The sequence below is a fragment of the Quercus suber genome, unplaced genomic scaffold (genome assembly GCF_002906115.3).
Source record: "Quercus suber isolate HL8 unplaced genomic scaffold, Cork oak 2.0 scaffold_548, whole genome shotgun sequence".
NCBI classification, from domain to species: Eukaryota; Viridiplantae; Streptophyta; class Magnoliopsida; order Fagales; family Fagaceae; genus Quercus; species Quercus suber.
Genome location: NW_027069996.1, coordinates 401,803 through 473,891, shown reverse-complemented (window position 1 = coordinate 473,891; position 72,089 = coordinate 401,803). Strand labels below are relative to the sequence as shown.

Below are 72,089 nucleotides of genomic sequence, written 5' to 3'. Positions count from 1 at the left end.
CATCACCCATATTTAGTAATAGTATCAATTTTCCCATTTTTAAAATGTCTGACAAACTTAAGCTTTCTCCAAGAATTTTTTAAATGCTCCAAAAATATGTGAGGTCCATATGATAAGATGTAAGGTTATACAGTTAACTGCTTCTTGAAAGGGTTTGGGATAATTCTTATTTGAGGAAATTTTAGGAACTTACCTCCTTGTACTAGAATGGCACTATGACCTTTAAGGAGATTAGATTTTACAAGTCAAGATGATATGGATATAACCTTCTTACGGCAATGATCCTACCATTTCTGAAGGAATTAAAGTTGTCATCTAATCAATGTAGGACAAACTGGGGGATGTTTACTTGGGCTTGTGGTGGGTTACGGTTTAAGTGGATTTGTGGATTTGTGGATCTAGGGTTTATAACTTTGAATAGGGTTTTGTAGGGAAGAGAAAAGATTTGATTGGGTTAAAAAGAGGTAAGAAGAACGGAAATTAAATCTGTAAAGAAATGGCCACGAACAGTGGATATAAACAGTATGGGTGAACAGTATCATAAACAGTACTGCAAGAAAGTGTAGAAGTAAAAAGAGAAGAGAAAAGGAAGAAAAGAACAACTAGGTCTACATGCCTCAATACTCAAAACACAGCATTTTTTTATCAACTTCCTGTTTTGACTTTTGAGTACAATACAACATGTATTAATAAATAAAACCTAAGATACTTAGGATCTCCTTGAAAATTTTAGACTCAAAATACCTTAATTTGCAGGGATTGCAGAAAATAATATTTGTAAAAATAATATCTTGTCTAAGTTCTTTAGGGCGCATGAGTTGTCATAGGTTGGTGTAATTGACCCAAGGATTTGACAGACATAAAAGAACTGTGATTTGAAATTGAAGGTGCTCCTTTTTTTTTACCCCAAAGAATATGTTATTAGAATGAATACTAGAGAAACTTACAGTAATGATATTGAATAAATGTAATAGGTTGTCAGAACCCATATTCGTTCTCAAATGTTCGCTGGATTTGTTAATAGATCAGCATGGGGGTGTTTCAATTAATTTTACGACTAAGAATGACACACTATTAAAATTATGCATCAGAATACCCAAGCCATGTCAATGTCCTTGTTTCTTGGATATCAAATTGCTATAATGTTTATGGACTGACTGATACAAGTGTTTTCAGTCTTATAGTAATATCAGCTTCATTTCAACAATATTTATCAAACAGTGAATGGGTTATGGATCATTTGAAATACAGCCTAAAAATTGGTAGGAAATAACGAAACAATAACATTAGTTGGAATGTGATGAATGAAAAAGTTCTTAAACTTGGTGCATCCACATTTGGCAAGGGCATATCACATTTGTTGACTTAATGATATGCATGCTTCACCTCTCTTTGCTTAAAAAGCTGTATTAAACACCTGCAGTCATCCATGACAGCACATAGCAGCCTATTGTTAGATTTGTAAGTTGCCCACTAATGTCACTGTATCCTCACCTTCTGTGGCTGTGGTACCCATAATGCATATCTCTGCCATTAAACTAGTGCCAACAACAGCTCTATAGTAACTTATAACTCTCCCCTGAGTATCTCTGGCTAAACCCCTTCCTTCTGTTAGCATAGGATTAACTAAGGAGGATTCATCAGAGTTGTGTTTAAATCATTCCTCAGGTGACTTGGTCCATTTAATTTGGAGACCACATACTGCGTTTGAAATTTTTATTTGTCACAATAGACGAGGTTTACAGATGGAAGTTTTGGGTTGTTTTGAACATATGGAAATTTTGGCTAGTACTTACAAAGTTTAGGCCCTTTTTTAAGTAATAGTGTTGTAAGTCTTATCTTCCCACTCCCTCCTTCCCCATCCCCTATGTCTTCTGTCTATATTATCCCCAAAAAAAAAAAAAAAAAACCAATTATTAGTCCAAAATAAAGGCCTCATTTCCATTATGGTCTTCACTTTATGTAGGGATGTATCGGTTCAATTTCGGTCGGTTTTCTAAGTGTTGGCCAACCGAAACTGAAATTTTCGGTTTGTGAAATTCTCAACCGAAACCGACCGAAGTAATTGGAAATCAATCGGTTTCGGTTGGATTTCGGTTTCAGTCGATTTCGGTGGATTTTTTCGGTTTCCTTATATATTTTCTAAGATAGCAAACAAAGAAAAAAAATTAACAAACCCAGAAAATATTAACAAACCCAGAAACCCAGAAAATATTAACAAACCTAGAAAATCCCTTTGCTTTCCCACGTTTTCTCACCACCCAAACACCAAGCACCAAGCAAAGTAGCAAACACAAAACCAAAAAAAAAGAGAGAGGACGGCGAAGAAGCGTACTGAAGCAATGTGATAGAGAGAGAGAAATGGCAGTGTGATGGAGAGAGAGAGAAACAGAGTCAATAAAATATATTCACAATCCATGAAAAGATTACAATTTTTCACATTAAATTCAAGAACCTAAAATAAGAAAAAGTATAGACCTTGGAACTGGAGTTGGAGTTGGGAGTGTCTTCCTTAGTCAAATCCACACTTACATCCCCAGAACTCGAGGACCTTGAATAGGTCTTCGCTGGAGACAGAGATGGGTCAGAAATTGACCGACGCAGAGTCGGCGGAAGAGGCAGCAACCCAGGATTCGAAGATGGAGTAACGGGAATGACATTGACAGTACCCGTCGACCTTGGATGCTGCTTTACACAGCCATTGACAGAAAGAGAGAGATGGGGAGGAAGAGAATGACTGGAGAGGGAAAGGGGAGAAGAGAACGGCTTCTGTTGAAAGTGATGTTAATGCTGAAAATAGGATTAATAGGGTTATAAAGCAAACCCCAAAACAACATAGTTTTGGTAATAAGGAGAGGAAAAATAAAATAAAAAGGCTATTAGTAAGGATTGAACCTGGGCTGACCGGAGACAAGCGTGTGTCCTTGCTGCTAGGATACCAGGAACATTGTAGAAATAATTTGTACAAATTTTTATTTAATATATTTCAGTTTGGTTCGGTTGGTTCGGTCTATTAGAATTTGCCACCGAAAACCGAAATGAAATTTTCGGTTTTTATATAATAAAACCGAAACCGAACCGAACTAAAACCGAACCAAAATTTTTGCATCGGTTCGGTCGGTTTGAAGTGGTTTTTTTGGTTCGTTGGTTTTTTGCACACTCCTAACTTTATGCGTTGTTCTCAGTCACTGAGACTATGTTTAGATTAAAGTTTTTTGTCAGAATATTTGGGTTGTTTTGAACAAATGGAAATTTTCTTTTCTGCAGTCATGTTGCTCTGGTATTATTTATTATGTTTGTAATTTTTGGGCTCTTTCCGGATGAATGCAATTGTAAATTTAGTTTGTTGTTGTGTTTAGCTCTTTTTCATTCTGGTAACATTTGTGAACTATTTTGTTGGAAACAGCATAAATGCTACATTGTTGCTACATGTGATCGAGATTTGAAGCGAAGGATCCGAAAGGTATGATCTATTAATAATGGCTTGATACCGTATCACAAAACTGGAGTCCAATATTACATGAAACTGGGTTCTGATATATAAGGTTGCTTATTTACTGGCAGGTTCCCGGTGTACCAATTATGTATATTACTCGGCACAAGTACTCAATTGAACGGTTGCCTGAAGCAACAGTCGGTGGAGGTAGGCTAATGACTAATTATTAACTTACTGCTGTAAATAGTATGAGAGTTTGAAATTACCTTTTGCTATTTTGAGTCTTTGACTGACACAGTTTTACTAGATCCCTTTTTCCAAAGTTAAATGTGCACTATATGTAGTTTGGATCACTATGAATTATATGTAAAAATTATAGACATTTTTTCCGTTTACATATATATGTGGCTGGCTTTCCCATTTTTGGGGGTAATAGTTTCTGAGACTTTATGGTTTTTCTGGTGCAGCTCCAAGGTATTGATGATGGAAGTAAGATGTTCAACAATGGGAAAGCTTAGATTCTGTTATGATTAATCAGGTTGAGTACTGATCTTTGTTTGAACTTCCTTCTGTCCTGAGTGAAAGAAAAGGAGAAAGAAGTTTTGTGTAGGTCATATAATTTTGGATTCTCACTTGTTAAATTGAATTAGAGTTTTGCCTTGTATTATCTTGACTTCTATAATTTAAGAACCTATATATGTATCTCCTACTTGTTAACTTCTGGAGTTTGTCCCAACAATTACTGTCATGCTGTGGTCTAAAATCTATTCAAGTCATAAGCACTGAATGTGCCAATGCGTGTGTGAATGTGCAAAATGATGCGTAGCTGAGCCTCCCTGCAACTACAATGCATAAAATATGATAAAGCTTACTTGTAGTTTATGTAACACGTGGAACTTTTTTTGCACAACTAATTAGAATTCACATACGATGGGGCATTTGGAGATGCATGAAATGGAAATAGACTAATTTGGTTCCCATTGATGACATAAAGCCCACTCTCTTTTACACACCTGTCCAGGTTGTACCAAGACCGCTTTTAGGGAAGTTACCAGTTAATACTTCTCTTAAAGTGTTATTTCTAGTAAACTATCCTCCCAGAAGTATAAAATCCTTATTTACAGAATTGTATCTAGAATCAATTTGGTTCTTCAGAACACTTATCCTTTGCTGCACAGAATTGGTTCAATCATCTCTTTATGGTATTCAATTCTTCCAGATTAGCACCTTCATTTTACCTTCAGAAATTAAAAGGTAGTTAAATTGCTATTTGTGGAAGGGTACTACTTATTCCACAAACAAAGCAAACGGGAGAAAAAAGGGTGTGTTTGTTTGCCTAGAAGGAGGGTGGATGGCCCGGGTTGAAATGTGTTACAGATTGGAACAGAGCTGCTATTCTCAAGCATGTGTAATCTTCTTAGAGCATTCACAGCAGTGAATCTAAAATTTTAGCTATTTAGCTACACAAAAAGTCACTTTATCTATTTTACCTACACATGTGCTGCAGTAGTGGATCTATTTTAACTTTCAACATAATAAAATAATATAAACATCACAATAAAATAATATATCCCTTACAATAAAATAATATATCTCCTACCCAAAAAAAACATCACAACAACCACAACCACCTCTGCCACAGCCACAACCACCACCACAACCACCACCACCACCGGCCACAACCACCACTTTACTTTGGCAACCATAACACAACATAGAAAAAAAAAACAAAAGCAAAAACAAAAACAAAACCACAACCACAATCACAGCAACTGAAACTTAAACCCAAAATCAACAACAATCACAGCAACTGAAACTTAAACCCACAATCACAACCCTCAAATCCAACCCAGCAACTGAAACTTAAAAGGCACCACCAAAATCAACTATCAAACCCAACCTCAGCAACGTCCGAAACCAACTCTCAAATCCAACCCCAGTAACCGAAACTCAAAGGCACCATTGAAACCAAGTCTAGCACCACCAATTCAAACCCAATCCCCAGCAATTAATACTACAAGCTACCATTGAACAGCCTGAACCTCATTACCACCAAAACGATTCAACCCACAACCACCGATTCAAAGCCACAACCACCATCGATTCAACACCAATTCAAAGCCACAAGAACACTGATTTAGGCGTGGATCGGCGGCTTGGGGCTTGGGTCGGCTTGGGTTGGTGACATTAAGGCCGGCAGAGGTGTGGGTCGGAGACGTTGAGAGAGAGAGAGAGAGGTGAGAGTGACTGAGAGAGAAAGGCACGGATTAGGCGATGGGGCTTGGGGAGATCGACAATGGGGCTTGGGGTGGGTCGGCGAGCTGGCTCGGCGGAACAAATTGGCGATGAGGGAGCTGGCCGGCGAGCTGAGGGATGAGGGAGGCGAGGGAGCTGGCCAGCGAGCTAGAGAGAAAAAAAAATTGAGGAAGAGAGAAGAAAGAAGAGAAGCCGGAGAGAGAGAGACAGCAAAAAATGTTTTATTTAATGAGAGAAGAGAGAGAAACATAATAAAAAAATTTTTTTTTTTTTAGATGTGAGCTACAGTGCACATCTATCTTTAGATGTGCACTGTAGCAAATCATCTAAAATTTTAAGTTTTGCCTCCACTGCTGCAGCGCTTTTTTTGTGTTTGTAGAGCTAAATTTTAGCAATATAGCATTATAGCTACACTGCTGTGAATGCTCTTATAAAGGTAGGCTCACTATGGGTAGATAATCGAAATTGCTCTCGGGGATGGACAAGCTATTGAAGTTAAAGAGAATTGGCTTGGACCTTTTTCAAGCGTCTGAGTGGAAAAGGTGATACAACGTTTGCTTAATTTGATGATTGATATCTAGTATTGTTTTGGTTAAAACTTAAAAGTCCCGAGTGTGCTCTGATTATTCAAGTTGGTTTGCCCTTAGTTCAATTGTTTTGAGGAGTATATATACTGTGGTGTTGAAGCCTTCAAATTCGGAATCTTTTCTTGTCGTTCAGCTTGGTGTGGTCTAACTAAGGCAGTGGTTCCTAAGCGTTCTTTTGTTGGCTACAATGAGTAGGCTATCTACTTGAGGAAAGGGTATATACTCTACCCGCTGGATGCAGCAGGTCCCTCAAATGTGTGCTTCATTAGTGTGTGTTGTGCTTGTGCTTGTGCTTGTGCAAGGACTCGTTGTATACAGTAGGTATACATTTCACCTACTTATGATGGGCTTGTCAAATGGGGGATATAAGGCTCTCTTTGGTTGATTGGGAGAATAGAAAAGAAAAAGGTAGACAACTAAATATAATTTTTTTTTATTTAGTGTACGTTTGAATACAAATGCATTTGCGTTGGTGCTGGCGTGCGCGTTTTTCTGACCAGTTCCCATGCACTGAACGCGCAAGTACGGAAGCATATAAATCTAACTTTAAAATTGGGTCTCATGATATTATTTACATATTTAAAAATTATTTTACTACAATATTTTTAGTTTTCAGTTTTCAATTTTCAGCAATAAACAATATCCAAACAAACTCTTAGTTGAGAAGAAAAATGAGATAATGAAAATGATAGTTTGCATGAATTTACTATTATGTCCATATTACTTAATATACAAAAATTGTTTTATTTATTTATTCTAATATAAGAAAAATATTACTTATTAATAAATTAGTAAAGATTCGTAAATAGACATCTTATAAAAGTTAAGACATTATTAAAAATTAAATATGACATCTCTTAATAAACTCTTTAATTAAATATGGTCTAGCAATACATAATAAGAGAAATTATTAGATCCACAAGAAGGACTGTTGACGTGGTTCTCCCTGACCTCTCAATTAATAAAATGCTATTATTTATGCAAATGTAACATCATCTAGTAATTTTTATTTTTTTATTCCTTATGCTAATTAAGAAACTCGCACATACATTTGTATAGATGGCATCATTTCATTGGTCAGAGAAGACCACGTCAACAGTCCTCCTGGTGGACCTAATAATTTCTCACATAATAAAAGCCAGCCCACAAGCCGTATTCAATAATTTTCCGTGATCTCCAGCATCTGTGAGACGTTGATTGCATTGTCTTAATTTCTTATAAATCAGTTTTGTTTCAAATGAACAGATGGATCAACTTGATTATAAATACGAAAAAATTTGTTGCGTTAAAAGATAATATATTATTTTACTTCCCCATTTCAGATAAAGACTAAAAAGTATTGCCAGTGCATAACCCAAATAAGTCTATTAACAGTTTGATTAGTACTACTATTTTTCTTCTTCTTTTTTTAGGTTTTGATTATTACTAGTTTACTACTATTACTTTAGTATTATATACATACACACATATATATAAAGGATTTTTTTAAAAAAAAAAATAATTTCAACTTATGACATCCACTCCTAATAATAGTTTTTTATTATTAGACCAAGACACTAATTGGTTTTTCGTGTAAGTAGGGATTGAACCCCAAACCATTGGAGACTTTAGCAATTGAGCTAACTGGAGCCAGTTGTATATAAAGGTTTCCTTATTGATGATGACTTAATGATTCCTTTTTTTAAAAATGTTGACAAGGGGTGTTTGTTACTGTTGTTTAAATAACAGTTTTCAGTGTTTAAACAATATTATACGTATTTTTACATACTTTTTCACCTACACATATTTCCATAAAACAACAATAACATTACTAGAAATCTCTTACCAAACAGGCCAAGATCTAAAATTTATGTTTTGTTGCCCGGAATGGATTACTTGACCAAAAAAATAAATCGCATTAACTTTTTGATAATTAATAACTATGAGAGTGAATATTATTCACGATAGAGATTGTCCTTAACTTTTAAATATGATACATCTTGTTGCAAAAGTACTAGTTACGTGAAGATCCATTTTTTATTTACTCCTAAATTCATTTTTTAATACTTCTTTATTTGTATACACAAAGGGAGATAATTTAAGAGAGTAATAAAAAATTAATAAATAAATAGTATTTTAATGAAATATAGTGTAAAATAGATAATTTGATGTCGATGTTTTGGAAAAATAATTGTATAAAATAGAAAAAGTAGATTATCATGCTAAAATAGGCAAGAATTTTTGCATAAGTTAATGTGAATACTCTAACCATGTATATTTATATGGTTACTTAAAAAATATAGTATATAAATAAATTGCTTTAAGATGACTAATGTGAGTGATTATTAGACCTTTTTTTTTTTAGAGGAAATGATAGTAGACTTTATTCATTCAATATCATGGCATACAATGGGGAAAGAGAAAAGACGGTTAAAACAATGACCTTCTCATTCTCTTTTGCAACTTGCAACACTAGTAAAAGCTAGAGCAACACAATTACATCTTAAAGAAACTAAAAATAAAAATAAAAAATATATACTAACAAATTCTTCGCAAATCAGCTTAATATCCTCCAAGATCTAACCAACCACTTCCAAAGAATACAATCTAATCTTGATTGCATTGACCTCCATGAACTCCATAGTGTAAGTGGCAGTATGAGATCATAGACTTCGAAGATCAATTCATTAAATTCTAGAAAAACCTAAACATGCATGACCGGCTTGAAAGAATTCCAATAAGGAGCATGAAGCCAAACGACTTGTGCAAAGGAACAATCTCGCAATAGATGTATACATGATTCAGTTGGATTAGAGGTTGAAGCCATGTTATCTTTGGAAGCATCATCAATGGTTGTCAATTATTTATTTTTTCAATTTTTTTCAATTAATTTTTTTTTTTTTTTAAATGAACAAATCTAGTTTTCTCATAAAAACAAAACTTGGGACTTTCTTCAGTTGATAAACAACGGAAGTTGTAAAACTACCTTTGGGATCCCAAGCCCATGGTAGTTAAGGCTAAGAATTTTCATGGATTGGATTGGGGTTGAGTACCAACCCCATTGACGGGAACAACCGAATGGATGCTGCCTTTCTTAATCATCTGTTTTTTCTATCTATGATTCAAATCAAGATCCTTGATAGAAATAGAGGCTCCAGTAGACCGTTTAGAAGGTAATGGCATGGATACGAGGGAGTCATTAGAATTCAATTTGGCCTTATTCCTGCTAACCCGCTTCCATTTACGTAAGGATGATGTCTTCAGTTCTAGACTCTCAATAGGTACCTCAGAAGAGAATTCCATCTCAATATCCTCATAAATCTTGGGAAGTTTCTCAATTGAATTTTCGAAATTACTTGCCTCTATCTCAGAAACAGGACAGCTATGGTAAGTAGACTTATGGCATGTTTGGATGTTTAAAAAAGGAGGGGGAGTAGAGTAGAGGGAGGGATAGTAATGCAATTACCTTGTTTGGAAGTTTTTTAAAGAATGAGGGGGAGGGGTTTGGAGGAATTTGGAGGGGTTTGGACTCCCTCTAGCTCCCCAATTTTAATTCTCCCAAATTGGAAAGATTTGGAGGGGAAGTAGAGTACATAAACTATTGACCAAGTAAATTACCTAATTTACCCTTATTATATTAACAAAATTACACAAGGGGAATGGCTAATTACTCCCTTCCTCCTTACTAATTTTAAAAACATCCAAATAAGGTGGAGATGAATCATTCTCCTCTACTCTCCTCCCCACTACTCCCCTCCCCTCTACTCCCCTCTACTCTCCTCCCTCTCTAAACTTCCAAACAAGCCATTAATGTTGATGAGGACTCAAAGAAGTCTATATTATGAATTTCGACATTATCACAATGTTCCAATTCACGAGGGATAATAGTCTTTATCATCACAATTCAAATTTGTATCCAAATGGGAAGCCACTATATCAGATGGAAGAAAATAGTTAGGCTTATCATGGTTTTGAACAAGGATAACATCCTCAGAATTTGAATTGGATGCAATCTCCGTAATCTTGACTACCTTATCCATTTGAAAATTCGAAACTTCCTTGGAAATAGGAACCAACTTCTTTTCTGGCGCCAGAATAGTTGTGTCTCTTCCTTGCAAAGTGCCAAACGACACAGATTGCCTTGGATTAATCATCACGGCCGTCGTGGGAAGCTCAACCTAAATTTGGCGATGATGTAACGAATCATCAAAATCTTCTGCTATTGACTGAATATCATCCTCATTTTCATCTCATGCGTCTGTTTGAGAGTTCCCTGAATCTTTTTTTCTGCTACCCTTCAGAGCCAAAGAACGGAGTCATAGACCAAATTGAAAAACATCATCATCAGAGGAAAAACAACCCGTCTTCAATTGAGGACACTCTGTGTCTTGATGGCCAAGAATTCCACATCTATAGCAAAAAATAGGAAGCCTTTCATATTTAAAGACAACCCAACTAGGCTCAAGATCTTCAATTTGAATCATTTTACCACACATAAGAGGCTTGGTAATATCAACATTTACTGTAATTCGAAGAAAAGGTCCCCTGGCAAGACCACTCTTTGGTGCATCTACCATGAAAAGGTCACCCATCTCATTTCCAATTCTGGTTCCTACAGCCTTATTCATACTTTCAGTAGGAATATTAAAAATACGAATCCAAAAGGGGGAATGATGGAAGGTGACATTGGCTGGACTGGAATCACCATGAAATCGCCTCATCATGATCAATCTTTTCTCAAAGGACCTAGGACTTCTATCTAATACAATTGTCAAATGCTCCTCTGAACCAAAAATAGCAAGAAAGAGATTCTATCCGACCTCTTTAATAGTTACACCCTGAGAAGAATGCCAAAGATTCACACATGCGGCTTTAAAAGCTTCCTTGTTGAAATCTTTAGTAGTATGCAACTTGAACAAGATGCTAAATTGTGCCTGCTGTTTAGAAATAGCTACCTCAAAGAACATAGCCGTAATGCCTTTTTCCTCTTCTGACAATTTGAAATGTTTCTAGAGTTCTTTCATAGATGCATCCATAGTAACGAGAATAAAACAGTAGTAATAAAGAGGTGTGTAAGATATAGGAAAAGGAAAAGGAGAAAGAAAAAACAAACCTTCTATCACAATCTAATAACAGAGATTGGAGAAGTTAAGGCTGTTTGGCATCTTTTTTTTGGTCACTCAATTTTTGTCACTCAATTTTTGTCACTCATCACTCATCACTCATCACTCATTTTTCATCACTCATCACTCATCACTCTAAATCAATACCCGTTTGGCTTATCAGTACAATACCATAACTCAAAATTTTTCATCACTATTCATGGGCCCCAGCTCTGTCACATATCCAAATGGTTCTGTTTTGTTACCCACGCCTTGGTACTCATCCCCATCTCAGCTTCTCTTTTGTCATTTCCCATTTCCCCTTCCCCATTCAGCCCGGTCACTCTTCCAAAGCAGAAAAACCGAACCCATAAAAATTTTTCAAGTTCCCTCGCCTCGTGAGGACCGTCGCCAGTGAAGAACACCCATCTCTCCGACGTGTACGATGGCGCCATCTCCTCCATCGTGACCCAGCGGCGCCGACGAGCATAAGAAACAGTACCCATTTCCTGATTTTGTCACGGCCGGTCTCCTCCGACCCAAGACGGTGCTACCTCGACAATCCTGTACTCTCTCACTTTGTTTATTTAGCAGATTTGTGTGTTTTGCATTTGGATTTTGAGAAAAATGTTCTGGGTTTTGCAGGTGGGTTCTTCAAAGTTCATCTCGCCAAGGTCTTAGAAGAATCCCTAGGCAGATTTCAACTCAGGCATGTAAATAAATCAACATTTTTTTTTTGTTCCTTTGCTGCTTCAATATCACTGAATACATGAATTGTGTTTACGAATGCACTTGTGACCTGAATTTCAATGTATCGTTACTGTAATCTCTAAATTAACCGTGTTTTCTTATTGTGATTATGTGAATAAGTTATATGTGTTTGTTATAATGTTGATTTGGTAAATCCTTTTGAGAATGCCGACGACTAGATTTAGTAATACGTGTTTTGTTTTGTTATTCTCCGACTTGTGATTTTTGATTTAGTAAAGCAAATGTTCAAGTTTCTCCAAAAGTTTGATTTTCTTTTTAGACTAGACCAATACCATTATGTGATTTTTCTTGGCTTCTTCAAATTTACGAGCCTCCTCCACCTTCCACTATAAAGCTCTTTAGCCTGACAGCCATTGACAAAATTATCTTAATTGCTTCAAGGCTAGGATTTTTGTGTACTATGCCTATTTCTTTTTCTCCTTTCTAATAAATGGTAATGATTACTGCCTGAGCTATAATCATTTATCAGTGAACCTCGGAAACCTATGGTGTCTAGTATGCTACAATGGACTAACAAATTGGATTTTTATTTTTGGTTGGCTGGCTTGTAATTGGAATGTGTCAATGTAAGATTGAGGTACAGTGGCAAGTGAAGAAAACTAATTTTTAAGGATTATATTGCTAAAAATTTAAATGCAGTGTTTTCTTTTGAAACAAATTTAATTCGAAGGACAGCTCATTGAAGAGTGCTAGCAACTAAGGCAGGTCATTTGAATTTTGTGTGTGACAATATAAGGTCACATTCTCCAAGAGCCTTGTGCGTCAGTAGCATTGCCCAGTCTCCAACATGGGAAGAACTTGGTTCAAATCCCCTCCCCCAATTGTTGTAAGAAAAATTAAAGTCACCTTTTTTTTGGCTGACATTGCTTCTCTGCAAGCTGAGCTGTACATGTCCATGGTTTGCTTTAGTTGAAGCTTAAATTTTTTCATCTCAGCTTCTAGGTCTCTCTGTAATAAACTAGCAGCTCATAGTTAGATTACTTGACGATAATGAGACCACTTCTTTATGTTAGGAGTAAAATTCTTCACACCGAATTGCAGGTAAAATGATTTTTGGGTACATCTCCATGTCCCATGGATGCCAATTAGGTGTTGTTAAAAACGCACTTAAGTGCTCTAAAAGTGAAAACCGAAAAGCACCAGCTGAAGTTATTTTAAGCATTTTTCACCTAGAGAAGTGAATTTCAAAAAAGTGCGCCTAAAACGTGCTCTTTAAACAAGCTAAAAATTTGGGTGTGTGTGTGTGTGTGTGTAAAGATAAATGGATAAACCATTAGTTCTTAACTCTATTTATATGGGCCCTTGACTTGTTATACAAATACCAATCTTACAATGTGATATGCTACACAAAATTCAACCCCTCATAATAAATTCTAGAAGAGGAAAATGTCTTACCCATAGCACAAGGCTCCTGCTTTTGTGGAGTATGGGAGTTGTGGTTAATAGGCAATCTTACCTCCAATCTTTGGAGGGGCTGATTTTTGCACTCAAGTCTGCGACACATCGTTTGGGTAGCAGGCACTTGCAAGGTCTGATCTCTACTATTTATATTGAAAGGGACTACACAATCCACATAGCACCAGCACCAGGATTTTATATTCAGTAATAGTTGAACACATGATTTCCTTTAGTTATGCTAGTCTTAAACTCATTATCAAATAGCAGTTATACGACATTATATAATGCTATGCTTAAATTTTATATGACTAGTAGATCACTTGCACGCCACTCATTAGTAGTTGAACATATGATTAACTTTAGTTATGCTAGCCTTACTCTCATTATTCAATATTTTTATAGCAAATTGTATAAAATGCTATGTTTAAAATTTTAAATGATTAGTTAATCACTTGACTGACATATTGTCCATTGTTATTTTCTTTTTTCAAATTCACCACATTATTTTGAAAAAATGCGTGCTTTACTTCAATTAGGCATGCACTTGCAATCCCCACTTAGCATTTCTAATACTATACCAAATGGCTAGCTCTTTTTCTTTTTATTTTGGACATTGGTGGAATCCATTAATCCAAAATGATCTCATCTAAGAAAATGGATGTTATTTCTATGCAAGTATCACTATAAAAAATTGGTCTAAGCTTTAGCTCAAAAGCCACTTCCTCTGCTTGTAAGAGCAAGGTGGAGGGGTGAGGTCGTGGGTTCAAGACCCACTGTATGTGTGTGTAACTTATCGATAAAGAAAAAATTACTATCAAAAACCTTGACCATTAGTAACTTTATGGCCCCTTTTAACATGATAGATTTGTACAGATAATCATGTTTAAAACACAGTGATACATTTCTCTTGCATGTTATTCTGACATGTCCATGGTGGTGCTTATACTTTCAGTTTACTTCTGATTTGACATGTACAATCTATGGAACTGACACTTTCACTTGTAAAGGCAACTCTCTCATCATAAAAGTTAAATTGATGAGCCACTTTAGTTGACCAAAAAAGATAAGAAGCAATTTTTCTTGTCTCTCTAGTTAGCATTGTTTGTTAACATTTTAAATCTTCTCCATAATCAAATTTGAAAAAAGGAAAAAAAAAATGATCTATCCAGTATCTACGTACTATATATAAAAGATCCTTGACCTTTGGATCTTTTTTTTTTTTTTGATAGGGACCTTTGGATCTTAATCCGACAGCTCCAATTAATAAATAAATCAGCTCGATGCTAATCATGGACAACTGTCTTGGGTCCGTGTCCTAAATACTAAGCTTTATATATATATATATATAATAGAATTTGATAAAGTTGTGAATAGTAGCTAGACAAGTTTGGTAAAGAGGCATGATCTTTGTCACCTCGACAATGTAAGAAATTTTGGCTTCTTTACTAGCTATTGATGTTGAAATTTCTACATTAATATAGGTGTGACATATATATGGATTATTGTTTCAAAGAACATTAATCCAAACTTTGACCAAATAGTCAAATTTTACCGTCCAGGAAAAGGTCCCTGGTTTGTCTTTTCTTTTGTTCCATATTTTTAATATATAGCATGCATGCTCATAGTTCATAGAACCTCAAAGCAATTTTTCTTGTCTCTCTAGAACAATTTAAATCACCATTGATTTAGTAATATGTGATTTAGTTTTGTTATTGTGACACATAGCTTTTTATCTAGATTGGATTCTTGTCTCTCTAGTTAGCATTGTTTGTTAAACATACATATTCGACTAAGTGTGTGGACATTTTTTAATAATGGAATGTGATACAATAAATGTAATGATTCTGAGCCCTTGGCCACTAAGACATACTTGATATTGGGGGAGTTGGGGTTCAATCAATCAATTTGCCTATTGCTAGGTGGTAGAACAATAATGAAGGCTATGAAGTTAACAACAAATAGATGAATTTCCATTGACAGTGCATTGATTATGTAGAACTATGTACTGACATTATATATATAATTATATGCGTGTAGATATATTGGAAAAAGAAAAGTCATAACCATGTCTTCTGCCACTACTTATGAGCCCACCTCTACCGGCCATATGTGCGATATGGATCGGTGTGTGGAAAGGACCTCTTTGTCTATCCGTAATTTCGGTAGGAGGTTCTATGGATGTTAGCAGTGGGCGCCGGTTAGTTTCTATCTTCAATTTTATTGTCATTACATATTCGACTTGTCATTTTTTTACTATCTTTGCTGACTATCTTATATATGCCTTCAATGTTGTATGCAGGACTCTGATCAGTCATGTAAGTTCTTCAGATGGTTGGACAAGAATACATGCCCACGTGGCCGTGCAACGGCACCACTTGTCCACAAAAGGTTTGCGAGATATAAGGCCGACGCCATAGCTGCAAGAAATGAAAGAGATGAGGCTTATGCAATGGAAGCAGAAGCATGGGAGCTCCTAAGGAAAGCAAAGCGCAAGGGTGAAAAAAGTAATCTCAAACTCCGGACTGCTGAAGACAAGGTCTATAAGTATAGGGTAGCTTTATTTTTGGCTTGTACTGTACTCGGGGTTTATTTTGTGTTCTTTAATGTTTCTGGGAGTCATTGCCATACGCAACTGCGTTTGCCATGAACCATTGACGGTCACGTGTATAATGTACATTACACTTCGCATGCCCTGTTTTGAGTTCTTAAATATTTTGCAGAATGAGAATTGTGTTTGTTAGCTGTTTGCTGTATAGGGAGGTTTTGTGTATAGCAATGAACGTTTCTTGAACAAAACAGGTCAATCTATTATCATTCGTTTTATGCATTCTTTTATATTCAATAATGAATACTGCTCCATCAGTTTATATTTTTTGCACGTATTCTATCCGACAAAAAAAAAAAAAAAAATTATTTGGCCCCTTCAGTGTATAAGACAATAAGGTGTCTTTATCAATAAATAAATAAAAAGAAAAAGATGTCTTCATAAATTTTCATTTTGAATAAATTTTGTTTCGTTATTTTTTAATTATATGTTTTTATCATTTTTTTACTTACTTGGAAGTTTTTAAACTTTTTTTTCCAGCGCATGACCAATTTTTTTTATCTCCCCATAGAATTATTTTCACCTTTCCACGTTTTGACAATTTTTAATTTTGTTATATGTTTTTTGAACCGCACATTTTGACATTTGGCCCAATTTAATAATACTTAAATAATCTAAATTGAAAACTCTAGTGCATCGCATATTCGCATTTTATTTTGAATAACTTATTTTAGAATGGAGGGACCGTTGTGGCCGTTTAACAAAAGTGGTCAGTTTTGTATTCATTGCCATTGATGAGAGTCGACACATAAATAGTTGAAACTTGAAACCCTTACGTTACGTATATCTTTTAATAATTGATACAATCGATTTACGTTACATAATTATGCCGAGAGCATATCTACACATTGTCATGTCATTCCAAAATAGTGCAGTATCATTACAAGTTGAACTAACTTATACATCCACCTATCTAATTAATAAGTTGTCCGTCACTTACTATAGTGCCAAAACGATTACGCTGCAAAGTAAATGGTCAATTGCCATTTTCAACATATAATCATCTGACATTGCCACGGGCAACATAATCATCCCACATTGTGTCAGTCATATTGTCCCTAAATTGCCCCATCGCTCTCTTCGATGCACTTGACATTTCTAGTACATGCCTTTGGGTCGCTGAGCTTGTTGCTGCTTCAGCATCGCCACTACCTTCGTTATTGGTCGCACTACCTTCGCCAACACTCTCCCCTATTGTTCTAAACAATTCATCACTCCGATTGTTTATGCGTATGAAATTATGTAGAGCACAACACACAATGACCATGTAACGCTGCCTAATTGGCTTGAAGTTTAGCATTAAATTCAGAATGGGAAAACGGGCCTTCAGCACTCCAAAAGACCTCTCAATCACCATTCGCAAGGATGAGTGTCTGTAGTTATTCAACTCTTTTTTTGATGTTATCTGTCTACGGCTTGACTGGAATTCTTGCGCATGATACCTAGTTGACTTGTGAGGGGGGAGAAAACTAGTGCCAATTGGTAGACCCGAATCCACCAAGTAGTACGACCCTACACACACACACAGCCAGGCAGCACGTAATTAAGTTGTACAATAAACACACTACTTAGACGTGGAGGATAAAATAACTTTAGTTAAACTCATAGTAATGTATAGTACCTGTTGGTGGCCATGGGAATCCATGCTTTCGGTCACTAATCGCTTCCTCGAAAACCCTTGAGTCATTTGCACTGCCCTCCCACCCACCATGGACAAATGTGAACTGCATGTCCATGTCACACACACACAGCACATTAGTTGTTATAAGGCTCTTACGGTCCCTATGTGCTTGAGTCGCATTTGCAGGAGGTCGGGCACTCACGTGCGTTCCATCAATTGCTCCTATACATCTCTACACATTGGACCTTTTCATTAATCTTAGCAAGGACATCTACAAAATCATATTATTTTACTGTTGTACGAAGTATGTCAAGTAAGGGAATGATTTGTACCTCAAACCATGGCCAGTACTTGTTCACTTGAAGATGCTCAGGGAGGCTTGTGACATTCTGATCAGGTTTAATTAAATGCTTCGCGTAGTGGTGGACAGCCCGCAACGCCTGACGAAAATGCCGGCACACGGTTTCTGTTGAATGCTGAAACCGGTCTGCAACACATCTAAAGCGGGTGTTGTGTCCAAGTATGTACAATAACATGGCCACGGCCTGAGTGGCATTCACGTCACCATGTCCATCCTTCAAGTAACCATGTGCAGCCAACTCGTCCACCAAATGCAACAGTAATTCAGGTGTCATGCGGAACATCTCATAACACTTAGCTTGATTACCTTCAGTGACCTCGTCCATATACGCCTTGCCGGTCAACGCACTTGTTCGCATTGGTTGTTTATCATAATGCCGTTGCATGTATGCATACATCTCCCCGACTAAAGATTCACTAAATTAAACTCTGCTTCTTCTTCACGTTCAAACTCTGAATCGGGCCAGTCATCTTCATTTTCTTCATAGTCATTGCTGGAACCAACGTTGTTGAAGTATGCATCATCAAAGTCATACTCTTGGACCGCCTGCCACCAGTCATTTCCGGACGCCATAAGTGACCTACACATTAGCACAAACACACTATTCAGGTAGGTTATGTAAAGAGAGATATAAAAGTAAATATGTTATTAAAACAAGTACATCGCATAATAATCATGTAGAATATAAAGACCTAATTCAACAATCACGATACTAAACATAAAAAAAAAAAAAAAAAAAAAAAAAAAAAAAAAAAAACCTTATCCAAGTACGTGACAAAGATTCGAAGTTCAAATCCAAATCCTTCGCATACTATAACACAAATATAACACAAACCATACAAACATTCCAAGTTCAAATCCAAATCCGTCACATAATATAACATAAACCATACAAACATCCCAACTTCAAATCCAAATCCGTCACATAATATAACATAAACCATACAAACATCTCACCTTCAAATCCAAATCCTTCACATAATATAACACAAACCATACAAAGATTCCAAGTTCAAATCCAAATCTGTCACATAATATAACATAAACCATACAAACATCCCAACTTCAAATCCAAATCCTTCACATAATATAACGCAAACTAGTTTGGCATCTGAAGTTCCTAAATAACATAAACATAATATAACACAAACCATGCTTGGGGTCCCAAGTTTGTTAAATAACATAAACCGTAGAATTATCCATACAAAACATAAACAAGTAAATAGAACAACCGGAATCCATATTACATAAAAACCAAATATTGTTCTAGTTTAAAGCGAAACTGCTATCCCTCAATCCTCCTCCGAGTTTAGAATGGCATCAATCCAAGACTTCCTCCTATACTCCGGCATACACATAAACACTACCCTATCATCCTTTTGCTGCAAAACCTTTGACATCTTGATATAGGCCTTGTTACTGAGATCCGCATACGAATTCAACACCTTTATTGCCTTGGGAAGTGAGCAAGGATCACCGCCTACAGCAGATTGAGCGAATTGCTCGGATGAACCACAACCCTTGCCGAGTTTACCACTGAACTTATCTCTCGACATTGCAGTGTACTCCCTTAGGGCCACAGTCATTTCACTTACCCTATCCGACTTCTTTGAGACCTTCTTACCCTTGCCACTTGCATCTGGCACAAGACGTTTTTCTGCTCATTGGGTTACCTCCTCAACCTCAGCATCCTCCACAGTGTGCGGGAAAGTGTCAAAGTTAGGGGTGTAACAGTCATCATCCAGATGGGTGGGTGCACTTGCATTATCATTAGCATTGGCAAGCTCTTCCTCTAGGGCACGCTCCTTATCACTATTCAAGGGAGGAGTGTTTGAGGAGATCTACAGGTTCCCAGTCGCGGTACTAGGGGCAAACAACTGCTGCAGTGATGGGTAGTTTGGGCATCCCTTATTCCTTAAGCTATTTGCACCACGATAGCTCTGGAATGTCCTTGAAAACATTAGCACACTAAACGCAGCAGTTCACAAGAGGCAAATTGCATAAATAAATAATTGCAATAAGTCAAAATTAATAAACAAGAGTAAACATACCGCAACCACATTCTGCCACACCTCTTCAGAGCAAGTCACTGTTTGGGTCTGCTCGTCCCACCCCAATCCTGTGTGTCTTAGCAACTGGCTCCACTTGCGTTGTTTGGTACGGAGCCTATTGTGCTTCTGTTGAACTTGGATAGGGATAAAATCTTTCCCGGTCCTTTGGTTAAGTTCAGTTGTGATTGATGTCCACATGGAACCCTTGAACACACCTTTTGCCATGTTACCCTTAAGTTGTTCCTCTAACATTATCTCAATAAAAACATGTTCTACATGGGAAGGCCACAATTTCTCCTTTTGATCTTGTGATTCATGTGCCATCTATTTGAAACATGTCACGTGGTAAGTTTATGACAGCTGATAATTTTAACAATTGAACAATAGGACTATAGGATTCATTTAAGGGGTCCAAAAACTGGAAAATCTTCCATAATTAAATCAACAAGGATACGAAAAAGCATGCATTGAATGTAAGAAACAATGGTAATATATAGTAAACAGTGGTAATATATAAATCCTTCATCGAGGTTTACAACATATACAATGTGACCAGATATACAAAAGATGGAAGATCGAAGCAATGAGTTAGTAAACTTAATAAGTGGTCACAAATACCACTAGGTTAGTGCATGGTTAAGTACATGGTAATCCATAAGAAAGTACGCTACTGAACAAAATATGTTAGCAGTATATCAAAAGGGACATGCACTAAATTGCCTCGACTAGGCATTCGCCTCTTACTGCGGCGGGTCATCTGACAATCGGTTTGGAGAGGCCACGGGGGAAACGTTGGGCCGAAGAGATCTGGTACGGCCCACCATTGCTCTGCGATAATTCTGTTGAGTACGCTTCCACCTCCTAATTACCCGCCTCACGGTAAAGGCCTTCCCCATGCAGGCATTGAGATTGTCTGTGATCTCCTCCCACACGTGCGCATTGGCATGACAACGACGCAAATTCCCACAAACATAGTGTCCAAGTACAGAGTCACACAACACATCCTCACAATTGGCATCCCATGTTGTCAACTCCGCAGCCATCTTAAAGAACAACACACATATCTCATACACAACCATATCACAAGTACAATAAAGATATCCCAGTATATTTAGAGGAACAAATATTGAGCACATGGTAGCGTGTATGTACAGTATATTTTGTAAGAATATAATGGGGACAAGTTTAGTATGTTAGTCAGAGACAAGGAACAGTTATGAAGCTATTTAATTGTCGTCCTCTTTGCAAGTATCTTGCTAGCCATGAGGAGACAAGCTCAATATGGGGAACCATAATCGGGGAACAGTAGAAGCATATTCTAAAATCAAGATACGTTTACAAATTTTTTTAAACTAAAAATGCATTGCCATTGAACTAAGGAGAATTCTACTAAACTTACTACATTAAGATTCATAATTCATAGCAAACAAAGTAATAAAAAAATTTGGTTGATTGTATTCATATGATATTTTGGTAATTGAAGTATGGAACCTAGGTTAAAGCTTGTCTCCGTGATGTTCATTTTGTAAGTACAACTTAAGGTTCTCTACAAAGGCTAATTGTGCTGCCTTGTGTGTGTGTGTGTGTTGTGCTTCCCTGTGTGTGTGTGTGTGTGTGTGTGTTCTGCTGCCTTGTGTGTGTGTGTGTGTGTGTGTGTGTGTGTCATTGATCAGTGGACATAGGTTCTAGTTTCTGTCATTGATCAGTGGACACAGGTTTGAGTTTGCAAATTAAATGTGCCAAATTGTCTTATGTGAAATTATGCCGATTGCAAGAATGTCCTAAAAATTTGTACTTAAAGATTTGAAAAATTGTCTTATGTGAAATCAATTTATATTTGAAAATTTTGGACTGTACTTAAAGATGATCCTATTCAAATACGTTGTAGTGTAGTACCATATGAACAAATGACTAATTGCACTAACGAAAATTTTTCAAAATTTTCAAATGTATTACTATCGTTGTTGTTTCATCTCTAAAAAATAGTGTTTCAATATAACTCCAAGCCAAAGTCCAGATACAATTGAATTCAGTATATATTATATTATCATATTAAGGAAAGGGCTTGACCTTGCTACATCCCAACTTTACCGAAACCTCCAAATTTTCATTCATGTGCAAGCAACTAATTATTGTTTACCAATTGTTTTGATTTTCAAGCACCTTATTTGTACAGTTCTGAAATTAAACCCCAATATGGCATGAACCCAGCAACATACAATGATAAAACATAAAACAAATATCAAATTCAACAGGAAATAATAGACAGTAAGCAACTACTTTTGAAAGGTTATAAGGCACAATATGCACCATGGTTAATTGATACAACTGATTTACATCTGCAAGCCCTGTATTAGAAAATCATTATAAAGATAACATACCAATCCAATTACAATCAGTTTCTACAGTTTTATTAGTCTTTTTTTAACAAAAAAAATTACAGAGCGAATAAACTTACATATAAATCATTAACATAATCAACATATCAAAGTAGTATCTACCCGAAAATTAATTTACAATGAATAAGCAACAGAAATGCGACTTATAAACTGGTCCAGGCCTCAATGTACAATATTTCTAAACACAAATAAACTGGTCTAGGCCTCAAGTTTTGTATCTCTACTCTCTACTACCAGAAACTTAAATGGAGGGAACTTTGATAATAAATTCCAGAAAAATCGCACCATTTATCACACATTTCTTAGTTCCATAAATTATTCAAAACAAAAAAAAAAAACAGCCCATAACCACGGGTTTCAATTTTCCCAAATCAGATGCTTACCTAAACATCAAACAAAGAACAAAAAGAAAAAACAAAAACAGACAAGCACAAGACAGGTTCACCACGGGTTGAAAACCCATACCCACAGGTTTCAATAGATCACATCAGATGCCCAAACATCAAACAAAGAACAAAAATCAGAGAACCAAACATCATCACGGGTTGAAAACCCAGGATTCCACAGGTTGATACAAGTTAAATCAGATGCAAAAACCCAAACGTCAAACAAAGAAAAAAAAGGAAAAAAAATCAACAGAGAAGCAAACTCCTTGAATCAATGTAAGAGATGCGAAATCCCTTGCTATTACCTACAAATCAGATATATAAACAGCTTAACTGTAAAGAATACCTTCGGATTTCACTGGAAAAAGCTAAGAAAGAGCTCGGTGGTTGGCGCGTGAAGCACTGCGTTACCGTGACACGGTGGCGCAGGTTGGCTAAGCTCAGATCCGTGAAATGGTGTGTGAGGAGGTGAGGGCAGTGAGAGCTTCTCAATGGTGGTACTGGAATGGAGAGGAGAGAAATTTTAGATGAGAGACCAAAGTTGTTTTCTGAAGAGTGAAGAGAGAAGTGTGAGATGAAAGGGCTGAAGAGAGAGCCGTTGAGGACAGTATCAAAAGGCACGCCCCACGTGAATGTCTCAGATGGTGGGACCAGATATGTAATGTAAATTACAACTTTGCCATTGAAAAACAGAAAATCGAAAACTGAAAACTGAAAACAGCCTAAAGTTGTTTTCAGTTTTCACAACTCATAACTCAAAAAGTAGAGAATTGAGTATTGAAAACAGAGTTATGAAAACAAAAAAATTGTGCAGGCAAACGAGTATTTTGTTATGGGTCCCACCATTTTTGAGAATTGAGTTATGAAAACAGAGAATTGAGTCATGAAAACTAGTGAACCAAACAGCCTCTTAAGTCTCACAAAGGTTTGTGAGAGTGAGTTTGTAGCATCTATAGTCAAAGACTACTGAGAGCCTAAGAGAGAAGAAGTTTAACCATGATTATTGGACTTAAATGTGTGAAAGTTATAAGTTCCATGTCCACATCAAATTACATATTTGTCTATCAATAACAACCAGTAACTACCTGCTACTTAAGATTTATTGTACAAATATTGTGAAAATGTTTTAAATATATCATTTTTAAAATTTTAATTAACATCTTATAATATTTTACACAAACTGATACGAGTGATCTAGTATAAGTAGTAAAATCAAGGCAATTAAAATTAAGTCAACGGCTTACAGCACAGTAGCACATTATCCCTATCCTTTGCTTTGAGTTCTGTTGACATGTCAATAATTAAGGTGATTGGAGAGTCTGTTTGGGATCCGCTTATTTTGCTGAAACTGAAAACTTTTTGCATAAAATACTATAGATAAAGATAAAAGTTAGTTGAAATAGTATAATGAGACCCATGAATAGTATCAAAAAGTGTAATGAGACTCATGAGTAATAGCAAAAATAAACTGAATAGTAAAATAAGTTGGCAAAATTAATCATGTCAAACGGACATAAAGTCAACAATTATATAACGTGACGAGAAAAGAGAGGAAAAAAAATCACAAGATACATTGACTACTTCAATTAAAAATTTACAAATTTGCTAATTTAAATATTAATCAAGTTTATCACAGAAAATAAGTTGTAAAGTGGTTATTATATGCATTTAATATTATTATAACAAAATTTGGCTACAAAATTAGTTATAACCTAAGGCTACAACTTCTTGTAAAAAAATTAACATTACTACATATTTTGAAAATTTAAGTATTTAACTATTAGATTGCATGTTCTTTACACTCTTAATAAACATGTCAAATTTTATGCCAATCAAATATTAGTTACTATATGACTTATAAGATTATATTTTATGCATAATTTTAGACTATAAAAACTTGCAATTTAAATAATTTATTGATGATATGACTATTGATCTTTATTTTTATTTTTATTTTTTTGATATTTTGCAAGTATGAAGGATTTAAGAAGAAAATGTAATTCAATAGTGGATTTGTCAAAATTCACCTCCAATAAAAAATATTAAGTAAAGTTGTAACTTTAGACTACAACTAATTTTGTAACTAAATTTTTTCTATATTATTATATCCTTAGTTTTTTTTTTTTTTTTTTTTTTACAAGAAAATTATATCCTTAGTAAAATATTAAGTAAAGTTGTAACTTTAGACTACAACTAATTTTGTAACTAAATTTTTTCTATATTATTATATCCTTAGTTTTTTTTTTTTTTTTTTTTTTACAAGAAAATTATATCCTTAGTAAAGTAGTCCTTATATGAAGTATGTTTTGTTCATTTTCATTTTTCTTTTTAGATACACTTTAAAGGGGGAAATTTCCATTGAAAACATAAAAATAAAAAATCATTATTGGCCATTTACTTAAATACCTTAAAAAAAAGTTCCCATTTGTATTCATAGAAAAATAGTTTTTAAGAAATTCTAGGATTTTTTTTTTCATATTTTGAAAGAGCAAAATAATTTATTTTCCAAGATATTGTGAGGTTCCTATTAATTAAACAGTTCAAAAATAATAGCTTAAATGAATTTTAGTTTCTATGCTTTTTATTTACACAAATACATTGAAAAAATATTTTACATACTTACTTATTTTCTTCATTTGGGATTTATTTGGGGTTGGTTTGAATGTTTTAGAGTAGTTTTCATTAATGAAAGAGCCTTAAAGGTGTTGACAAATACTAAAAACAATTTTTGTTTGGTTCTTTTCAATCTAGTAGTAAAAATTAGATCAACCTTAGAATCTAGTTTAATTTATCCACTGACTAATTATTAAGAATATAAAATAGGGAATTATTTTGTAGATCAAAATATCAAATGATATACTAAGCCTTCCCCTCATGAAAGGGTGGGCTTCACATGTGAGAGGCCAAAACTCACGGGTGGGATCCATTCCTATGTGAGAAAAATGTATAAAACACCAAATGCACTAATAATTTTATAAATAATAAAAATAAAATAAAGTAAAAAACTTATTATTAATTTATCATATTTAGCCAAGAGCCTTATAACTAAACTGGCATCTCCTGATATTTCCAACGAAGACATCCAATGTTCAAAGAGTAATGCTACAGTCACAAACAATTTTACAGCATTTTTACAAAATGTTGATGTAACTAATCTCTTATTGGTTTTCATCTAGGCATACTATTAATATCACTTTTTCATTGACCAATAATCACTTACCACATCAGCAGTTTGTAAAAATTTTTGTAAAATAGTTTGTATCTCTAGCGTTATTCATGTTCAAATCCCCTCCTCATTATCATATTTATTTTACCAATATGAATAAACTTGCCATATTTAATGCTATCTTTAAAATAAAGAAATATTTTGACTTAATTATTGGAATCATCATATTAAATGAGATTATTTATATTTTCAAGAAGTTAATAACTTATGCATGGGAAAATTCAATGAAATATGATTTTCTCTTCTCTTCCCCCCCCCCCCCCCTAAATATGTAATTTGACTTCAAATCAAGTGCCAATAGGTCGTGGTTTGAGTACTAATATTGATCCATATTTTCTGATATGCAAAAATCATGGTAATAAGGCCAAGTAGTGTCACACCTTGATGTGCACTAGTGGTACCCATGAGCTTACCACAAAGCACAAGTGACAATGTACCATGGGACGTGGAGCAATGATTACACAAATGAGCCCCCTCTTCTCAAAAAATATATGAAATTTGATAATTATAAGAGGCATTTATTATGATTGTATTTGCATATAGAACTCTGTAATATCTATAATATATTCTACCATTTAAAGATAAATATGTTGTGAGAAGATTCTAATAGATATATTATAGGGAATCCTTATCAAATTCAAACTCAATTAAAAAAATATATTAGAATAAAGATGTAGAAAAGCATAATCTTTCAAAATTTAATATAGTAACATTGGAAGAAGTAGTCAACAGAAAATTAATAGCTTTCATTTTATATTAAATTAATCGGAAAACCATGTAACGGATGGAAAAATTAAACATGATCATTTCTCTTTTTTATTTTATTTTGTTAAAATTTAAAATTTGATAATTACAATGGATAATTATTAATAAGAATTTATTGTGATTATGTATGTATATGGAACTATATATTCTAGCATTAGAAATTTATTATGACTGTACTTATATATGATTATATATTCTAATGAGGAATTTAAATGTATAATATAATTTTTTAATAATAATAATAATAACTATTATTATTATGTTTAAATTCAATCATTCTCTCGAAAGAATTTAAATTCAATTAAAAAATATACATAAAATAATGACATGTAAAATTGTGAAGTCTTAAAAACTTATGTGGCATAATATTATGAGGCCAGCTAAAAGTTAAACTATATACTTTTATATATTATAGATATAAATACAAATACAAATATTAAATTCATTTTTTTATTTGAAATTATCATTTACGTGACATGAAGACTAATAGACTAATATTTTAAATAAGGACAAAACTTAGGTACAATACTTTAGGTGCTATTTCTTAGGTTTCTCTCTTAAGATTTAGTCATGTGTCTATTTAACTAAAAAATACACTTTCATCCCATGAGAAAAAATCCACATGACAGAATTTTAAAAATGAAACTTAAGGAACAGCACCTAAAGTTAATACATATGAGCCCTCAATGGTAGCATGAGAAATATATAGGTAAAATCTTGAATGTTCTAGTTATATACAATGAACGTGTAATGCTTGTGCTAATTTTTTATTCATGAGTACCCCAAAAAAAAAAAAAAAAAAAGAGTATGCTAATAATCTACATTTGATAGAATACAAAATATCAAGTGATTGTGGGTAAAGTTAGTTTAATTACTAAAGTCTATTCTGAGTAAAAAATTTGGGGTTCAAACCCTACCTACACCAAAAATTGATTGGTGTCTTAGTTTAATGATTAAAAACAATTATTATGAAATGAGCGTGTGCTCAAAAGCTCTTCTATTTTGTTTTTGGTAAAGGTTAATAATTTGCATCTATTATAATTTAGAAATATATATTTTTTGTTTTTCAAACAAATAAAAAGGATAAACTTTAGAGAGAAGTAGTAACTGTAATTTATTTTTTGAATGTGAAGGGAAAAAAATCCTAAAATTTAGGAATTCTCTTTTCAAATTCAAAATGAAATTTGTTATTTGATATTTATAACCTTATTTCTAAATGAAATTAACCTCCATTAATTACGGTATTTTTGAACCTCATAAAAGTCCAGTTGAAAGAGGAAAATCATCTTATATATATACTAGCCTCTGAGCACGCGCTCAAGAGGGGAATCATCTTATATATGTACTAGCCTCTGAGCACACGCTCACATGCGTACTTAGAGACTCTTTTTTTTTTTTTTTAGGTTTAATAATTTGCATCTATTATAATTTAAAAATATATTTTTCATTTTTCAAACAAATGAAAAAGGATAAACTTTAAAGATAAGAAGTAATTGTAATTTCTTTTTTGAATGTTATAAGGGAAAAAAATTCTAAATTTTAAGAATTCAAAATGAAATTTGTAATTTGACATTTATAACCCTATTTCTAAATTAAGTTACCCTTCACTAATGAGGGTATTTTTGAATTACATAAAAGTCCAGTTGAAAGAGGAGAATCCTCTTATATATAGTATAGATACTAGACTCATCACACGCACTTGCCCATACAATAAGGCTCTTTTTTATTTTTTATTTTAGATTAGTGAAATAATTTTTAAAAGTGAGATAGAGATAATGTTCTAAATTTTAGTATTTTGATAAAAGTTTGAAAGCCTAAAAGTTAGGAACTCTTTTAAAAATAATAAATTACTATTTTAACTTGTTTGTGTTTTTAAATTTAAAATTACTCAACTAAAAGATAGGGGTACATTAGAGAGTTTAAGAATTTGTGTGATAATATTTTAGTACGCAAAATGTTGAAAACGAAACCGAGAATCCTCTTATTAATATTATAGATGTGTGTATATGTATGTATGCATGCATGTATGTATGTATGTATAACGTTTCTATTATAATTTTTTATCAAACTCATATCTTTGAAGTTTTTTTTTTTTGGGGGGGGGTCAAAGATTAATCTTAAGATCTTATACCTTTCAATTTAGATTTTTGGCATTGTCCCACATGAATGAGGTGGATTTGAGTTTTGCCTCTCAAGAGACAGTGGAGCGGTTTGTAATCATCACTCCTAGGCCAAGAGTTGTACAATGTAGTTACCACTTATTTAATTGGGAAAAAAAAATCAAGTTGAAAAGTGCATCATTCTTATTTATGAATTGAAAATGTACATCTCTTTGATAATAACTAGAAAATTACATGGATTTGGTCCTAGATACAATCTAAACAAAAATACATTGCTTTGGTTTCTAGTTACAAATTAGAAAGAGAAAATCACAAAATAAGTCTAATCTACTAGCCCTTTATCTAAGTTTGAATGTTAGGTTACAGGATTGGGAAAGTGTTAAGCACCAACCAAACTGGTAAAATTAGTCTTTTATCATATCACATCATTCAAATAGTTATAGCATCCAAGAACAAGTGATTGAAAAGATTGAAACATTTAAGAGTATGATGAAATCCTACTCTAGGCAAGCAAATAATTGAAATTGAAAGACATGGTGAATGTGTGTAATATGTGACAAACCCTAATCTAGAGCATGTGAACATGCTATTGAATTGAAAAACCCTAATCATGCAAAGACTAAGAACAAGCTAAATCTAACATGCTAGCAATCAAGAACATGCGAATAACTAGAAATAAAAGCATGCTTGAGTCTAAATAGATTAGGGCGTCCAAGTGTGTGTGCATGTAAGTATCCGATCATGCGGTTGCACGAGTGTGCAAGCATGTGGATATCAAACAAATGATTAAATGTCCAATGAGAATTAATGCTTAAGTCTTATGAATGAGTGGCATTTAATTCAAATTGAATAGTCATTAATTATTGCATGTCTTTCATTTATTAAACTTAATAAATTAATCAAACGCTCTTAATTCTTCATTAATGGTCTTGCATGTTTGATCAAACTTAAACTTTCCTTAAACCAAATGAGTTAAACCCAAATATCAAAGCCCTTTAGAAATGAAAAGATCTTTGGTTAAAGATTTTTCCTTATTAGACTTTTTAATTTAAATTCAAACATGATTTAAATTGATTATTAAAGATTAATCAACTTGCCTTATTGGAATAGTCTTGCTATACTTGACCATTTAAATTAAAATCAACTTGCCTTCCATAATGTTTCCCTTTAAATTAAAGTTAACCAAACTTAATGCTTAAGTCTTATGAAGAAGTGACATTTAATTCGAGTTGAATCTACATTAAGTACTTCATGCCTTTCCTTTATTAAACTTAATCAATTCATCAAATGCTCCTGATCTTCATTAATGGGCTTGCATGTTTGATCAAACTTAAACCAAATTATTTAAACCCAAATGTCAAAGTCTTTTAGAAATGAAAAGAGCTTTAATTAAAGATGATTCCATATTAGACTTTTTAATACAAATTCAAACATGATTTAATTTGATTATTATAAAGATTAAACAACTTGCCTTATTGGAATTGTCTTGCTAGACTTGACCATTTAAGTTAAAATTAACTTGCCTTCTATAATGTTTCCATTTAAATTAAAGTTAATAAAGTTAATTAGTCTATATCTCCAAGGCCATCACCCTTCATTTCCTTAATTAAATCTTGATTAATTCACTAATCTTGGAAAGTACTACTTAAATTTTGAATCAACATCAAGACTTAATTAACCTTTCAGATTTTGCAAGAATTTTGATAATTAAGACTTTCCTTATAAAAATCTTTTAATTTGAATTTCAAATTTAAATACAAATTTCAAATGCTATCATTTATTAATAAGGAAATATCTTGCACTAACGACTTGATTACCTTCCTTAATATGATCTTTTAAATTTTGTTGACCTGGTTAACTAACCCTAAAATTAATGGAAACTTTATTAAAAAGGAAAATTAATTAATTACAAAATTTAAATATTTTTGGTATTTTAGGTTTTACTAGTTAAATTAACATAAAACAAACCAATAAACAAAGTCAAGAAAAAAAAACTTATTTACACGCACAAATAAAATAAAAGAAAGAAAGAATTGCACAACAATGGAAATAAATTAAAAATAAGTCACCACTACACACCTTAGTGTGATGGTCACTCTACAAGTATAAGTACTTGTGAGGCGTGGAAGGTAAGGGCCACGGTTCAAGCCTCCAAGAGGGAGTTTCACATACATATAGACTTAAATTAAACTAGAGGGGAATTTCTATCTTGTATAAAAATAAATAAATAAATAAAAAGAAGTCAAAATTATGGGTTCTACCTAGGGGTAGCAATTTGTGTTCGGGTTGGGTTTGTGTCGTGTCGCCTGAAGCCGACCTATTTAGTAAACATGTTAGAAATCCTTAACCCGAACACAACCTATTTATTAAACAGGTCGACCCGACCCGACATGTTTAATTCATTTAATTAACAAGTCATTTAAAGTCAATACAAATTACCTATTTAATAATCTATTTGATTAATAGGTTATACCAAACCTATATACAATTTTTATCAATTCCCATATATCTAAATTAAAATACAACTACAACTACAAATATTGTAATAAAAATATAAAAACAACCATAAATTAGGCAATAATTTCAAAATAACTAATAACTTTATAAGCTAAACAGGTCAAATGGGTTCACATGTTGAACACGAATACAACCCGTTTATTAAGCGGGTTAGCCCTGTCAACCTTGATATGACTCAAAACCGTTTAACCTCAACCCATGACTTGTTTATAAAGAGGTTAGTCATGTTGGGTTCACGGGTAGTGTATTTTGCTACCCCTAGTTCTACCTAGAATTGCGTATGCTATAGAATGCACATATTTGCATCATTCTGTTGGAGTACACTTTTGGGAATTCAGACATACGAATCCAACGCAACTCTTCGGAGTTGCACCTCGTCCTATGTATGTGTGATGTATGTCGTGTGCGTGGGTTGGGCCCGAGCCGTACCTTAAAACAAAATGTTTTGTTTCTTATTATTTTGATTCCATTAGCAAAGCTCACGAATCAAAAGAGAGGCATTTGTAGACACCGCATTTTGTACCCTTACGACTTAGGCCCCCATTCCCCAATGATGTTTAAATTCTAAGACCCAAGGTTGGTTTAGGGGCCAATAAGATGTTAATTGACTTGAGAAATGTTAAAATTGAAAATATAAGGTTATGTTTGGTAACAGTTTTTGTTTTCTATTTTCAAAAACTTGTTTTTGGGAATACAAAGAAAAAAAAATTTCTTGTATTTTTTGAAATAAAAAACATGTATGGTTAGTTGAAATAAAAAAAGATAATTTTTTGAAGAAAAAAAATAGAAAATACTAAAATATGTTGTTACTAGGATTTGAACTCTAATACTAACTCATTAAATAAGATAAATTCATTAAATTAAATGTGTGTTTTCATTGACTTTTGAAAATTAGAAACTAAAAACAGCCTTTTGCATGTTTTCAGTTTCCTTCACAAATTGAATTTTGAGAATAGTTTTTGTTTTCTGCCCATTTTGGGTTGCCAAACAAGTTTTTTAGTCTCAAAAATAGAAAATTGTTTTTGAAAACATAAAATAAGGGGAAAAAAATAAGGGGAAAAAACAGTTACCAAACATATCTTAACTTTTGATGAGTAAATAAATCTATTTTTGGAAATAAAAGGCCATGAAATCCCACGATATGCGTACGCAAGATTCAACCTGCATACGCATCATTATTCATGTGTACACAAGTCCAAATCTGCATACGCATGTAGGGTTTCAGAAGCTATGAAAGGAAATTTTTCAGCATTAAACTGAGTTTTGGAACAAATCCCACATCGTCTGAAAGTCGTTCCAAACCTCTTTTTTCACAATATAAATAGTCTTACATGGTATATTTTCAAAAAACACAGAAATCCTAAGGGAAAACGCAAACATTCACTAGAAAGAGTGAATCAAAGAAGGAGTTTTTCATTAAACATCCTCAAATCAAATTTCTTTTGATTAGGGCATTTTCTGGCCTTGATATTTTGAGTTTAAGATTACTAATCACTTTTTTTTATTATGGATAGATTTGACTGAGGGGAACGTTCAAAAATAGAGTTTGGAAGGCTTTGTGTTTGAGGTATTCTTTCTTTTTCTTTTTAGACTTTAATCTTTCTGATTGCTTTAATTTCTTGCTTTTATGTGTTTTAATATGTTTGTTTAGTTAAGTCTATGTAGTTTTTACGTTTTATAGCATGTTAGGTTTTTAGATTTATTGTTTTGAAGTTCTACTTTGTTTTCTGTGTTGTTGTGTTCTTGGCTAGGGTTTTTGGGCTGAATCAGCGTACGCATAATTCAGCATGCGCATGCAGGCTGAATTATGCATACGCAGGCTTGTTCATGCATACACATGAACCTACTCAGAAACCCTAAATTAAGTTTCTGCTTTTGTTTTCTCTGTTTGTCCTAGATGTTATGCTTTATTTTTTACCTTTTTTTTTTTAATATGTATATAAGTTTGAGTCTTTGTTTCACATGTTGTTTGTTTATTTGCCTTTCACATGTTTAAATTAGGGGTTGTCTTTATTTCCTTGCTTTAATGCCATGAACATGCATTCATGTGTTCATGCATTGATGCCATAGGTGCTGAGATATAGCAAGGTAAGTGAGGTAAGTCATGCATTCATATGTACATGCTTTGTTTGTGATGAAATCTTATTTGAGGATGATGATCATAATGTGATGGTTTGGATAAACATGTTTTTAATACTTTTGAATGATAACATGATTTGTTCGCCATGTTTTTATCTTGATGTAATGTTGCTGCCTTGGATGATATAACATGATGATGACATGATGCTGGGGTTTATGATTTATGAGATGCCATGCTAGATGAATGCTAGGTTTGGTTGATGAACATGATAGATGTATGGTAGGCGTGAGTTGTGATATGCCATGATAGATGAAAGTTCGGGTTATTTTTGGGATGAATAATGCCATGTTGATTGTTAGATTAATGCTAGTCTGTGTGTGAGTATAAATACAATATTGAGTGTGCCTTTAATATGATTAATTCGTAAAACACAATGAGAGGAAGCCAACCTTAGGGTTGGACAGTCTTGGGTGCCTAACACCTTCTCAAGAATGTACCTAAACTCCAAACCCATACTCTGGTAGTAAAATCAATGGTCCTTCCTTGAAAGGACATTATATTCATGGTTCCTAGGCCATTGCAAAACTAGGTGGCGATTTCCCGTTGTGTCCACAACAACTTAAAAATTTTTAAAAAAGAAAAAAGAAAAAAAAAAACTTGGATTTGGGTGTTTTAGTAGTGTAAACACCCCATTTTGCAAATCTCATTTAACCTCACTTGCATTGCATTGCGTTGCATATCATCAACATCTCACGTCTCCTAGGTAAGACTGTAATTTTAGCCTTTTGATCTCCAAATACTTTTTCATGAAATACATATTGAGGTCATGATGATCAGAACAACAATTCATGAACATTAATCGGACCACCGAATTAAAAGATATTAAAGAAACAAGTTTTAACGGTAAGGTGCTCTTGCATAAATCAAATTCTGACCATAGGTGATTATGAAATCTTAATTTTGATTGACCTATTTTTAGTCAAATTTAAATGAAATGATGTGGAATGATCCTATTGGATAAGGGAAGGATTTATGGTAAGGTTGCAAGACCGAATTTGATCCAAGTCAAACCATTTATTTATTCCCGAAAAAATAAGCAAATTTTGATTAATTAGACATTTTTAGAATTAATTTTCGACCTTAAGGACTAAGAAAATCAAAAAATAAAATCAAAATTCAGAGGAAATCAGGCCTGAATTGAAAATGGAAACATACAAAATGAAATAGGAAAATATCTAGAGGATCTGGGACCAAGTGGCGATCGATACTTGGGTCAGAATCTCTAGATTTTCTTTCCTTTTCAGTTTGGCTTGCTCCCCACACAAGTTGACCTTGATTCCTACATTTTTTTTCTCAGAAAACCTAATTGGTGGAGTTCCATGTTGACTAGTGACGAAGAGGTTGGAAATTTATTCCCCATTGATGGGCCTTTTGGGATTGAAGGACCTAAATGTATGTTTGGTAAACTGAAAGTCTGAAAGTCTGTAATAGGTATTGTAATGTAATAGTTATATCTATAGTTTAGTTATTTTGTATTTTGGTTATGTTTTTATTATAGGGAATAGTTATTCCTTATGAATAACTATTTTTTAAAGTGAGAAATAATTATTTCTCTCTAAAAGTGTTGTAATAGCTATTCCTTAGTAAATGTAATAACTTTTAACTTTAATATATTTTCAAATAAACAAACTTTCCATATACATATAATAAATATGAAAATAAAAATATAAAAAATAACTCGTCTCTCTCTCAAATTTAAAATGTATTATTTTCAAGAAAATTTAGTTGAATGAGTAAGATATTTCCTAAAATAGATCTTAAGTTTTATTATAATGTTACAAGTTACAACTCACAACCAAACTTATGAATAAGTTTAGTTATTTCATTACAACACATTTTATTCCCAGTAATAAAGATTACCATTTCTGTTGTAAACCTTATTTAATGTTCCAAACATGCCTAGAGGTGTTACAACTTATTTAAGTTGTAACAAATAAAAAAAGAGATTAAATTCTATAAGGACATGGTGTAAAACTCATGTTTTACCCCTCCAATCCCAACATACCACATCATCTTATCACATATTTAAAAATAAACACAATTACACTCAATCAATTCTAATACCCATATATATATATATATATCCAACCAAATTGAGAATTTATTGAGATGTTATCAGGTGTGATAGGATATATTAAATTTTAAATAAAATGCTGACGTGGCAATCACCTATTGGATGGTGTAAAATATGGGTTTTACACCCCATCCTTATAGAATTTAATCTCAATAAAAAAAATTAAAAAAAAAACTACTAATAACATGTGGCTTGAAATTACTGTTGTGCAATGCAAACATTGTTGAGGACATCAAGGATTCAAGGTAGGGGAGACCCTGATACCCCAATTATGTGTATTGGATTGGATAAGTGTATGTGTTGTAAGTGAGGAGTCCCACATCAAATGTTTACTAGGTTGATATGTGCCTTATAAATCATCATATGAAGGCCTAATTGTAATGTAACTAATCCTTTTAGGATATTATATAAATGTGGCTAGCATTTTCCTTAAATTGTGACAACACCCTTCAACAAATTTTTGGCAAATTTAATAGAATTCAACTTGATCTCCATCGAATCTTATAGAGAAGCTTATGAGATATTAGAGAGATTGGCCATTAGCTCTAATGTCATCTCACCATAAGTCACCAGCCTTGACATCATGCTTCATAGGGTTGTCCACAAGTCAATTTTGGGCTAAATTCGAACTCGACCTACACAAGTTGGATAGAAGAAGATGAGACTCGCTGTCAATTGCCAATCACCACGGGTCAAGTCGGATTAAGCTCATGCAGACAATTGGTTGGTTTGGTCGAAACCGATGAAGGAGTGGCATTGGATGGCAATCTGTAAATCTTCGTTGGATCTAAGCAAAAGAGAGAAAAAATTGGTTAAATTTGAGTGGAGGAGAGAAAAATGTTGCCGGATTAGAGCTAAAGAGAGACAAATGTTGCCAGATCTAAGTGGAGGAGAGCCAAATGCTACTGAATCTGAGTGAAGGAGGGCCAAACATAGTCCAAATTTGAGCGAAGAAGAGCTTAATCATCACCAAATTTGGGTAGAGCCAGCCTTCTTTAAAGCGCTTGTTGGTTAGGTGGGATGGCTCGAGTTTTAGAGGAAGAAACCCACTGGAATCAATTTATGAGGATTGATACTCGTCGCTGGCTGCCAGAGTCATCGAATCAAGCAATAGATAGGTTAGTTCAGTCGATTGGAGGTGATTGGGTTTGCTTGGACAGCCCTAATGCCTCTTCTTCCAACATCCTTATGAGCCAAATCAATTAAAACCACCCAATTTGACTATTGACATGAAAAGGAACTTCAATCAATCACCTGATCTCTTTTGGTCACATCGATTAGAATTTTGTGAAATCTTAAGTGACTAGGTGGGCTAGCGTTTAGTTTGGCTTATTTTTGCTAACTTATTTTATTATTCAGCTTATTTTTGCTGCTATTCATGGGTCCTATTGCACTTTTTAGTATTATTCATGTATTCCACTGTACTATTTCAGTTAATTTTTACCTTTATTTATAATACTGTTAGCAAAAATTTTTCATTTTTAGCAAAATAAGCGGATCTCAAACGGTAAGTATATTAACACACACACACACACACAAAAGAGCAAAAGTGGTGTATATCCAACCGAGCTTGATTAACCTATAAGCACCCCTATGTATATATGTTAAATATAAAACAAACATGAGAAATTATGAACTACTTTCATATTTTCTAAAATCATATAAACACAAAAAAGAAAAAAAAAAACCAAATATTATATTTAAAATATACAATTTTTTTGTTATATATCTATTGTTTTGCTAAAATAATCAATAAAGAAAATAATTATCAATATTATTAAATATTTACAAAATGTCATTTTAAAAATATTTTCTTGAAAATTGATAACCATATAAGTTTTCATTTATGTTTGTTGAATTGTTGGGGACCAAAAATCAAAATATCTTTTTAATATTTAATTATACGAATACAATATGATTTGAACTTTTGATATTTATTATATAATATTTTCACCGCATGCGAAGACACCAATGAGTTTTCTTTTGGTGTTGGTGGATTGTGATTCTACCTTGTCTAATTTTGTTGTTTTCATCACTTATATCTCAAGTTTTCATCACTCAAAACTTGAAACATATGAAGTCCACTGAGTTATAGTGTATTTGGACAAATTTTTGAGTTCAAATCACATAACTCAAAACTTAAAAATATATAAGTTATGAGAGGTGAAACTGAAAACACATTTTTTTATTTGTTTTCAAGCTAAGAGCATTCATATCAGCTCTTGTAAATTCTATGCCTATTTTACATGAAAAAGCCTACTTTTTCTATTTTACCCGATCACTTTTACAATACACCCACATCAGTTTATCTATTTTCCACGTTTATTCAATAAAATATTCTCTATTTTACAATTTTTTATTATTACTCCCTCACTGCCCCTCTCTCTCACAGACCCACAGCCACCATCATCACCGCCCAGCCACCATCACCACCATCATCAGCAACCAAAACCCACACAAATCAACCAAAATCAACATCAGATCGATCATCGCCGATCATCGCCCCGATCGATCTCGCCACGCTCATCGCCGATCATCACCGCTATCGACCTCGCCACGTTGTGACCCACAGCGCCGACTTGCCATCGATCATCGCTGCCATGCTGTGAACTCCGGTGGCATGCTGAGAACTCCGGTGGTGAGCTTTGAACGAGAGAGTGAGAGATGTGAGATGGGAAGAGAGAGCTGAGGAAGAGAGAGCTGAGGATGAAAGTTGTGGAGAGAAAGAGAGGCAGCGTCTGTGATAGATAGAGAGGGAGCTGAGTGGCAGTGAGAGAGAGAGAGAAAAAACTATTAAAAAAAGAAATACAAGAGCTACAGTACCCGTGTAAATTTACACGGGTACTGTAGCTCGTTTATAGTTTTACACATATTTGAATGATTTTAAAAGAACTGATGTAAAGGGTTTTTGGGTGCAAAATATGTAAAAGTGATCAAAATGTGTATTTTACACATTTATAAAAGAGCTGATGTGAATGCTCTAAGGGAATTGAGTTTGAATGGCAAAGTTATAATTATTCAGCGACTGTGGGGCCGTTGCAGTGAGTGGTCACGTCAGACCCACTGAGACCGTTGGCTTTACTCTGTTTGCTTTGTTTCATTTGCTTTTCTTTTCAGACACAACACTCTTCACTCTCAAAGCATCACACACCCACATTTCGCGTTACTCTTCTACCTTCTATCTTCCTCCTCTCACTTTTCTTCCCCGAAAAATCCGATGCATCCGAAGTGGTGAAGCTGTCCAGCCGAAGACACGAGCTGACCATAGAAGGACACGATCTGTCACCGGCGGTCTGTTCTGCCAATTTTGCCATTTTGTGTATGTTCTTCACTTTCCCCCTCTCTTTTCCGTGTCCATTGTTGTTTTGTTGAGATGTTGCCCTGTGATTTTTTTTCCTGTTAAAATTTATTTTTCAAGACTTTGTTGAGTACCGAAATGTATGACCGTGCTGGGTTTGTAGTATGTGTGCTTTATCTAAATCTTATTTCCTGCTATCTACTTCACAATACTGGGAAAGATTTGAAAATGTAAGTTTTTTTGTGTGCAGTTGCTAGCAAAAGAAGTAACATGGTGCTTGAGCTGGACGAAACAAAACCAATATCTGCAAGACTGCAGAGAGCAGATAGGATAGGATTGCAGGAAGTTTTCATTGAGGGAGATACCAATACCATAAGCATGATCCGTTATGGGCCATCTTATAGAAGATGCCAAAATGGATATGCCAATTTAACAATAAGAATGATTACGTTAATTTAAAGAATTTAACAAGAACCAATTTCCTATGGAAGTTCAAGACTGGCGTGAAATAAGAAAAAAAAAAGTGAGAGAAGGAAAAGACCAAACAAATTTTAATTCCTATGGACTGTTCTGAGTTCTGACGCAGTACAGTAAATGAGTCCCACTCTTTTGTGTAAAATTTTGAGTTATAAGAACCAAGATATAAAAGTTTTATTTTAAGTGGGTGAAAAAATAGAGTTATAGAAAAATGAGTCATGAAAATTGAGTTTGAGTTATGAGATTTGAGTTATGAGTTATAGATGATGCTTAATCTAAACACATTACTTAATGGATGACAATAATTTACTAATTGAACTAATTAGAAACTACTACTTTTTATTATATATTTATTTATTTATTTCTACTATATTCTTATATCATCCCATATGATTATATTTTCTCTTTTTGCTTGTCTCAAACATTTTGCCTATTTCTAAAAGTCAAAAGTTTTTTTTTGTTTAATTATTTATTATTTATTTTTTTACATAATTAAACATTGGAGGAGAAAGTAGGGTTTGAAACACATATGTAAGACACAATAAAAAAGAATGATATTATTGTTGGACTCTTTCTTGAACCACAAAAGTCAAAAGTTAATGTCATGGATTTGAGTTGGAATAAAAAAATAATAATGAAAAGCTTTTATTAAAGGAGTGACTTGATGCACCTTGAGTCCTTAACAATGTGAAAAGATGGAAGGTTTTTCTTTTTGGAATGCTTCATGAACTGATTTTATTAAGGCGTGGCAGCGTTGCTTATTCATACGAATCATACATATAATTTTCAAATTATGTAAGACACTAAAAAAAAAATGATATTATCATTGGACTCTTTCTTGAACCACAAAAGTCAAAAGTTAATGTCATGGATTTGAGTTGGAATAAAAAAATAATAATGAAAAGCTTTTATTAAAGGAGTGACTTGATGCACCTTGAGTCCTTAACAATGCAAAAACATGGAAGGTATCTCTATATCCAATGCCTAATGAACTCATCCCAAAAAGCTACTTTATCACTTATATCATACCATTTTACAATACAATCAACATTTCATATTTCATTTTTTTCATTCTATTTATTAAAATAATATAAATTACACAATAAAATAATATAAAAAATCTCTCTCTCTTCTTTCTTCATCTCTGTTCTCTGTCTCTCTGTTTTTCCCTCTCTCATCCACCCACCACCAATCCAAACCCAAAACAACCACCCACCAATAAACGCCTGCAACTTGAAAAAATCCTTGATTTTTTTTCTTCTCGTCACTGCCAATTCAGCCATATTCACAAAGAAAGAAAGAGCAGAGATAAAATTCAACAACCATCCATATCAAACCCATACCCAATTCAGCCATACCGACCTCTTCCTTAAGCCATCAGTCACAAAAAAAAAAAATAAATAAATAAAAAGAACCCAAATCGCAACCCAGAAGAACCCAAACCTCTTCCTTTAGGCATCGGTCACAACAAAAAAAAAAAAAAAAACACACACACACACACACACACACAGAACCCAGATTGCAAACCAGAAGAACCGGATCGCAACCCACTTCGGCAGCGCTTTTTGACACCAGATTCTCCACTTCAGCGCCTACAAACTCGCGTTCATCGCTTTCCTCCACGCCATCACCACCACGCCACCACTACCCTCTGCCCAAACAAACCCAGCAAACACCGAAACCCACCATCAAACCCATCGGAACAAATCCCCCAACCCATCGGAAAAAATCACAACCACCGGAGCTAAATCCAACCACCCAACGCCAACCCAAACACCACCCAAACGCCACCCAAATCTGACCCAAACGTTGGAAACCAGAACCAAAAACCCAAAATAAAACCCACCACGCCCATCGCAGCCACGCCACCAACCTCGCCACCACGCTGATCAAGAAATCCGATTCAGCGTGAGCTCCGATCTAGCTTGGTAATTCGACGTGAACTTCAAGAGAGAAGTTTGACAATAGTGAGAGAGAGATGGGATGAGAAACAGAGAAGGAAGAGAGAGAAAAGAAAGAGAAAAAAATGAGAGAGGAGAGAAATTACCGAGTAAAAAGAGCATTAAAAAATTATTATTTTTTATACAATTCAATACAGCACCATCTTACATTTGAGATGGTACTGTAGCTGAATCTCAAAAAAATTTAGCCTTTTACGATATGGCCTTCCCGTTGTTGGTGAATTTTGGCCTTTAAATGCTATATCATCACAAGATTTAGGATATGCAATGTGGGCTGCGGATGCTCTAACAATGTGAAAAGATGGAAGGTTTCTCTTTTTGGAATGCTTCATGAACTGATTTTATTAAGGCGTGGCAGTGTTGCTTATTCATACGAATCATACATATAATTTTCAAATTATGCATAAAATTTACTTTTATTTTAAGTGATGCAATTTTTTAAAATTATTTTATTTTATGGGAAGTGATGCAGATTTTAATTCCAAAGAATGTAATTAATCCTTTTACGGAGTTACACCACCAAACCTAATTATTATCATCATTATTTTTTAGAACAAACCTTATTTCAAATTAATAATGTACAAGCGAGTAAGGATATACTTGTAAAAAGAAGAAGAAGAAGAAGAAGAAGAAGAAGATTGAAATGAATGTAAAATTTGTAAAAATAAAAATTTCTCTAAACGTTAATTAAAATTTTATTACATTAGGGTCTGTTTAGAATTTGTTTATTTCGTTGAAATTGAAAACTTTTTGCTGAAAGTATTGTAGATAAAGGTAAAAGTTAGCTCAAATAGTACAGTGAGACCCATGAATAGTACCAAAAAGTGCAATGGAACTTATGAATAGTATTAAAAATAAGCTGAATAGTAAAATAAGCTGGATTTTTAATTTGGAGCCAAACACACACTAAATACACCTCAACTAATATCATCAAAGTACTATAATGATGGTTAAAAATACAAAAAAGAAAAAAGAAAAAAAAGAACTATAGTTAAAAAGAACGAAAATGAAAAGAACATTGTGATTTGTAGGTAGAGAAGCAATATCTCTGCTTATCAAAAAAAGAAGAAGAAGAAAAAAAAAAGAGAAGCAATATCTCTTTTTATCTAAGAAGCGTTTGTTTATCTTTGTTCTATGGTAATTTTTTTTGGCAAGTGGGCTATTATCATCGGAACGAGGGAGTTGAATTTATTTTATTTTACTTTTATAGATTTCAAGATGTTTCTACTTTCTACCAAACATATATATAGAAAAATAAAGATATCTTGAATAGTTCACATTGATCCACTCAAATTTAAATAAACACATATCTTGATCAAAGTCAAATAATTAAGTCATTAATGTGAAAACAAATTAAATTAAAAAAATTCTAAAAAAATAAAGTTCATGTATTTTCATTTTTGATTTAATAAAGGACTTGACCAAAAAAAAAACAGGTGGGTTTGTTTTTCAAATGAATATTAAAAGAATAATTAAATACATAAAGAAAAAATCAAAATTTTCATACCTAAATTTGAAAAGAGAGCCTATTCTTACTAGATAAACATCCCTATGTATTCACACTTAAATCTAATGTAGGCAATGACTTTTAAGTCAAATAAAATTTTTTATTCTTTTTATCGTAAACATTCAACATTAAAATCTCCACACTTAAAATAAAATGTATACAAAAATTGATATAAAAAATTATGTGTTCATATTTTATTCATGCAATTAAAAATAAATTAAAATGAAAATTAGGAAAAGAAAAAAAAAATCAAACTGATTACACTTAAACTTGGAAAGAGAGCCTTTAACTAAGTAGAAATTCATGTGTACACACTTCAATCTTACATAACCAATACATTTTAAATTAAATAGCATTTCTTTTTATCGCAAACATTTAACATTCAAATTTTCATACTAAAAATAAAAAGTATAGAAAGAATTGATATAAAAAATCACGCGTCCATATTTATTAATGTAACTGAAAAAACAGATAGTTTTTTTTATATAAAAGCAATAAATAAATTTCTATATAAAAAAAGCAATAAATAAATTTCTACATAAAAAAGCAATAAATAAATTGAAAATTTTTATTTCCTATCCTCATAAAAACATTACTATGATGTTTATAATAGTATATATAATTAAATTACAATTAATCATATGTTTATTGAAGAAATAAACATTCATCAAAAGTTTTATGGTTTTTTATTTTTAAATAAATCTGAGATCATTTTTGTTAACTCTATATAAATACTTAAATAGTTTATCTGAAGGCTTTTAAAAAATATATATATAAAAGGGATGGGTGCTTTATTTAATTTTCAAATTCACTGCAAAGAGGAAATACCCAAAATAGAAAAAGAAAAAAATTGTGGATTTTGGGACAGATGAGGGGGATGGGACCCAATTGAAGTGTAGTTGAGGTCATCCACATTGGATGGCATGGTATAATTCGTGAGCGAGCTAAGTTAAAAGCCAAAAAGTTTCCCGAGTCCTAAGAAAGAAAGAACACCCTCTCCTCTCATTCAAAAAGCTTGTTACTGCAAACATATGTTATTAAACACCATCACTCGCTCAACACATCTAGGGGCATTTCTGTCACACCAATGCCCCCAAAATCCAAAACAACTTGTTCCAGTTTCAAATTAAAATATTCTCTTTCATTTTCTTATTACAAAGCCAATTGTCTCTTTCTCTCTCTGCTATTTCAAATTCCGCCATGAAAATACCTCCAAAGCTTTCCTCTAAACCCTAACGAAAGTTCAAAAAAAAACTTACCAATCTTTCTATGCCCTAACCTCCAGCTCTCCCAACAAAATGGGCTCTCTTATCCCCTTCCAAGACCTCAATCTCCTCCCAGACCCACCTCTGTCCAACACCAACACAACCAGACCTACACTACTAACCCCCAAAATCGAACCCAAACTCGAACCTCTAGATGAACCACTTGAGAATCACCAACCACATCAACTACTACTGCAACTCCAACACCAACAACAACAACAACAACAAGAGCAGCAGCAACAACTATTTTTTTCAAATACCGAAAATACCCCTCTCTCGACCTCTCAGCCTTCCCCCGATGAATCAGACAACGTGTACTCCGAATTCTACCGCATTTCTGAGCTCTTCCGCACTGCTTTCGCTAAGGGGTTGCAGCGGTATGGTGACGTGGACGTCTTGGTGGACCCCGATTCACGCGCTATAGTCCCGGTCCCACAAGAAGCCACCACGCCAACCGCCACAACTACCACCACCAACTCCAACAACAACACCAACCAGGTCTCCACAACAACCCTCACCGTTTCGCGGCGGCGGCCCCACCACCAACGCTCGTCGGAGCTCGTTCGGGTCACGGATCTGGGCATGGAAGACCAGCGTTACTTCCGCGACGTCGTTCGTAGGACGCGTATGATCTACGATTCTCTCCGAATCTTGTCCTTGATGGAAGACGAGAAGCGCCGACAGAGCCTGAGCCACAGCTTACACCAAAGCCAAAGCCAAAGCCAAAGCCAAAGTCAGAACTCGAACCCGAGCCCGACCCCAGGCGAAGAGCTCAGTCCAATTCCCACGCTGCGGCGAGTCCGTGGCGATCTACGCGCCGCCTCCGTGATGCGCGACCGCGGGCTCTGGCTCAACCGAGACAAGCGAATCGTAGGGTCAATCCCTGGGGTCTACATTGGCGATCTCTTCTTTTTTCGAATGGAGTTGTGCGTGGTCGGCTTACATGGCCAGGCTCAAGCCGGGATCGACTATGTACCGGCGAGCCAGAGCTCCAATGGTGAGCCCATAGCTACTAGCATCATCGTCTCTGGCGGTTATGAGGACGATGAGGATGCCGGGGATGTGATCGTCTACACAGGTCAGGGTGGGCAGGACAAGTATTCGAGACAATGTATGCACCAGAAGTTGGAGAGTGGGAACTTGGCATTGGAGAGGAGCATGCATTACGGGATCGAGGTTAGGGTTATCAGAGGGATGAAATACGAGGGCGGCGTAACGAGTAAGGTGTATGTTTATGATGGTTTATATAGAATTCATGATTGTTGGTTTGATGTAGGAAAGTCTGGTTTTGGGGTTTACAAGTATAAACTGTTGAGGATTGAGGGGCAGACTGAAATGGGTAGTGCCATGTTGAGGTTTGCTGAGAGTCTTAGGACTAGACCCTTGGAGGCTAGGCCTGCTGGCTATCTTAGCCTTGATTTTTCCATGAAGAAGGAGAATGTGCCAGTGTTGCTATTCAATGACATTGACTCTGATCAGGAGCCTATGTATTATGACTATCTAGTGAGGACGGTGTTTCCACCGTATGCATTTCATCAGACGGGGAGTGGTACCGGGTGTGATTGCGTTTCGGGTTGTACTGATGATTGCTTTTGTGCTATGAAGAATGGTGGAGAGTTTGCTTACGATTATAGTGGTAATCTCTTGAGAGGGAAGCCCATTGTCTTTGAATGTGGACCCTTTTGTAGTTGCCCTCCAACCTGCCGAAATCGTGTTACTCAAAGAGGGTTGAAAAATAGACTAGAAGTATTTAGGTCGAGGGAGACGGGTTGGGGAGTTAGGTCCTTGGATTTGATTCAAGCTGGTGCTTTTATATGTGAATATGCCGGGGTTGTTTTGACGAGGGATCAAGCTCAAATTTTGTCTATGAATGGTGATACCCTGGTTTATCCGAATCGCTTTTCAAGTAGATGGGCAGAATGGGGTGATTTATCTCAGATTTTCACTGATTATGTGCGTCCGTCGTATCCCTCAATTCCTCCGTTGGATTTTGCCATGGATGTATCAAGAATGAGGAATGTTGCTTGTTATATGAGCCATAGTACAACTCCAAATGTGTTGGTACAATTTGTGCTTTATGATCACAATAACTTGATGTTCCCTCACCTTATGCTGTTTGCAATGGAGAACATCCCTCCTATGAGGGAGCTCAGTATTGATTATGGTGTGGCTGATGAATGGAGTGGGAAGCTATCTATCTGTAATTGAATAGTTTTGAAGAGGTGGTGCAATTTTGAATGTGGCAAATCACAGTGTCCCGGGGACATGATTCATTAAGGTATACCCAACTTTATGCCTCAGTAACAGTTGACTTTTCTATCTAGTTTAATCGCATTTGGCAAGCACCGTTTCCTAAGGTTATTAAGAATTATATATGGTTGATGGCTTTCCTCTGCTATCTTATAGCTCTAGTTCGATGTCAAGTTTTGCCTATCTGTAGATGATAGGGATGTTATTTTTTTGTGCAACTATGTACCATAGTCATTATATTACAATCATATTGAGGAATCTTTAGCATTTCTGTGAGATGGAGTTCCTGTGTCTTTTTAGCATTCAATTGCTGGTCATTCAAATGTATATTCTGGCATGGGTTTTGTTTTAAGTACTTGTTTTCTGTACTTTATGGTGGGCTAATATTTAGAGCTTGTTAGATAGGTGCTTTTCTAGTTTCCCTCTCTTTATATACTGTCAGAAAAGTGCCCTGGAGTCGGTTACTGTTATGGCACTGCTTGTAATCATCAGTGGCTTATTTTTTTTATACGCACACTTGCTGCCAATGAGTATTTCCTCCCTTGCAAGAACAAGGTAAATGGTGAGGTCATGGGTTTAAGATTCATTGGTGGTCTGTGTGTGCAACCTACCAAAGAAAACACACACGTGAGTTTGTGTGCACTTGTGTATGGCATATTAATTCAGAGTGCCAGATTTGTCAATTTTTAATTTTTTATCCAATACTTTGCATTGTGGCTAACGTCTTAAACTAATTGGAGTCATGCATTTGAAATTGGTATAGTGGTTTGGTAATTAGCTATAGTACAGATATCTGTGTTCAAGTTCAAAATAAATTATGATGCCTAGAAATCTACTCCAATGGTAACCAATAAAACTCTACATGAATAAAGGGAATGGCTGATTTGATTTGTACTCTTCTCTTTGGTATGTCATGATTTGAGGGGAACTAGGAATGTGAAGAATATCAGGTATGAATATTTTACCTATCTTTACTCTTTTTTATATCTAAGATTGCAGGTTTTTGATTTCATGGTGAATATATCTAGAATTAAGCCCCCAATATGTTTAGATAGCAGCTCTGTTATTTCTTTAGGATTGGAAATGTAGTTTGTCCTGCAACTGCAAGTTAGGCTTAAGTTTAATGATTACAGTTAGCCATCTTGAAGACTTGAGGCAATAGTTTTATGTTGTCTGGATCTAAATATATGTTGGAATGTATGGTGGGAGCTGGATTTGGGAAGTGCATTCCTAAGCTTAGTAAACCTAGAGTCACATTTTAATTTCGTTACAACTTATAAAGTGATGCCTAGATACCTTTATTTCTGAATCTTATGATGATTCCAGATGAGTTGTAAAACAACTTCATCTTACATTGATTGGTGTGTTCTGTATAAGAGATAAACATTTAAATCACTGCTTGAAAAGATTTCTCCAGCAGCATATCTAACTAATTTTTTAAGGGGCTCTGAGGTTGATAGTGAGCTTCATTTCCCTGATAGAGACTGCAATTGTTACATTCTTCCTCTTTGTTAATCCCCTTATAAAAATATTTCTGTATTGCTATATAATCGCTGTATTGCTATAGATGGACTTGATGTGTCTCTTTAGGTTTAGCATACAATTGCTGGTCATTCAAATGTATATTTTGGGATGGATTCTATATTATGTTCTTGTTTTCTGTAATTTATGTTGGGTTAATACTCAGAGCCTGTTTAATTAAAATATATATATATATATATATACTCCGAGCCTGTTTGATAAATGCCTTACCAATTTCCCCCACTTTATATACTGTGAGGTCATGGGTTAGTTCAAAATCAACTGGTCTGTGTGCGCATCAACTACTAAAGAAAATACACAAGTGTTTGTGTGCATGCGTGTGTATGGGAACGTTTTAATGCAGAGTTAAAATGCTTTTAGGGTTACATTGCTGGATTTGTCATTTAGATTAATTCTTGAATTTTGTTTTTATCCAATACTTTGCAGTGTGTCTAGAGTCTAAACTTATTGGAGTCATGCATTTGAACTTGGTGTAGTGGTTTGGTAAGCTATAGGACATATATCTGTGTTCAAGACCAAAAAAGTTATGATGCTTAAAAACCTACTGCATTGGTAACAAATAAAAATCTACATGAATAAAGGGAATAGCTGATATGATCTGTACTCTTGAGCATGTCATGATTTGAGGGGACCTAGAAATGTAAAGAGCATCAGGTTTGAATACTTTACCTGACTTTACTCTTTTATGATTAAGATTGCAGGTTTTCGTTTTCATGGTGAATATTTCTTGACTTAGTCCCCAATGTTTGAATAGTTTTATGGTGCAGCGATATTATTTATTTAGGATTGGAAATGTAGTTTGTCTTGCAATTTTGACTTAAATTTTAGTGATTACAGTAAGCAATAACTAGAGGCAATAATTTAATGTTGTTGGATTTGGGAAGTGCCTACCTAAGCTTAGTAAGCCTAGAGTCACATTTTTAACTTTGTTGCAACTTATAATATGATGCCTTGATACTTCATTATTTCTAGATATTATGGTGAAAGGGGGTTTGAGGTTGATAATGAGTTTCATTTCTATGATAAAGACTACAATTTTTAAATTTTCCTGTCTGTTAATCTCTCTTTATAAATATTGCTGCATGTTTGAATTTGCTTGGTTGTGTTGGACAAAGTGCTCTCAGTCATAAGTTGCTTTGTTACTCTTAGTTTAATTTCAATGATTACTTAAGTGCAAGTAAAAGTAGTAAGTGCAAGGTGGTCCAACTTAACACCAACTTCTTTTTCCAATGCTGATTTACCTCTACTTGAACCTCATTTGTGAAGACATTAATGCTTGAAAGTAAGTCTTCAGTAGATATTGTTGTGAATATTCTTGAGGCCATTTCAAAGAACTAAGAAGGGTGTTGAATGTGTTAGTGGTTAGCATGATAGGGTCCAACTAGTAATCATACAAGTCGTTTTCCTATACATTTGAGTGTACACGCCTGTAGTTTTTTTTCATTACATCAGTGAGGATGACATCTAGAACATCTAAAAACCCTATGAAAATATCCAAAAATTCCCCAAACATAAATAGATTTTTGGTTTCAGGATAGGGTTGCATGTTTTGGGATAGTGTTGTTTTGACATATTCTAATAGTGCTCCTTTTGGAGCAGTAAGACGGTTAGATTTGGTCGTTTTGAGATTATATGATTAATGAGCACAGTTCTGACATTGCAATGCATATCAAGGGCACATGACATAGGTTCATCTATGGAAAACATTACTTTGTAATTGCTCCATTGTTTGGGTATATAATATCTTGTGATATCTGAACTAAAATGTTGTGGCAATTTGAACAGATTTTCATATTAAAAACCAGGGATCTGTTTGAGGAATCAAACTAGACAACTCTAGTCCATCATCGATGTTATTGCGAATTTTGTCTTGGCAAATTTGTGTTATTTGAACCTTACCTGTTTATAATCCTCCCCATGCAAGCCTAATTTACAAGCAAATTGGGGTGGAGTTCAGGTATCTAAAGCCGTGCTTGTAAAACGGTTGCGCAAGCTCACAATGATGAGCACTTTGTAACCTAAAAGAATTACAAAACTTATGAACAATAACAAAATGAATCTATGAAGTCTATGAGAGTGTTACTATTTGTAAGACCCCACACACGGGACCAATCAAATAGGGTACGAATTAGCAAATCTTCTAACTGATTTTTTGATCTTTCTCTAGCCTCAAAAGTGTGATTATTCATCTCCCTCCACAACAGACACATTACACATAAATGAGCAAATTTCAAATCTCCGAAGAGTGCTTTCCAAACCAATTCCACCACCCTGATAAGAGGTTAACCACCCTCCTTGATAGTACCCAATAGATTCCAAACATTCTAAAAACCAAGCTCCATAAAAATCATAAGCTCACAATGAATCAACAAATGGTCTACTGTCTCTCCATTACTTCTACACATACAAGTCCACCCAACTAGGGTAAATCCTCGCTTGATAAGATTATCACAAGTTAGGATCTTCCCACAGGCAACATTTTAGACAACGAAGGAAACCGTCGAAGGGGCCTTAGAATACCAAATGCTCCTCCAGGGGAAAGAATTTGGTGATGCACCACGGATAGCCTCATAATAGAGTGGACAGTAAAGACACCACACCTTTTAATTTCCATAACATCCTGTCACAGGTTCCTTCTAGGGATATTGAATATATAAGATCTAAGAAGGAATCAACTGCCTCCAATTCCCAATCATGAAAACCTCTATGAAATCTCACGTTCCAGAGCTTACCATCCCCTTCCACCTAGAAATCCAGGATTGAATGTACCAAAGCACTCTGATCAAGAGAGCAAGCAAACAAAGCAGGATATAACTCCTTCAAGGATTGACTCTCATGCCACACATCATGCCAAAACTGAAGATGATGGCCATCCCCAACATCAAAAGACACAAAATGCTGAAAATTGCTCCAACCTCCACAGGCTACACCCATGAGAACCCCCCCTAACTAAACCCGAAGTCCAACCACCCCATTCCTCCCCATATTTTGTGGCAATGGTACTTGTTGAAGTTATCTTTTTACCATATGACTTACTGCAGTAGCCATGAAACAAAATTATTTTGTTGAACACCACCCCCCCCCCACAACAAAAAAAAAAAAAAAACTCAATTTTCACTCTCTTTCCCCCAAAAAAAAAAAAAAAAAAAAATTGAGATAGTTTAATAATGATGGTGAATTATTAAAAGAACATGATGTTTCTATTACAGTAGCCTTGAAACAGCTTAATTGACTCAAAAATTATAACTTTTATATATATAAACTGACTCAAATTAATTTTCAAACAAAATAATTATGATAGTACATGCATTTAGCTTTAGTATATTTGTATAAACAATTAATTAACGTTATACTGCTTAAATTTTAAATTATTGAAACTAGTAGTCTAGTACTTCTCTTGTGAGGCAAAAAGAGTAATTTAAGGTTTTTAAGCTTTTGTCTTTTGAGATATTAACCTCAGTGTAAGGCATAATAAGGGATACAAGGATATTGATCAGAAGAAAATAGAGAAATGTTGATTTGGACTACACGCTGGTATTAACCTATGCATTAATAATGTAGTCTAAATGTTTTATATAATTGCTTTTTGTTCAGGAGTGCTTCAAGGTGCAACTCTAAAATCAGAACATATAGGTGAAGCCACATGGCTGTAATAATGAATTTTTTAAATTTTGATGGAGTTTGTTTGATGCAACTATGGAAAAGGAGTGTAGTGTTGTGTGCAACCTTGGAAAAGGGTTATTGATTTGGAGATATAATAAAGGGTGGAAATTTTTAGTATATTTTGTTTCTTACTCCTAAGGTTCTTAATTTGGAGAGAAAATAAAGAGAAGACAGTTTTTGTATATTTATTCCTTACAGCTAAGGTCCTCTCTATATATCATCTGTTAGAGAGAGAAAATTCTAGTGGGCTAGAGAGGAAAATAGTTTATATATATATATATATATATATATATATCTTTGTTACTTTCCTCGCCTCTTTTTTTTTGATAATTTAATAGTTGCAACAATCGGGGAGGGGGGATTTGAACCCTAGACGTCTAAAATGGAAACATCAAGAAGTGCTGGGTGAGCTACAAGGCTCTTGGAAAACCACATCTATTTTCTTGTCTATTGAACCCTAGACGTCTTCATTAGAAACACCAGGAAGTGTTGGGTGAGCTACATGGCTGTTGGCAAACCACATCCGTTTCCTTGTCTATGCATGCGTTAGACCAAAGCATGGACCGACAAGTGAAGGAATGGAGTTTTCGGGAATACCATATTCAAACTCTTCTACTTGTGAGTTTTAAATAAAGTACACTTTCGAATGTATTATATATTACACTTTTCCTCGTATCAAAGCCTATTGAAGTCAAAACTACTTTAGAGGCTAACTAGTAATGTATAACTCCTCATAACTATTACTAAATTAATTAAGCAATCATTGTAACATGCCCTATTCCAAACCCTATATATATATATATTTTAAACCTTCTAATATAATCTTTTAGATCCTATGTGAGCTGTAGCAATGGCTGCTTGGAATCTGTGCTGGATTAGGTCAAGGTATATCATATCTCAGTGCTTGAGAATTTCTGAATCTGGTGCTGTTCCTGTTCCAATTGGAGTTGCTGCTTGAATTCCTCGGACTGGGACTTGACAGCAGGAAATTTGATATTTGTCCTCATCTAGAGGTCTACTTATATATTTCTAGATTACTATATTAAATTCGCTATTTCCTAATAAAGCTTTTAGGACACGTGGTAATTTATTATGGTATCAGAGCTTGTGGTCTTGAGTTTGAGCCTTGTTTGTACTCTACCTCCCATTTAAAAAGTTAAAAATCTCATGTATTAAGCCTCATTTATTGAGGAGTTTGGGCTCACAGTCCCACACGTGAGGGGGAATGTTAGAATATTATGGTATGATTAAATTTAGCATTTCCTAATACCTTAAACTTCTAAGATAAGCAGTAATTTATAATATATATAATTGGAGTGGTGAAAAGTCAACGTTGTAATTCCTTACCTTTGATTATTTTATACGTTAAAAGCGTACTCATATTTGCAGAGGCAGCTCTTAAGGTATGCATAAAATTGATGCTCTACTGATTTTATATTCATGTTCAAACCCACTTCTGGCATAACTTCTGCTAGAATACTTGACTTAATTTCATGCTGGCTTAAATTAGACACTGGGGTGTGGCAGTATTTCTGTGGCTGAGTTAGGAATTTATAGGAATTATGGTTTTCCTGTGACAGAGTTACTACCTGATGCCGGCTTTGTGACTTCTAGATTCACACTCTGTTTGAAGTTTGAACTCATAGGATTACTTGCTTCCCTGCCAGGTTTGTGTTTTCTAGATTCAGGGGATGACTTCAGCTAGACCTTACAGCCTTATAATGTAAAATATTATTTCTTTTGTTTATGCATATGAATTAATTCTTATGCTAGATCTTTGTCATATTCTTGTATGGCCAACTCACTTTCTTAAGGCTGTTTAAACGTGTCAATTATCCAGTTGGCTCAATTGTTTTTCCTCTTTCATGTGTTCTCTGAGCAATAAATTTTATACACCTTCCATCCCCCAATAATTGTTGTACTTCCCAATTTCACATCACAAAATATGTCTTTAAATAAATAAAATTTATAAATACAAAATTCTTACTTTTCCTATATATCTTTCACTTTGAAATGTAGATCATTTATGAAAAGTTCAAAGTTCCAGTAATATAAGGGTCATTTTTGGAGAACCTACAAAAACTTGGGTTGTCAAGGCATCAAATACTTCTTAAGATGTGTGTTTTTATTATAGAAGACACCTATTATGGGACAGGGAGTAGATCTCACACTACACCCAGAAGTACATCTGTACCTGAACTACCAGTTGTTTTTTTCTTTTGCACAAACCTCATCTTCTTCTCTTCTTTCGGCTAGTCACTACATATCTCTGTAAATAAACTCTTCCCTTTTGCGGGTCACTTACTGTTATGTAAACTTTCCTTGTAATCTTGTTCAGTTTAAGCAGATCTGTCTGCATTTAAATGAGTATATTTTTCTATGTTAAAGTAATTATATTATTAAATTACTTAGGTTGAATGGTTTGCTAGTTAGTTCTAGGATAGCTATAGAATCAGTACATGTGCATCAGTTTGTTTGATAACCTCATATTTGGAGAATGCAGGTCCTACTATATGGAAATGCATGTGTACTTTTGCAACATTTATGTGAATTTTATCATTCCATCTGTGTTGGCAGAATTTGTGACATTGAATTGGACGCTGGAGTTGTAACTGGTAAAGATAGTGCTTAGGCTGGTGCTCGTGTCAGTGGAATTTTCATTCCCTTCCCTCTTTGTTTTGGGGATTGGGGGTTATCACTTTTTACTTCTCTCAAATAACCTTTAGCTGTCCCATGTGATTTAACAGTGCATGTATAAGTTACACACTGCCTATGCCAGCCTTAAAGAGCTTGTGTAAGTTGAAGGTTCCAAAAAGTGATGTGAATGAGTGACTATTACATGGAGTTCCCTTGAAAACGTTTAGGTTTCACAACAGCCAAAACTGCTAATTCATTTCTAGCGTTGGAAAGCTGCTATCATGGTTTCCTATTTTCAACAATTTTGACTTTATTTTCATTAAAATATGTTAGTTGTACTTGTCACTTCTCAGTGGAAAGCGTCTGATGGATTTATGCTTGAGTCTATATCTGACTTGCACAGGCACATAAGTATTTTCAATTGTATTACAATTTCTTGTAACTTATTAAGTGACTAAGTTGGTTGCACATGGTCTTCTTGCCAAGTGGCAACCGAACACCTTTTATTGGTCTTGATCTGGGGTTCAGTCCCCTTTGTCTTCAACTATCAAAAAGTGATAAGTTGGTTGCCTATGGCCTTCTGGTGAAACTTGTATGTCTTGATCCGGGGTTCAGTCCCCCTTGTCCTCAACTTACTAAAAGCGACTATGTAGGTTTGTTGGATTAAAATGGGAGTGGTTTGAAACCTTTGCCATCAAAGGGGTAAATATTTTGTGGTTCATGGGTGCAGTTTTAAACTTGTGCAATCAAGGAGGTAAATCTTTTGTGGTTCAGAAAGTGAGGCAAGGACTTGATAATGTTACCTAGTTGAGCAGTTTTTGTCCAGGATACTTTGAGCCTTGTTTTAGAAAAAATATTTTTATTTGCATCTATTTTGGAAAGTCGGTATTGAAATTTTTTCTGAATGGCAATGTTAGAATTGCATCAACTTTAGTCATTAATTATTGCATTTATGGAATGTCATCTGGTTGCAAGTCACATTATTTTGGTAATCATAATGAGGTTCATAATGATTTCTTCTTATTTAATTTTTCTCTTTTGTCATCTGCATGGTCCTTTGGATGTTTAATCAATCTGAGAATTTTGAATCTTTTTCAGATTGGTTGTGAATGTTGTTTTCTTTCTCATTTTTTTCTTCATGTCAATATATTTGGCAACCCCGCTAAAATTGTTGATTAATGTGACCTAGTTTTTATGTCTGAAATATTGTTGCAAGCTTGCCGCTGTGTTTTTGCATTAAATATCTAAGATTTGTTCTCTTATTTTGGTTATGCTATGCAGATGAGAATAGACTACATGTTTACCAAGTTTTGTCTCCGGGCTTCCTAAATTTTCTGCTCCTCATATTTTTCCTCAAAAGTAGATGCGGCAAATTTGAATGCTCGTCAGATTATCACAAAAAAGCTGACTTGATCTCTCACTGCTATGGTTATATCTGACTATTTTCTGAAGTACAAAATACTGATGGTTCTCGGGTGGTGAAGAAAATCAACAAATTTTCCACACCACAAAACCTGCTGCAATGGTTAAACACTGACAATTTAAGAAATTATAATCCCCTTTTTTGGACTTCGATGACCAAATCTTTCTGCAAGCTTTTCCACTGGGACTGGTTACCACGAGGTTTTATAAACTTGTATGCTTGACTGTATGAACTTGTTGTACTATTAGCTTGTAAATATGAAGTGCAAATTGGATAAAGCTTGTATAGAAGTTGTATCGGTTCATGCACAGAGATGGTGGCTTGTCCTTTTATTGTTTCTATTTATTTGTATATCTTTGGTAATCCAGAGGGAAGAGAGAATGTAAAAGAGAGCCAGTGCTTCACAACCAGCCAAAGCTGCTGCCCTTGGTTTGAGTTTGTGCTATATTAGTAGTTGGGACTTGCGACACAAATGCTTTACCCTCCTTTTGATTCGGCCTTTTCTTTTAATTGAGCTAATCTAGTGTATGATTACCCATTTATCGTGCCCACAAACATCCATTTTGTTTGATTCTTCACCTTCAGATTTAGCCGTGCCGTCTTGAAGGATATTTTTTTTCCATTATTGACTCTTTTGACCTGATACAATGAAAGGACCAATTTTCCTGACAGTAGCTCTGACTTGACAGCTATAGTAATCGATTAATCCAATTTGGAGCCTTGCATTTATGCGCATATGTTAAACGCGCGCGCACACACATATATATATATATATATATTGGGATTGATTATCGGTCATCAATTGCTTTTTCTTTTCTTTCTTTTTTAATGTTTTTAGACTTTTTTTTTTTTTGGCTAATGAGAGTAGACGTTTTTGAGAGCTTAATTATTTCCCTAAACAAGTGCAATCTCTCTTTCCCATGTCCTATACACGTCAGGTAATCACAAGGAGGGATTCCTGATAGTGCATGTGTAAAACTTTGCATCTTATTGTCTATTTGACAGTTAAGTTGTATGAAAAAGTCCCATGAGTAGCATGTGACTTGTTTTTCTAACTTAACTGTCAAATAGATGGTAGGATAGAGCATCCACAACAATAGATCTATAATTTTAGCTATTTAGCACCAATAAAAGTTACTTTATCTATTTTACATATACACACGTTGTAGCAGCGGATCTATTTTAACTTTCAATACAATAAAATAATATAAATATCACAATAAAATAATATAACCACTGCAATAAAATAATATATCACACTATCTAAAAAACATTCACAGCACCAACCACAACCACCTCTACCATCAGCCACCACCACAACCAGCCCCACCACCACCACCACCATCACCACCGGCCACAACCATCACTCTACTTTGGCAACCACAACACAATATATATATATATATGTAAAACCACAATCACAATCACAACCTCATTGCCACTAGTCACCACAAACCACCAGTCATGACAACCACAACCACAACCCACTGCCACTGCCACAACCACAACCACAACCATAAACCAAAAAACTCATAGCCAAAATCCACAAACCCACAGCCAAAGCCAAAATCATCCACCACCATCACAACCAAAATCCACAAACCCACTGTCAAAATCATCCACCACCACTACCATAGCCAAAATCAACCACCACCACCACCACCACCACAGCCACCAAACCCATATGAAAATACATTAAAAAAAAAAAAAAAAAGAAACACTCAATCACAATAAAGAGAATAGAGAGATGGGCGGCAATGATAGCTTATGACTGGTGGCATGGGTCTGAGGCGATCAGCAGCGTGGGTTTGAGGCGGATGGCGGCGTGGGTCTGAGGTTGATTAGCGGTGGTGAACGAGGGAGCTTTGGTGATGTCGTGAATGAGGATGAGTCTAGCTTCGTGGGTCGGTGACCGGAGTTGAGAGAGTGAGCTTGAGAGAGATGAGCTTGAGAGAGAGAGAGAGAGAGAGAGGCACAGTGTGAAAGAATGAAAAAAAAGGAGCAAGTGTATTATTTTAATCACTGGCAGAATAAAAAAAAATTTTCAGCTAAAAAAAATAAGTATAGCTCCACTGTTGGAGCTTGCTTTTTTTGTGTGTGAGGAGCTAAAATATACTAATACAACTTTTTAGCACAACTGCTGTGAGTGCTTTAAGTGTTATACGTCTATTAGTTTAGGGAGTAGTCATGTATTCTTGTAATTCCTTCTCAAAAAAAAAAAAAGTGTATTCTTGTAGTTCAAGAGAATAAGTGTAACAAGTATCGTTTAGGAGTTAAAAGGGTAATTTTTCCAATAGGAGTTATTTGATTGGTAATGGGTTGTTGTGGAATCTATTGATTACAAAATCTACTTGAAATCAGACGTTCAGATTCGCTGGAGGCAAAGATAAGAATATGGAAATAGACTAAATATAACTACAAAGTCATTTTAGTAGAAAAAAATATATATAATGATAACAAAGACAACTAAATTGAACAAAAAAATTACATTGACTAAATCACGATACGAAATGATTAAACACGATCTCTTAGTCCCTCGCCTTGGATTTGGGGGTAATCCAAAAGGGTGGTGGATTACCAAATTAGAATGATAATATGGCTTAATATTTTCGTCATTCCAAGATTGTGACCACCATACAAGTACTCCATGCCTGACATACAACAATCTATCTCCCTCATCCATCACAGACTGAAGGAAGCCTCCCTTGTGCTAGACGTTTGTGCTCCTTCTGTCCCAAACCCCGACCCCTCCCCCGGCCTCTCTTGGGCTCCTCCACCACTAGGCTGGATTAAAATCAACACTGATGCTGCTCTTTCATCATCCAAAGTCTCTCTTGCTGTCCTCGCTAGAGATCACAACGGGGTTCCTATCAAGGCTTGGGCCAGAATTTCAAAGAACCTGTCCCCTATCCAAGCTGAAGCCGAAGCACTTTTATGGGCTGTCAAGCTTGCTAAAAGAGAGTCTTGGTCCCATATAATCTTTGAAGGCGATGCTAAAGGAGTTTTTGACTCTCTCACCTCTAAAAGAGTCCCCCCAGATTGGTCCATCCGTGCTGCCGTCACCGATATTTTAGCCTTATCTGAGGATTTCCAAGTCTCCTCTTTCAACTGGGTCAAGAGGACGTGTAACTCAGCTGCCCACTCCACCGCAAAGTTTGCTTTAAATTTCAATGTTTCTTGTTTTTTTAATAAGGAGAATCTTCCACCAGCCATTTTGGCTACCTGTAAGATTGATTCTCCACGTTGTTCCTTTCTTTAATTATTAATGAATTGCAGCTTATCAAAAAAAAAAAAAACCATCTATCATCTATAAAATAAATAGAACTTAAGAGTGACATTAACTGATTTCCACCCAAAAACACAACCCAAATTCCACATTTTTCTATAATTTATACCTAAAATCTAAAGGTAAGACTTAATCAACAACATTAACTTTTTTGTTAAAAAATATTTTTAATGAATCATTTGATGAACAAGAAATCACTAGTAAACGATTATTTGCCAACAACTTTGGAGATAAAAATCTTCCACAAAGATAGGACGAAGTAGAACCTATCCATTAGGTGGAAGAATTCATCAAAAATTAATGGTAGTTTCGGCTACATCATCCAGAACTACCAAGTAGCCCTGAGAAGAGTCCACCCACCAAGTATCAACAGCAGGCCCCTCAAAAACAATCTTAAGCTGGTAAACCTTGTTTTCTGAAAGGTTAAAGAAGTAGCGAGTTGTAGAGTACATTTTTGGTTGCCAGGAAGCATGAGCCATGGAGTTTAAAGGCAACAGGTTGAAGAGGAAAATTGGGATTGTGATTGTTCTCGTGCGGCTGATCAAGAACAAGCAACATTGAAGTGAATGCAGTCGACAGAAGAAAACTTTCTTAAGATAACTCCAAAGAGTTCGACAAGGAGGTCTGAGCATGGATGCGATGATGAATATTCAATACTTTCGGAAATTTTGCTTGCACAGTGCATTTTTTTTTTTTTTTGCTTGGTAAGTGCGGGGGATAGAACCCTCGAGCTACAGGTCATAAGAGAACTCGGGTACCAACTCGCCTAGATGGGTGGTAAATAAATTATAATATTCAATGTTATATTTTATAGACAAAATAGAAAGACAATAAGAATAGTACAGTGATTTTATTATACTATATGTATTTATAAATTTGAAATTTATATGATATAGTGACTAATATAAATAAGCATGTTTCATGCCTACTCAAGAGCACAAATTTCGTTTTAATAAATAAGAATACAAATATCCATTAATAATTTTTTTTACATTCTTAATTGTGTGTGTGTGTGTGTGTGTGTGTGTGTGTGTGGATTTTGTTTTAACTTTTGCAAAAGTGTCTAAATTTGAGCAAAAATAACCTATTTCAAATCAATTTTTTTAAGAATATTGACATCAAAATTTCATTATAGTTAAATAATTAATACACCACTTAAAATAATTAATATAAAAAAAGTATTTATCCTATTAGTAATCTTTTTATTTACATTGAATGTCATATTCTAAATCTATTATTATTATTATTAGTCCAAATAAAAATAGTTGCTTATATAAAACTTATAAAAGTAATTATATAAATTCCACTAATCTGAATAATAAATATATGCATTATATCCATTAGCTTATTTAATAAATTAATACATTGATAAAAATGAAAATTTTGTTGAGGTAGAATCCTAACTATATAAAACTCAAAGAATGCACCAAGACTTCATACCATCTCACATGAAGTCTATATATAATTCATGAATAAGCTAATCTTTTACTAAAAAAATAATTCAGCTAATCTAGTAACTAAAGATTTCATTCCTTGTGAGTTTCAGCTAGCTCAATTAGTAAAATTTCTGATGGTTGTATAAGAGAATTGGAGTTATCATCAGGAGTAGATACCATTAATTAAAACTTTTTTTAAAAAAAGGACTCAGCTTCAGTCCAGTGGCCAGTGGCCATTGGACATGTTGAATACGAGACACGTGTCTAAGACTGGACACATGTCGCGTATCTAACGTGTCCAATGACACTGGCCACTGGACAGAAACCAGCCCCTTAAAAAAAAAAAAAAGGATTTCATTCCTTTTATTTTTCCGCTCCAATGACAATCCACGTCGTGAATAAGGACGGGCTTCGAATTGTTTCTCAATTTTGGTTTCTACGAGTACGTCTTCGAATCGTTGAAAATTAAGGAAGGTGTCATTCATTAAGGAAATCTGATAATGAGCAGTTATCAGTTAGTAGATCGATTTAATTGCCAGTTTTGTGTATCATTCGATGGACTATCAAGCATCTCACTTCTTTCTAAGTAGTTCTATATATAAAGATGAATTGCGGAGAATGCGATCAAATCAAAGAGAGATTTCACAAGATGGGACCGTCTTCTTTTTCTTCATTTCCGTAATAAGGATCTCATAAATTGCCATTATGAAACTCTTTGAATTAGTTGAAATGATTTCTTTTCAAAGTTACCTTTGTCCTGCATTACCACCACCATAAACAACAATTTCTGTCTGCTGATATGACATATTTTTTCTATACACGTCCATATAATGCTAATGTGGCATCTTAGGTCATATGCTGGTCAAAAAATCAAAATACTTTATAAAGGTATATTCATTATAAATTTTGAATATATTCAACTAATGAATAATTTATTCATTATTTATGTAATAGTATTCAACAAGTTAACTAAATAAATCACACTAGAATGTGTTAATAATATATGCATTCAAATTGATTAAACCATGGCTTTTGAATAGAGTTGTAGTGTGCTTTTGTATTAGAATCACTTTCCCTCTCCCTTGTGTGTGTGTGTTTGTTTCTCAAAAAAAAAAAAAAAAAAAAAATTGATTAAACTCAAAAGTGATACTACATTACAAATGACTGAAATAATAATTTATTTTCATCATTCATCATCTTGGATAATCAACTCCATCTAAGTCAATGTTATCATCATGTTCATCATTTTGCAAACTTATTTCTTCATTGAAATTTTCTTCATCATCATCAACATTTACTATCTCTTCTTATTCTTTTAATTTAATATTTTTTATTAAAAAAAAATTTCTTCTTAGCATTCTAGTTTCTTAGACTTATAACAATAATAAAAAAAATAATTATATTGTTAGTTAATATCTTATTCATAGTAATGAAAAGAAATTCGTAAATATGAATGTGAAGTGAAAGTGTGTAGTCTAGATTTTGTAGGTGAAAGGGGAAAAAAAAAACTTATGGACATTTTATTTTGTTAGGCTAAATTAAATAACCTAATAATTTTGTGTTAAAAACAAGTCTAACAACTTGTTAGATTTAAATAAAAGTACAAATTTTAACAAAAAATAACATTTTAAAGCATGTGTCTATGTATTGTATGATGGGTCCGTTTGGATAGCACTTATTGTTGCTGAAAGTTGATAAAAACTGATTGTTGCTGAAAACATTGTAGCAAAATAATTTTTAAATGTGTGAATAGTGTTGTGAGACCCACTTTTAATATTAATATTGCGTGAACAGTGCATGAACATTGTATTTTGTCCTCCCAAAGTCAACAAGTGCGGCAAAAAAAAAAAAAGAAAAAAAGAAAAAAAAAAGAGAAAACGCACAGGAGGAAAACGCACCGCAGCTAAACCTTCTATCCAAACCCACACGATATGCATGATTTTTTATACTCTGATTCATACAATACACACACTTTATTAGCACTTCCAATATGCCACTATGATGCAAAACTTTTTACACATGATATGATAGGTATCATACTATACGTATCACAATATATATTGCGATACTACAACTATGTTTGGCATTTGAGAACGTTAAGGTTGTTGGTTGGTGACAAGGGCACCTGTGGGTAGGCTGTGTTTACAAGTTACAAACTTACAAGTGTAGGTGTTAGAGACTGTGCTGGTGTAATAGATTAGGCATGGAGTTTGAAGGCAGCAGGGAGAAGAGGAATGGGATGGTGATTATGCTTGTGATGCGGATTTATCAGAATTCGAGTTTAGATCTATATACATGAATAATTCTGGTTCTCTTTGGAATTGATTTTGCTTTGTTTATTGGCAATGGCTTGTCAAATTACAACTAGTGGGAGGGGTGTTAATTAATTGTGTTAGTTTTTAGACCCCTAAACACAATATTTAACCTGATTTTATGGTCAATTTATTAATTAAGTCAATTATGCAAGCCTTAGGTTAAACATAAATCAATTATATCATGTAGCAAAAATATAAATAAGGAATAGATATAATGACCCAAGAAAAACCAATGAAACAAACTAGTTTTAAGATAAAAAAATCTAGGGGGAACGGTCCCAAGAAGAACACTCCACTATATCAAATAGAAGTTTACAGTCAAAACTATGAATTTGTAGTAAATTTAACTGTGATTATAAAATCTAGTTCTAAAACCCTCAGGCTTTTTTGATGTGGATCTGCTCCAACATGAACCATTGGTTCACGCTTTAGATCTCCAACATAGACCTCCAATCTATGACTCCAAGACCATCTTTAAAGGTTTAGATCTAACACCTTTGATGACTGGTATGCAGCAACTTCAGATCTACTGGTTCTGATAGTATGTAAATTGATTTTCGGTAGTGACTCTGAAAAGAGAAGGAACAAAACCTTTTAGATCTCAAAAGAGAAGCTCCCAAAGTCTCTACAAAACGTGCCTTAGGGTTTTATTTATATACTTAGTGAAGTAGTTTTGAAACCCTAATCATTTGCTGGGCCAATGGGTTGTTGGGCCTAAATTAAAATTCTGCAAAAAAGCATTTTGATCTATCAAACCATCTTCTCGATCGATTGAGCTTGACGTATTTCGCTAAACCTGCAGCTTCCTTGTTCTTGTATTCTAACTTGCAGCACCTTGAGCATTGTCTAATATACTTAGGGACGAACTCAGGTGAGGGCGTAAGGGGCAAAAAAAAAAGTTAGTAGGTAAAATTTTCAAAAAAAAAAAAAGATTTGCGCCCCCTTTACTTTGTAGCTCAGGCCCCTCTCTAAAAATCATGAACCAGTACCATCCCTATCCCAATTGGCCAGCCCAGGAGGCAAGAGCCCATGTGAATCTAAAAAAAAAAAACCCAGCAGTCTATAACCAAACGAAAAAAGCGAAAAACGAAGGAAAAAGAAAAGAAAAGAGAGAGGCGTGACAGAGAAAGTGAGAGGCGACTGGCAACAGACTTAGAAAGTACTCAGAGTAGAGACCTATCTTGGCGATCTCGCTGCCCACTTTGTGACGCCGCTACTCACGCCATGACACCACCACCACATGAGAGAGACCTATCTTGCTGCCCACATCGCCACCCATCTCGCAGACAGACCCGTCCCTATGTCAGCTGTCGCATACCCAAACGAGAAACGGCCACACCAATGCCACCACGCGAGACCCATCTTGTCGCCGGTTGCTCAATCTGCCCTGTCCAGCTTCATTGCTTCAGCCTTCACAGTTCACAAGTTTTTAATCTGTCATTTCCTTCAAAATCTAATATAATATTTGTGAATCTTAGAATCTAACAATCTATGCTTGTGGACTTGTGGTGTTTGTGTTTTTACTGATGAGTGATAAACTCATGTTAGTGATTGTGAATTGAATCTGTGCCTGACCGCCTGTGGTGTTTTTTTTTTTTTTTTTTGGCTTTTTGGCTTTGTGACTCTCTCTCTTATATTATATAGATAAGAGAGAGAGAGAGAGAGAGAGAGAGAGAGAGAGAGAGTAGAGTTTGTAGAGATTAGAGAATATATTAGTGTAGTGTTTGACTATTTGTTCTTTGTTGACTAGCAGTTAGGCAATAATAGGGACAAGTGACAGGAAAAAAAAATGGTAAAGTTAGAAAAAGTTTTTGTTGGTAGTGCAGAATAAATTCATAGTGTCGCTAGTGGGATTGGGTAAGTGTCAAAAATATGGAGACAAGACAAAGACAAAGAGATAAATAAAGGCAAAGACCAAAGAAAAAAGACAAAAACAAATCATATAATCTAGAAAATTATCACACAAATTTAAGAAAATAACAGTGATTCATTTGCGGGCATTTTCAGCTATGAAAGTTGTCAAAACTAACCTTCGAAACAAAATGGAAAATGATTTTTTGACAGACTATTTGATGTTATACATTGAAAAGGATATAGTTTCGATATTTAGTTTGGATTCAATCATAGATGATTTTGAAGATTTGAAAGAGTATCGAGTTCCCTTTTCATAGATGATTGTATCCTGAAACAATAGTGTTTCGTGTCTTTTATTTTTGTTGGTAAATGATTATATCTTAATATATTAAGAAACAATGATTTTTGGGTATTTGTCTTGGTTGATAGTTTATTAATACTATATAGATGCGTATTTGAATTTTTTTTTTTTTCGCTTATCTCCAGCTCTCTCTAGCTTGAAATCCTCGGTCCGTCCCTGAATATACCCTATAAACTCTATGATCTATATCTAGACAAGTTTGTACTCACAATTTACCAATTGTTTTAAGCTTTTAGAACCTAACGGATTGGTTTTTCAAATGGATTTGAAGTTAGTCTACACCAAGAAATGCTTGGTTCATTACTATTAACTTTCTATAGCAGCATTTTTAGAAACTTATTTTAGTTAAATTTGTGTATAATGGCTAGTGTGCTTCAAAGTAAGGAATGGTGGTAGAAACCTCTAAAATCTAAAACACTAGTAGCTATACAAAGTGAATAATGGCAAGTTGATATTGACAAACCTGTTTGGATTCCATCTAAATCAGCTTACCTTTAGGCACAAATTGCCAATAGTGAATTTGGTGTAACATTATACGGTTTTCATTTCTACCGGATTACCTGTTAGGTACGACACCGTTTCACAGGTCAATAACAAGAGATTAGGATAATTAGATGTCATTCCAAGTGAATTTATTTAACTTGTGCAACGTAGTTCAGGATGTTACTAAGTGAGTATTCGGCATGATACCGTTTTGTTTTATGGATTATTTAAATTTAATAGGGTATTAGTCAGATGAGTGGAATTATTGTTTTGTATATTGCATTAACAAATTTTTAGTTGTCAAGAATCAAGATATAAGCAAATTTATTTTGGTTATCAAATTAGGAATACTGTCTTTAAAACTACTGCTTTCTATAAGGATATTTTGCTATGTTAACCTAGACTATTATTATTCACTATGTTTTTTTTTTTTTTTTTTTTTTTTTGATGGGAAGACTGAGAATTTTATTCCATGAGAAATAGAAATTTTGTTATGTTAACCTAGACTATTATTATTCACTATTTTTTTTTTTTTTTTTTTTTTTTTTTGATGGGAAGACTGAGAATTTTATTCCATGAGAAATAGAAACTACATCATGGATAAGAGTTTGCTCAATAATGCAAGGATTCTCTTCAATCCAAGCAATGTACTCAACAATGCAAGATGCATGTTTAGTTAAGAGATGTGCTGGTCTATTACCCTATCTCCTAACATGAGAGAATTCAATCCACCTAAAATCCTTGGCCATTTCCTGCATTCCCCATACAACCGATTTCACAGAGGATAGGGGAAAAGACTTCTCACAGAGAGCACTGTATACAATCATAGAATCCCCCTCAAGGATAAGATCTTGGATGCCAATGTCCTTAGCGAAGAGCAACCCAGCTTTGAAGGCTTTTTCCTCTGCCTCCACTGCCCCCATTGGAGCCATGATCTTCTTGCATAATGCTGCTTCGACCCTCCCTTTATCATCCCTAATGATCACACCTAACCCCATTGCCTTATGAGCCGAGAAAATTGCACCGTCAACATTAATTTTGAACCAATGTGCCTATGGAGGTGACTGGGATGTAGCTCGCTCAATCACCGGTGGTGGATTGCATTTAGCTTCAACTGCTGCCTCGTACTCAGCGAGGTAGTTTAGTGCCCATTGGACCAAAGCTTGCCCTATTTTCCTTTTCCCACCATGCCTAATCTTGTTTCGATTGTGCCACAAAGCCTATGCAATGGTAACCACCTGAGCTGCCTGATCATCTCCTACTCCATCGACCATCAGCAGATTCCATAAAAGGTCTTGGAACATTCGACATTCTGCCAGGTTTGAATTTATCACTATTTTAGAGCATCCCTAAGCCTCTTGAACTTTCGGACATCTCCATAAAATATGCCCAACAGACTCTGACTCCAAACTGCAAGTATCACAAATATCATCTTGTAATACCTGCCTCTTCATCAAGTTTGCCTTTGTTGGTAGAGTATCACGAGAAGCTCTCCATTCAAAGTGTCGAACTTTGCATAGGATCGGTAAGTTCCAAACTGCCCTCTAGAACAATAGATATGATTGCTATCCGAGCCATCTCCTCAATGTGGCGGTAAAGCCACTTTTGTTGACCAAAAGGATAAGAAGCAATTAAGCTTCTATATTAAGTCTTTGAATAGTCAAAGACGGTGGAGAATTGTGTTGTATATCAAGCTGTAAAACAGCTTGTATTCACATTAACTTCACCGCCATCTTCACCGCCTCTCTCCTCTATATATACATGTCTTTTGTCTTCATAATATCAATCCCAATTTTTGAAGGTAAAATCCTATTTTGGGTGAAAAAGAGAGAGAGACTTTAGAGAGAACAAAAGTATGGTTTCTCCTAAATATTGTTTTTCCTTTATTAGAGAGAGTGTATTTTCTCCTATTATAAGAGAGAGTATTGTCATTTGTGCTCTCCTTTTTTTAGAGAGAAATTGTTGCAATCCTTTTGCAATAGTGAAATCCTTCTACAATTTGCCCGTGGTTTTTCTCCTAATTTGTTTGGGAGTTTTCCACGTAAAATTTTGGTGTTCAATATTTTTCATTTTTCTCATTTCTACTTCAGTTGTAATTGTGTGCCCCGTACCACAACGTCCTAACAGTGGTATCAGAGCGCCAGGTTTATAGCTGGTTTTCGTGCTACGGTCAGATCCAGTTAGTGGAAAAGAGGCATCTTCAATAATGGCGACGAAGTACGAAATAGAGAAGTTCAATGGGAATAATTTCTCACTGTGGAAAATGAGAATAAAAGCAGTTTTGAGGAAAGATAACTGCTTGGCGGCAATTGGAGAAAGGCCCGATGAGATCACTGACGACGGCAAGTGGAACGAGATGGATGGCAATGCTATTGCTAATTTGCACCTAGCACTAGCTGATGGAGTATTGTCAAGTGTGGTGGAGAAAAAGACAGCAAAAGAGATATGGGATACTTTGACTAAATTGTACGAGGCCAAATCACTACACAACAAAATTTTCTTGAGAAGAAAACTTTACACCCTTCAGATGATGGAGTCAACAATGGTGACTAACCACATCAACACCCTCAACACTTTATTTTCACAGCTCACAGCAATGGAGCATAACATAGAGACGAGTGAACGGGCTGAAATTCTACTTCAAAGTCTACCTGATTCGTATGATCAACTCATCATCAACTTAACCAACAACATTGAAGTTCTAGTCTTCGATGATATTGCAGCTGCGGTTCTTGAAGAAGAAAGTCGGCGCAAGAGCAAAGAAGATAGATTGGGAGGCTCACAGCAAGCCGAAGCTTTAACAATAACGAGAGGGAGATCAACAGAACGTGGCCCCAGTGGGAGTCAAAATCAGAGTAGATCAAAATCCAGAAGTAAGAAAAATGTCAAGTGTCATCACTATGGCAAGAAAGGGCACTACAAAAGGGAGTGTTGGCATCTCAAGAAGAAAGAAGAAGCCACAGGAAAAGGTCCTGAGTCATCAAAAGCTCAGGGTTGTGTAGCAAGCACCTCAAATGATGGTGAAATTTTATACAGTAAGGCAACAACTGCTACTGAAGGTAGAAGAAGATTTGCTGATGTCTGGCTTATGGACTCAGGAGCAACATGGCATATGACTCCCCGGAGAGAATGGTTCCATCAATATGAACCCATCCCAGGAGGATCTGTGTTCATGGGAGACGATCATGCCTTGGAGATTGCTGGTATTGGTACCATCAAATTAAAGATGTTTGATGGTACGGTTTGCATCATCCAAGAGGTACGACATGTGAAAGGCCTAAAGAAAAATCTATTATCTTTAGGACAATTAGATAATAGTGGGTGTAAAACCCATATTCAAGATAGGATCATGAAAATAGTTAAAGGCGCGCTTGTAATGATGAAAGCGGAAAAGATAGCGGCAAATTTGTACATGCTTAAAGGAGAAACACAACAAGAAGGAGAAGCATCCACTGCGTTGTCAAGTTCGGCAGAAGAATTAACACTGATGTGGCATCGTAAGCTTGGCCACATGTAGAAAAAGACAGCAAAAGAGATATGGGATACTCTGACTAAATTGTACAAGGCCAAATCACTACACAACAAAATTTTCTTGAGAAGAAAACTTTACACCCTTCGGATGATGGAGTCAACAATGGTGACTGACCACATCAACACCCTCAACACTTTATTTTCACAGCTCACAGCAATGGAGCATAACATAGAGACGAGTGAACGTGCTGAAATTCTACTTCAAAGTCTACCTGATTCGTATGATCAACTCATCATCAACTTAACCAACAACATTGAAGTTCTAGTCTTCGATGATATTGCAGCTGCGGTTCTTGAAGAAGAAAGTCGGTGCAAGAGCAAAGAAGATAGATCGGGAGGCTCACAGCAAGCCGAAGCTTTAACAATAATGAGAGGGAGATCAACGGAACGTGGCCCCAGTGGGAGTCAAAATCAGAGTAGATCAAAATCCAGAAGTAAGAAAAATGTCAAGTGTCATCACTGTGGCAAGAAAGGGCACTACAAAAGGGAGTGTTGGCATCTCAAGAAGAAAGAAGAAGCCACAGGAAAAGGTCCTAAGTCATCAAAAGCTTAGGGTTGTGTAGCAAGCACCTCAAATGATGGTGAAATTTTATACAGTGAGGCAACAACTGCTACTGTAGGTAGAAGAAGATTTGCTGATGTCTAGCTTATGGACTCAGGAGCAACATGGCATATGACTCCCCGGAGAGAATGGTTCCATCAATATGAACCCATCCTAGGAGGATCTGTGTTCATGGGAGACGATCATGCCTTGGAGATTGCTGGTATTGGTACCATCAAATTGAAGATGTTTGATGGTACGGTTTGCATCATCCAAGAGGTACGACATGTGAAAGGCCTAAAGAAAAATCTATTATCTTTAGGACAATTAGATAATAGTGGGTGTAAAACCCATATTCAAGATGGGATCATGAAAATAGTTAAAGGCACGCTTGTAATGATGAAAGCGGAAAAGATAGCGGCAAATTTGTACATGCTTAAAGGAGAAACACAACAAGAAGGAGAAGCATCCATTGTGTTGTCAAGTTCGGCAGAAGAATTAACACTGATGTGGCATCGTAAGCTTGGCCACATGTCGAAACGAGGTTTGAAGATTCTTGCTGAACAAAAGCTTCTTCCAGGGCTCAAAAAGGTATCATTACCCTTTTGTGAGCATTGTGTTATTAGTAAGGAACACAGATTAAAGTTCAGCAGTTCTAATGCTAGAAGCAAAGCTATCTTGGAATTAATCCATTATGATGTTTGGCAAGCACCAGTTTTGTCCCTAGGAGGAGCAAAATACTTTGTGTCTTTTATTGACGATTACTCCAGGCAATGTTGGGTGTATCCAATAAAAAATAAGGCGGACGTATTTCCAGTTTTCAAAATATTCAAAGTGCGGGTTGAACTTGAATCTGAAAAGAAGATCAAGTGCTTAAGGACAGACAATGGAGGAGAATATACCAGTAATGAATTTGATAACTTCTGTCAACAAAAAGGTATCAAAAGGCAGCTCACGGTGGCGTACACTCCACAACAAAAAGGAGTAGCAGAGCGGATGAACAGAACCTTGTTAGAACGGACAAGAGCGATGTTGAGAACTGCGGGGATGGCTAACTCATTTTGGGCAGAAGCAGTCAAGACCGCCTGTTATGTGATCAATCGGTCACCATCAACTGCAATTGATCTGAAAACGCCGATGGAGATGTGGACTGGTAAGCCAGCTGATTATTCTCACTTACATACATTCAGAAGTCCTGTTTACGTTATGTACAACGCCCAAGAAACATCAAAGCTGGATCCAAAATCCAGAAAATGCATTTTCTTAGGGTATGCTGATGGAGTTAAGGGGTACCGCCTGTGGGATCCCACTGCCCACAAGGTGATTATCAGCAGAGATGTGATATTTACAGAAGATAAGGTACAAGGGAAAGAAAATGATAACACTTCAAAAGAGAAACCAGAGACTACTACAATTCAAGTTGAAGAAAGACAAGAACAAGAAGTTCCAAATTCTTCTGAAACAGCACTAGAACACAAAGAACAAGAGCAAGCTGAGTTTTCAACTCCACAAGTTCGACGGTCAACTCGGGAGAGAAGAGAACCAGCTTGGCACTCAAGAGTACATCATGGAGGGAAATGTCGCATACTGTCTACTAACAGAGGATGGAGAGCCGTCAACTTTCCATAAGGCTACAAAAAGCCAAGAAGCTTCTCTGTGGATGGCAGCAATGCAAGAAGAAATTGAAGCTCTCCATAAAAACAAGACATGGGATCTTGTTCCACTACCACAAGGAAGGAAGGCCATTGGGAATAAATGGGTTTACAAGATCAAACTAGATGGCAATGACCAAGTGGAGCGGTATCATGCTAGATTGGTGGTGAAAGGTTTCGCTCAGAAAGAAGGTATAGACTTCAACGAAATATTCTCTCCTGTTGTTCGACTCACAACTGTTCGAGTAGTCTTGGCGATGTGTGCTACATTTGACTTGTACTTAGAGCAGTTGGATGTGAAAACTGCATTTCTTCATGTAGAACTTGAAGAAGAGATTTACATGCTCCAACCAGAAGGTTTTGAAGAAAAAGGAAAAGAGAACTTGGTTTGCAGGTTGAACAAATCTCTATACGGTCTCAAACAGGCGCCGAGATGTTGGTACAAGAGATTTGATTCCTTCATCATGAGCCTTGGATACAACAGACATAGTTCAGATCCTTGTGTTTACTACAAGAGATTTGGTGATGGTAATTTCATTATTTTGTTGTTGTATGTTGACGACATGTTGGTAGCAGGCCCCAACAAAGATCGTATTACAGACTTAAAGGCACAATTGGCTAGGGAGTTTGAAATGAAGGACTTGGGACCGGCAAACAAGATTCTAGGGATGCAAATATACCGAGACAGAGATAATAGGAAGACATGGCTCTCTCAGAAAAATTATTTAAAGAAAATCTTGCGGCGCTTCAACATGCAAGATTGTAAGCCAATTTCTACCCCTCTTCCTATTAATTTCAAGTTATCCTCAAGTA

The 72,089-nt window shown here is 35.0% G+C and overlaps 4 protein-coding genes across 5 annotated transcripts in view; 3 read left to right on the top strand and 1 right to left on the bottom strand.

Moving 5' to 3' along the window:
• The window catches only part of LOC112011804 (uncharacterized), a 6,741-nt gene extending 2,588 nt beyond the window's left edge, over positions 1–4,153 (top strand). Inside the window, exons 8-10 of the mRNA XM_024044140.2 lie at positions 3,407–3,463; positions 3,565–3,643; positions 3,904–4,153. Coding sequence (XP_023899908.1) covers positions 3,407–3,463; positions 3,565–3,643; positions 3,904–3,917 — 150 coding nt within the window. The 3' untranslated portion in view covers positions 3,918–4,153. The remainder of the gene's footprint in view (positions 1–3,406; positions 3,464–3,564; positions 3,644–3,903) is intronic.
• Positions 4,154–17,134: 12,981 nt separating this feature from the next.
• On the bottom strand, positions 17,135–17,491 carry LOC111996541 (uncharacterized). The gene has a single exon (XM_024028524.2). The coding sequence runs from the start codon at positions 17,489–17,491 to the stop codon at positions 17,135–17,137; it is 357 nt and encodes a 118-aa protein (XP_023884292.2).
• Positions 17,492–44,003: 26,512 nt separating this feature from the next.
• On the top strand, positions 44,004–56,311 carry LOC111996522 (histone-lysine N-methyltransferase family member SUVH9). Of its 2 annotated transcripts, XM_024028509.2 has the most exons (3): positions 44,004–46,580; positions 53,338–53,424; positions 55,676–56,311. In XM_024028509.2, exon 1 carries the CDS (start codon positions 44,336–44,338, stop codon positions 46,508–46,510), a length of 2,175 nt encoding a protein of 724 aa, XP_023884277.1. In that variant the 5' UTR covers positions 44,004–44,335; the 3' UTR covers positions 46,511–46,580; positions 53,338–53,424; positions 55,676–56,311. The 2 variants fall into 2 exon arrangements, with proteins under 2 accessions (XP_023884277.1, XP_023884276.1); XM_024028508.2 differs by lacking the exon at positions 53,338–53,424.
• A 2,153-nt stretch (positions 56,312–58,464) lies between these two features.
• On the top strand, positions 58,465–59,076 carry LOC111996524 (uncharacterized). The gene has a single exon (XM_024028511.1). It carries the CDS (start codon positions 58,465–58,467, stop codon positions 59,074–59,076), a length of 612 nt encoding a protein of 203 aa, XP_023884279.1.
• The last annotated feature ends 13,013 nt before the right edge of the window (positions 59,077–72,089 follow it).

What these genes read in the sequence shown, in the direction of transcription:
- LOC111996541 (XM_024028524.2), bottom strand. Translation starts at nt 17,491, where the DNA reads ATGGTGATTGAGAGGTCTTTTGGAGTGCTGAAGGCCCGTTTTCCCATT.
- LOC111996522 (XM_024028508.2), top strand. Translation starts at nt 44,336, where the DNA reads ATGGGCTCTCTTATCCCCTTCCAAGACCTCAATCTCCTCCCAGACCCA.
- LOC111996524 (XM_024028511.1), top strand. Translation starts at nt 58,465, where the DNA reads ATGCCTGACATACAACAATCTATCTCCCTCATCCATCACAGACTGAAG.